General features: G+C 40.1%; 2 protein-coding genes across 2 annotated transcripts; one reads left to right on the forward strand and one right to left on the reverse strand.

The window, feature by feature from the left end:
* Positions 1–2,000: 2,000 nt before the first annotated feature.
* On the forward strand, positions 2,001–33,152 carry COPS4 (COP9 signalosome subunit 4). Its single transcript, XM_072624020.1, has 10 exons — positions 2,001–2,204; positions 13,292–13,371; positions 17,261–17,412; positions 18,270–18,373; positions 22,281–22,434; positions 23,738–23,888; positions 24,793–24,963; positions 26,927–27,042; positions 31,796–31,880; positions 32,646–33,152. The coding sequence occupies exons 1-10, from the start codon at positions 2,131–2,133 to the stop codon at positions 32,777–32,779; spliced, it is 1,221 nt and encodes a 406-aa protein (XP_072480121.1). The 5' UTR covers positions 2,001–2,130; the 3' UTR covers positions 32,780–33,152.
* A 443-nt stretch (positions 33,153–33,595) lies between these two features.
* PLAC8 (placenta associated 8) lies at positions 33,596–57,273 on the reverse strand. The gene is made up of 5 exons (XM_072624021.1): positions 57,185–57,273; positions 41,850–41,991; positions 37,711–37,835; positions 36,115–36,230; positions 33,596–33,754 (listed from the first exon to the last, which is right to left on the reverse strand). Exons 2-4 carry the CDS (start codon positions 41,959–41,961, stop codon positions 36,126–36,128), a joined length of 342 nt encoding a protein of 113 aa, XP_072480122.1. The 5' UTR covers positions 41,962–41,991; positions 57,185–57,273; the 3' UTR covers positions 33,596–33,754; positions 36,115–36,125.
* Between the last annotated feature and the right edge of the window lie 14,816 nt (positions 57,274–72,089).

The raw sequence follows: 72,089 nt of genomic DNA on the forward strand, positions 1-72,089 counted from the left end.
TTTTGATTTACAGGTGAGAAAATTCAACTCATAAACTGAAATGTTGGAGAGAAGAACTTGAAAGAGATTTAGGAGGACAGAAATAAAGAGTAAAAACCTGGCATTAAAGTTAGAGAAAGGGGAAGAAAAGAGCTGCAACAGAGAAGAAAAAAGCTACTTCATTTGTAAATTACAACTAACCTTATTTGTAAAGAGCAGGGTGGGAAGGAAGAGAAAAAAATGTCAAGGATATAAGTTGGAGAGAAATAAATATTTAACATGAATACGAATGGGATGAATTCACTCAATAAAATGGAAGAGAGAAAAACGAATTAGAAAAAAAGAATCCAACAATGTTTAAAGAAACACTAGAAACACAAAGATTCTCAAACAGTTAAAATGAAGGGTTGAAGCAAAATCTATTCTACTTGTCCAGAATTCAAAGTAAGAAGAGACAGCCATCATGATTTCAGGTAAGGTTATAGTAAGTATAAACATAATAGAAACAGATAAACAGATAATTTACATTATGCTTCAAGGTACCACGGATGAGAAATTAACTTCAATACTTAACATGCATACACCTAATAGCATAGCATCTAAAAATTTAAAGGAAAATTTAACTGGAGAGCAGTAATAAATAGATAAGGGCTGAGAAAACTGGGCAGCAGCCTGGCAGAAACTAGATTTCTAACCCTGACACTGTATAACCAAGATAAACTACAAATGGATACACAATCTAGAGGAAAGCACAACATAAATTAAAGAAGCAGGGAAGAAACTGCCTTCCAGATCTATGGATAGAGGAAGAGTATATTAATAAATAAGCATTAAGAGAGGTTCATATGATAGAAAATGAACAATTTTGGTTGCATGAAATTAGCTTTTGCATGAAAAAAACCTGTCAAAAATGAAAGAAAAGAAAACCATCACAAATAGGCATGGTCCAGCACAACATATTCCCATTGCATTTTGAGTTGGTTATCTTTGGCAGGAAGCCAGTGGTGTTTTCATCTTCAGTCTTCTGGACTCAAGGCTTTTCTCATTGCCTTGGTTACGGTTCAACTTTCAAAGTTTTTTCTCTGTGATATGTTCATTTATAAATTACTCTCCCAGCCTTTATTTAGCTCAACTGAGTTCATAGGGATCCCTTCAGTTTTCTTTGAAACTATCCATTTCATCATTTTTTTGGGCGCAATAGGATTCCATTAAACTCACATCATTTATTCATATAATAGGAGGAAAGCTGCTTAGTTTCTGAATTTTGGTTACAACAAAAAGAGCTGCGATGAATATTTTTTCCTCTTTCTTTGATTTCTTGGAGGCAGAGTCCTGGTAGGGACAAAAGTCGGTGACAGGTGGAAAACACTTTAGTAACTTTCTGGGAATGCATCCACTTGCTTTCCAGACTGTCTGGCACAGTTCACAGCTCCACCAGAAGGGCCCAGGTAGGTCCTTGTTCTTCCACAATCCCTCCATGGAGTCATTTCCATCAGCCATTTTTAATCTCTGTCAGTGTCCTGAGTGTGAGGTGCATCTTCCAAGTTGATTTAATTTGAATTTCTCTAATTATTAGAGATTGACAGTATTTTTTCCCCAAAGATGATCGACAGCTCGGATTTTTTTCCTTTGAAAGTCATTCACATCATCTGAGCATCCGTTTGTTGGGGGGCGGCGCTCAAGTCTTATCAATTCAGTTCCGTATGGGTCTTGGCTACGAGGCCTTGATCAGAGAAACAAGCTGGCATTTTTTTTCAAACCTTAAAGGGCCATGGAAGCGTTGGTTTTAAGACTGTTGTTGTTTTTATCCCACCTGTAACACCTGCTGCCTCTTTCCACCACGTGTAAAATAAGGAGGCCCCCCAAAATCCAAATATTCCCTCCCGTTTCCTAAACAGAAACTTAACTGGCTGCCTGCCCCTGTCCCGCCCCTGTCCCGCCCCTGTCCCGCCTCCGTCTTCCGGCTCCGCCCACACTTCCGGTGGTGAGAAAGGGAAGAAGGCGAATAGACGCTCTAGCCTGCTCCCGCCTTCTCGACGGCACTTCCGGTCCCTCTAGCCGAACGCTGGAGGCTTCCACTCGTTCTCTCTTCCGGGAGAAAGAGTGACGTCCTTTGCCGGGGCTGGGGGCGGGGTCGGGGCCGGAGCGAAGATGGCGGCGGCGGTGCGACAGGACTTGGGCCAGCTAATGAACTCGAGCGGGTCTCACAAGGACCTGGCGGGCAAGTGAGTGCCACCCCGGGGGAGGCGGGAGCGGGCGGTGCGGAAGAGCAGGAGGGTCTCGGGCGCGGCTGGCGGCCGCCGATGTCGGAGGCGGGGCCCGCCGGGGCCTCCGGAGGCGTTGGGATGGGGAGCGTGGAGGGGGAGGGGAGCGGGGGCGCGCATGCGCGGCAGGCCCGGCCGGCTCGGCGCTGGAGCTCTGTGGGTCCCGCTCGGGGCTCCCGGGAATGCTGAGCGAGCTCGGAGCCGGGCCTCGGACCCTCCTCCCTTTGCCCCTGTACCCGGAGATCTGGGGTACAGCCTCTGACAACGCCCCCAGACCGTGTCCCGCTTTCCTCGGCTGCAGCCCTGCCGCCTCTCATGTAGTGTCTCCCTTAATCCCGTATCTTGTTGGTGCCTATTAAATGCTTGTCTGACCGAGAAATTCTGGGCCCCGAGCCTGGGCGGTCATGCAGGCAGCCCTTCTTGCCCAGGGCCATTGTGCCAAGGAAGCATGCTAATCACGGAACGTTTATTAAGCCTCTCCCCTGTGCCGGGCACTGTGCCGAGCCCTGTGCCGAGCCCTGGGGAGACGGGGTAAGGAGACAGCCCCTGGGGGGGTTACAATCTAAGGAGTTGCTTCCCAGAGAGGGGATGAATCGTCTGTCCTGGGTGTTGGAAAGGCCTTGATGATAAAGGTCTGCATGGTTCTGAAAGGGGAAGGGGCGTGGGGGGAGTGGTAGAAAGGACACCAGATTTAGAACCTGGGCCCTGGGTTCAAATTTCGCCCTCCTTCAAGTTTGGTCAAGACTCATAACTGTTCTGAGCCCTAGTGTCCCCGTCTGCCAAGTAAAGGATTGGACGAGTTGATTCGGAAGCCTTTTCCAGCTGTAAATCTGAAGTGCTTTCCAAAAGCTCACAGTCTGCTGAGGGAATACCACGAGTGTAGAATAAGTGCCATAGACGATCGAATCCTTGGTGTCCTTAAGAGTTCAGCTCTTGTTTACCTGCTTCCAGAGGCTAAGACCCACCTGCCAGTAATTGAACTGTCAAAGGATATGAATAGACAATTGTCAAATGACGAATTGCAGACTGATAGCTACAGGAGAGAAGGCTTCAGATCAGTGATAAGAGAAACACAGATCCCAACAGTACTAAGGTTTCATCTCATACCCAGAAAATTGGCATAGGTGACAAAAGGAATAAGTATTCAGTGTGGAAAGACAGGCACACTGATACATTGGTGATGAAACTGTGAATTAGTGCAGCCATTCTGGAAACTTGGAATGATACACATAAAATGGCATATTCCGAGGAATTCATTGATAAAGAGAAAATCTCCATATACACCAGAATATTTGTAGCATCGCTTCTTGTGATAGCAAAGGAGAGGAAACACAAGATTGCAGACTTGGAAAAATTTCCAGATTTGCTAGGGATAGCCAGAACGCTCGAGGACAGTCAGGATTCAAAACATTCTTGAGAGGCCAGAATGTTTGCTCAGTTCTTATAGTCTGAGATTTAATAGGGATGAATATAAAGTCTTGCAGTTAGATTAAAAAATAAACCGCACAGATACAAGGTAACAGAATGTGGTGGACTAAAACAGTAGAGGACATTTTTAAAATAAATATGAAACATCAAAACTTGGTCTTATTTGGGAAAGAGGAAAGGCAACAGGTTGTCTTGCTGGATGTTGATAGGTGTAGACCTGTCAACCCCCAAGATGGGGCGTAAGGGGAGAACAGATGCACGAGTCACGCTAGGTGGTCGTCTGCCTCGGCCTCCTGTGTCTGCTGGTATGCTGTTAATGGATTTCATGCTTGGTGTCTGCTGGTGCTGTTATCTGCCACTATTCCACCCAAAGGGCATATTAGGCTTGCTGTTTCAATGTAGACTGGTGCCAGATTGACTGTCTCTTAGTAGATACCCCACTATTACTGCATTACATTTATTTGTAGACAAATTTGTAGACTATTACTGCATTACATTTATTTGTACAGTAAGTATGTCAGTGGGGCACACGTTAACTGAACAGCAGTAATAACTAGTCAGGAAATAGCACTTTAGGATATTAGGAAAGAAATTAGTTTTGTCAAAAAGTGAAAAGACCAATAATTGGTTTTGCCGAGAACATGAGTGGCTTCATATGCCCCATAGGAATAAATAAATGTAAGAATGAATCTCAAATATTCCCTCTAGTAAGTGTGAGTGTAGGATTGTGTCAGCATATTAAAATCTGGGTCATGTGCTGGAGTTGTGATAGTGGACAAACTTTTTGAATAAAAGCCCGACTCACCTCTGACATTGTCTTCTGTAAATATAATCCAAAGAAGAAATGCTGATTGACTCATGAAACAAATGTGTATTTTACGAACCCATGTCACATCACATTCATAAACAATCTGAGAAACGAGTCATCAAGATAGCATATTGGGATACAGATATCTTGGGAAGTATAAGGTTCCCCACAGTGAAGATCTTTAAGAAGGCTGGATAAATACTTGTTCTCTTATTGAGCACAGGTGTCAAGCAGCCTACTGAATTAAATTAGATTAATTAGATGTATATTAGATTAATTAAATTTGATGTAATTGGGAAATATTTAACAAAATAAAAATACAACATAGGTTACGTTACATTTTAAATCTAAGTCAACATGAGATAATTTTCTCATCCTTTTCTAATATTTGTCTACAGTTTATTATGTTTGATTGCATAGTTTAAAATACTAATTAGAAGGGTGAAAAGTATACCGTGATTTTGCTTTTGACAGTAGTGAACTTTGGTATTCACTCAACAAACATGAAGCACTTCCTATGTACCAGGCACTGTACTAGGCACTTGGGATACAGTAGCAAAAAGGAAAGAGCCCTGCCACCAAGGATCCTATGTTTTAGTGGTAGGAAAAAGCAGAAAAAGGAATACAGAATAGATACAAAGGAATTGTGCAGAGGGGAGATCAGCATCTGGGAGGGAACAGACCTGTTTCCTACAAACAGGAATGAGGTGGCCATGAGCATTAGGGTATAAGGCAAAGGCCTGGAGGCAGGAGTTCAACTATTATCTCCTGGGAATAAGTCTCGCTGGGCTGGCTCGGTGCTTGTGAAGGAGGGAGGTGTGCAGGTCAGCTGGCGCTAGATTTAGCTTTAGATATCAAAGTTTGTAATTTCTACTAGAGGCAAGAAGGATCCATCCAAGGTTCCTGAGCAGGGGAGTGACGTGGTCAGGCCTGGGCTTTAGGAATGCCACTTTGGGATAGATTTGGAGAGTGAGGCAGACACTGGAGCCTGGGAGGCTAAGGAAAAAGCTGTTGCAGTGGTTGAGTGCAGAGGTGACTTTGTATGGAGAGGACAGATAGGGAAGATACAGCACAGGTGGCACCAACCAGGCCTCCCACCTGGGACTGTGTATGAGGAGTGATGCCATGAGGAGTGTGCTGACCTTGGGCATTGGAAGGATGGGACAGTGGGAAAGAGGATACATTTTGTTTTGGGCACGTTGATGCCCTTCACCCTTAGTGCCATGGTACCTTTTTCAGTCTTATCTCATATCTCTCTCTTCCACACATTGGACTGCTCTGTGTGCTGAACATGTGCTATACTCTCAGCAAACACCCTCTCTTTTTTTTCCCCGACTCACATCTTCAGCATCTCCCTGCTTATAGGCTCTTTCCTAATGCCTGCAAGCACACGCAGATCTCCCCAGTCCTTCGGAAACCCTCACTCATCTCTTAACAGTAACTCTAACAATGATCCTTCTCTCTCCTTTCTCACTTTCATAAATGAAAATGCTGTCTATACTTATTGCCTCTTCTTCCTCTCCTTCATTCACTTTTCAACCCTTTGCATTGTAGCTCCCTCCAGAATCACCTGATCTGTTGGCAATTAAAATTTGATTAATCCTAATCCTTCTCGGTTCCTCTTCAGCATTTTCCACTGTTGACTACCCTTTCTTCATTGGGTTTTTGTGCTGCTGCTCACCCTGTCTTTCCTCCACTGGAAAAGGTTCCCTTTTGCCTCTAGGTTATAATACACATTCCCCTGTTTGACATTTAAACCCCTTCACAAGCTGGCTCCAGCCACTTTTCTATACTTAACTACAAAACCTGCCTCTTCATACATTCTGTGTTCTGGCCAAGCTGCCCTTCCTACTGTTCCCCATGTAGGACATTCCAGATCTCATTGCCATATCTTTGTACGGGTTGTCCCCCAGGTCTTTAGTAGCCTTATCTTCAGCTCTTAGAATGCATAACTTCCTTCAGAACTCAGCTTAAATGCTGCCTCTTACGTAAAGTCTTCCAGGGTTTCCCATTGCATCCTGGACCATCTTTAGCCATCCTGATGAATATCAGGCCACTGGACTCAGATAATTGTGGAGGAGAAGTGAGGCTGGTGACCTTGCACAACCCTCCCTCACTCAAAGCAAAGTCAACTGCAAGTCATGTCATCATCTTGATGTCATGATCCTCTTCGAGAACAAAGGGCAAACACAACAGCAATCTTACTTTCCAGGTACTAGTGCTTCCTTTTGAAATTAGCTTATGTTGGGTCTCCTAGTGAAGGGAAACTCCTTGATCACATAATTTTGCCTTTGCATACCCAACACTCATCACAGTCATTCTTTTATTGAAGGAACCTACAAACTGCCTGGCACTTACATTAGGTGATTAATAAGTGATTGTAATAAATATCTGAAGCATCTGCATTGAGATTGCAGATCCATTGGAAGGAGTCCCACCTGGGATACCCCACTCACATCACAGCCGGAATGCCTTATTCAGTTTTAGATGTCTGCCAAGGTTCTGACCTGGGTCACCTTTTCTCTACAGTATCCTGGTGAACTCTTCAGTTGCCACAAGTGCACTTAGCTCTTTGTCCCTGACTCCCAGATGTCTCTGGCCAGTCCATATTTCTCCTGGGTTCCTGCCTCCCTGTGAATGTCCAGTAAAGACCAAAAGCTCAACAAATCCCAGACAGCTTAGTACCTTCCCTCCGTACCCTCATCCCTCTTCCACACTTCTGGAGAGGGTGCCACCATCGCATTCAGAGCCTGGCCATTCTTACTGATTCCTTTTCTCCCTAATTCTCCCTTTTAATCCATGACCAGATGTTTTCAATTCTACTTGCACACCATAAAAAGTATTCGTGCCTTTCTCTCTGCCACTTTCATTTAGACCTTGTCTTAGCCTTTCTCCTTGGCTGTCACAACAGCCTTTTCTCTTAATCTCTCTCCTTCCCAGTCTGTCCTCCACCTAGCTGGCCAGATCATCCACTTGAAGCACAAGCTTGACTTTGCCACTTTCCTCTTCTCAGAAATCTTCGGTGTCCCCCTGTGGGCTGTAGGAGAAAAAACAAATTTATTGCCTTGCCATATAAAGTCACAATCTTATTCTAGCTTTCCTTTCCAGGCTTATTACATATCATTTTCTTATACTAACTTTAGCCAAATAGGTCTGCTCTCTCTTCTCCTAATTCTGCCTCCCATCTTTAGGCCTTTTCATTCCCTTCACTTTCTATAATTTCATTTTTCTTCAAGACACATACTACTTCCTGTGAGAATCTTTTCCTCACTCCTTCTGCATCTTCAGTTAATAGTAATGCACATGTTTGTTTGTTTCCATGTTGTATCTTACTCCACCCCCAGTAAAATACGAGCTGTTTGAGAGCAGGGACTTTTTAGTATTGTCTTTGTATCCCTAGTTCCCAGGACATTATCCTTAGTAGGAAATTAATAAGTGCCTGTTGGTTGTTGACAAACTGGAGTGTCTTGAGAGAAAACAGCCAAGATGGTGAGAAGACTGAAAACGGTGCCATCTGAACTGGGCATGTGGCTTAAAGAAAAGACCTGGGAGAGTCTTGATACATGCCTTTCAGTTTTTGATGAGGTGTCATTTTCATTAGGAGATTAGACTTGGGTATGTGACCTAAATAGAACACAACTAGGAACGAAGTTAGGGTCAGCCAAGTGGTGCATTGAATAGAGTACTGGCCCTGAAGTCAGGAACACTTATCTTCCTGAGTTCCAGTGTGGCCTCATATACTTTCTAGCTGTGTGACCCTGGACAAGTCATTAACCTCTCAGAGCCTGATCTATTAGAGGAGGAAATGGCAAATGACTTCAGTATCTTCCAAGAAGCTCCAAACAGGGTCACAAAGGGTCAGACTGAACAACAGGAACAAAGTTAGAGAGAGGTACATCAGCTGTGTATGAGGAGAAACTGGCTTGGAATGGGATGCCTCACCCTCTAAATAAAGGCATTCCCACTGAGCTAGAATAACTACTTGGGAATGTTGTAGAATCGATTTCTGTTAGGTATGGGTTGGACTCAGTAACTCCTGAGATCCTTTGTACTCTGATAGGGTTCTGTTAAGCCTAGGACTTCTCTAATTCCACTGTGCTTTCTTTTTTAAAATTCAGTTTTATTTTCAATTTGAAATTCTCCCTCCCTTCCCCTGGACAAGGCTGGAAAAATAAAGCCCATTACAAACATGTATGGTTATGCCAAACAAATTCCCACATTAGCCATGTCCAAAAAGAAAGAAGGAAAAACATGCTTTTAATCTGCCCTCTGAGACCATCACTTCACTCTCTAGAAGCAGATGGCATGGGCTGTTTCATCATCAGCCCTTTGAAATTGTGGTAGGGCTTTCCACTGTCCTTCCTGCTACAGTTATTGTTTCTTTCTCATTCTATATTATCTCCATGTCCCTAGCAAACTGGAAAAATGAAACTTTGTCTTTAAAACAAAAAAGCTACAGAACATTGAAATAGATACTGATTCCAAATATAACTTTTAACATTTAGAAGTGAAATATACTTTTGCTTTCAGAAAACGGAACAGCAAGCTGACAGTTTTTTGAGCATCAGTGGACTGTTTAGATAAACTGATCATGTCTGTGGTTCGAGAGCAGAATGCTAATTCTGATGGCTCCTTGCCTGTAAAAAAATTTTTAGAATTCTGTGAGAAAAAGCATGGTAAAGACTCTTGCTGATTTGTGGAAAAGATGGAGAGAGAAGAGGTAGACAAATACAAATCAGAAGAGGAAGAAGTACTTAGAGGTTGGGGACAACGAGACCTGGGAATTGGAGTGAGCCCTATCCCCAGTAGGAGCTCACACTGCCATGTGGCAGTGGGGCCAGAAAGTTAGCATGAGCGGAGCTGCATGAGGAGGGGGCACTTTCTGGGCAGAAGGAGGTCAGACCGCAGCTAGAGTCCAGTTCTGGGTGTCTTATTTTAGGAAGAACTTTGGCAAGCTGGAGAGCTTCTAGCCAAGGGCAAACTTAGGCTTAGATGGCAAGAAAAAGTCCTAACAGTGGAACGTAAAAAGTGGAATTATCTGGCTGTAATCTACCGCCTTTCACCCTCTCCTTCTGCCTTCAATACCAGACCCTTCTCTAGATGGAGATGGAGAAAAATACTCAACTGTCAGACTGGACCCACTACAGATTTATGTTACACAACCTCAGCTGGGCCCTCACTGCTTCTAGACCATTCTGTTGTACCTCCCTTACTAATTTGCTTTCCCACTCTCCACAGTGGCTCTTCCATACCTTTTCATCCCTCCTCAGACCTCCTATGGCATCCGTTCCCCACTACTCTGTCAGCTGAGATCTACCTCTTCTGCCCTGACTTCCCTGCTGATGTCCAGACTTGCATGAACATCTGCCTTTCAGACATCTAAAATTGGATGTCCAGTTGGCATCTTCATCTCAGCTTATCCAAAACTGAGCTCACTATCTTTCCCTTAAGCCTCCCATCCCAGACTTTCCTGTTATCTAATATTTCCTTAGATACAGGGTATCACCATCCTCCCACTCCCTCCGTAGGTGTCATCCTTTTCTCCTCAGTATCTCTCGCCTCCCCATATCTAATCATTTGCCAAGGCCTGTTGATTTCACCATTCCAACATCTCCCTGTGTCCCCCCTACTCTTTTCTGATGCTCCCTCCCACCCTAGTGAAGGCTCTCATTTTCTCACATGATGTCTGTTACAGCATTTGCTGGTGGGGTCTGCCTTCCTCAGGTCTGTCTTGTCCGATCCTTTCCCCTTTCAGCCTCCAAAGTGATTTTCCTAAAGCTCACATCTGACCAGGTGACTCCTCTTCTCAATAAACACTGGTTGCTCCTTATGTCCACTAGGATCACCAACAAAATCCTCTGTTAGCGTTTAAAACCCTTCATAAACTATCCCCTTCCTACCTTTCCAGTTTTCTTATGTGTTACTCTACCATATATTCTTCCATTTAATGATACTGGCATCCTCGCTGTTCCACAACCAAGAGCCTTCTCTGCTCTCTCTGTCTGTGTTTCTCTGTCTCTCTGTATCTCTCTGTCTCTCTCTGTGTGTCTCTGTCTCTTGTCTCTTTGTCTCTGTCTCTCTCTCTCTCTGTGTCTCTCTGTCTCTCTCTCTGTCTCTCTCTCTTGTGTCTCTTTGTCTCCCTGTCTGTGTCTCTCTCTCTCTCTGTCTCTCAGATCCTGGCAGTCTCACTGACTGTCCTTCATGCCTTGAATGCTCTCTCCCCTCATCTCCTTTCCTGACTTCCTTCTAAGATCCTACTAAAATCTCAAATTCTCCAGGAAGCCTTTCCCAGCCCCTCCTAATTCTAGTGCCTCCCCTCTCTTAATTGTTTCCTGCGTATCCTGTAGGTACCTAGTTCATGCACATTTGCTTATTCTCTCCCCTACTAGATTATGGACTCCTTTCGAGCAAGAACCATCCTTTGCCTTTACTTTATATCCCCAGGTTTAGCATAGTGCCTGGCACTTAGTAGGTGCTTAATAAATGCTTGTTCACTGACTCAGCTCCCTGTAGCTCCTGGGAGCATGTTATATTATCAGATATGCTAGGAGTTGGATTGGATGGCTGCCAGGTCCCTTCCAACTCTTGGATTATTCCACCGAGTCAGCAAACATTTAAGTGCCTGATGTGTGCCAAGCCTTGTGTTCAGTACAGGAATGTACTCAGGGACTCAAGCAAGCAAAAAACAGAGAAATTTTCAGCTCCTGATAACTGCAGGTGTCCAGAAAGGCCTCTGTAGGCAATGGTACTGGGGCACGACTTCAGTGAATCTCGGGATTTTCTCAGATCAAGGTGAAGAGGCAGTTCATTCCAGACATGGGGGATCAGATTAAAAAGGAATTTTTTGGATTATTATTCTGAATTTGGTAAAGGTAATGAATGTGAGGTTTTTCCATATTCAAAGAAAAGAAAAATAGGAGTGCTTATATAAAACCATAAGTCTCTAGTCTGTACAGCTTTTTTTTTGTAAAGCTTATAATAAATTCAACCTGTTACTTCAAAGCTATTATTTTCTGTTTCCCTCTTGAACCTCTTTATTTCTCTTCTGAACGTTTTTTTGAGGGCTTTGTTGATACTCAATCTCTTTTTTTTTGGTGGTGATGGGGAGAGCATTACTCTCACTAGCCCTTCTCTTCCAAACTCCCACTGTCCAAAAAAAAAAAAATTTTTTTAACTTCCTGTGGAACAGTTAATGGTCAAGCCAAACAAATCCAGACATTGGTCATGTCGCAGACTGTATGATTCTTTCCTTCTTGACCATCAAAGCTCAATCAAGAGAGAAATGTCACCACAAGTTTGTTTTCTGCTTTGATCAGAGTTCTCAAATCTTTCAAGGTTGCTTCTCTCGCTTCTGGCTTGACTCACTGGCCAGTTAACTGTTTTTCTGTTTTTGATTTCGTCTACCTTATTTGGGCAAAACCTTTTCAATTTTAAGGAATCAAAAGTATCTATTCTTATCTCCTGCTGTCCTCACCATCCTTTGGTCAAGAACTCCCTTGTTGAAAATAACAAGAAAAACATTTTGTAGTTATTTTGAAAAGTACTTACATTTCTTTTTACTCTCCTTGAATGTTATTATATCTGAAGGTTATTGATTTTTGTGGATTTATTTTGTAGCCTTGTTTCGTTGTTATCATCTTCTTTAAAATGATTGTTTCTATGATTTGTTCCTTGACCCACCAACTATATAGAATCAAATTATTTAGTCTTCCTTTAAGATTAAATCCCACAGATCTTTTATTGATTAAAATTGTTATTTCTTTATGGTCAGTAAAGGATGTGTTTAATGTTCCTGCTTCTCTGTGTTCTTTTATGAGACTTTTAAATCTTTGTGACGGTTCTAAGTGTAGCTGAGATCATGTATTCTCCTTTTGATTCCATTTAGTGCTCTAGAGAGCCCTCATGACTGTGGCTCTTAAAAGTTACATCAGCAGACAGCAATTCTGGCAGATGTTCCTAAGCTTTAAAAGTTTCAGGTGTGAACTTTGTGACATACTTTTATTCAGAGAGACTTACTGTTAGAAGGGTGGCCTCAGGTGATGAATTTGTCTTAGTAACAGCAGTTCATGGAGAGGATTTATAATCTGCATCAGTGGAAGTGAGTATACTACATTGGTAAAATCACAGATCCATGTTAGTAATGAAGTAAGTAGTTAGTGGCTGTGGATTCATTTGGGTATTAAGTGAGGATACTATCCCATATTTGTTGGGTAATAAAGAGTTATGTGTACTTCTGTTCAGAATGTCAGAAAGTCTTTTATTTTTTAATCTGTAACCTGTTGAAAGTACCTAGAAAACTTTCAGAGATGTGTTTCTGAGGAAGATAAAATATAGTTTAAACTAAATTAAAATACAACCACATTTATGTTTAGAGTAATGGAAACTTACAGGCTAAATATGTTCTGTGATATAGGATCGTAGGAGATCACCATATAGAAACTGAGCCCTGCCTGGCTGTGTGATGATTTAGAAAACCGCAACTAACATTATCTTTGTTGTATTACATTTTATTTATTTTGTTAAACATTTCCCAATTATATTTTAATCTGGCTGGCCACATCAGGTACCCACTTGGCTCTCTGGGAGTTTGATACCTGCCTGTTTTTTATAGATGAGGAAACTGGCACTCATAGAGTGAAAGTCAAGGCCAAAGGTCATGCAGGTAGTAAATATCGTAGCAGGAATTCCTGGACTATCCTCTTGATGTCAAAATCTGCTGTTCTTTCCACCTTAATCACGCTGCCTAGATGTCAGTTAATTAACGCCAAGTAAAGAGAAACATGTTACAGAAATTTTAATTTTGTCTTGTTAGGTATCGGCAGATATTGGAAAAAGCCATTCAGTTGCCTGGGGCAGAACAGCTTGAGGCTTTAAAAGCCTTTGTAGAAGCAAGTAAGTGGAACTGAAGTTTAATACTTAGTTTCCTGTTTTCTGTATTCAGCTTTGGAAATGCGAACATTTTTATGGTGAAGCTAATCATTGTCAATGTTGGTCTCCCCCATTTGTTTTTTTTTTAAATACCGTGTAGAGGTTTTTAAACTACGTATGCCATGTGATTTATTTTGAAACAAATGTCTTGAAACTTAAGGAAGATTGCAATCCTTAGTTTAGTGGTATATTTGTAGTAGTTAATTTAAATAAATTATTTTTGAATTGTAAAATTATCTAATATACTTAATTACTTCAGGTGTCATTCAGATAGTAAACATTTAATTTGTGATGAAATTTACCTGATAGTTTATAATTCAATTCAGTAATCATTTGTGAAGTATCTCCTGTGGTCTAGAGACTGCTAGGCACTGAGGACATAAAGAAAACCAGAAGAAGCAGGGCCTGCCCTCAGGAGGGGAGGATGAGGCATACACCCTTACAAGACAAGGCCAGCCCAGGTTTGGGGAAGGAGAGAAGAAGTGTTCAGGTGGAGGTTTAACACCTGAGTGAGCCTCCAGGGAATTAATGAATAAATAAAATAATTATTTCCTAAGCACTTACTGTGTGCCAAGCCTGGTACTATGTGTACAACATTTCTAACAAATACCCTCAAGGATCTTAAGATCTAGTAGTGACCAGGGAGAGCTGTTTTGTTATTTTAAGTTATAAGGATGGTTGGAGGGGCTGTGGGAGGAGGATCAGTGATAGAGCTGAATTATTGTCATCATTAATAATAATAATAATAATAGCAGTTATGTATTATCATTTTTGATCGTCACAACAACCCTGGGAGGTAGCTGTGATTGTTATCTCCATTTTACAGATGAGGAAACTGAGGCAGAACTAGGTTAAGTGGCTTGCCCAAGGTCACACAGCTAGTGAACATCTGAAGCCAGAATCCACACGTTAGCCACCGTGCTTCCTCTATTTGATTTGAATAGGGTTTTAAGACTGGCATGGGGGTGAGGCTGGTGCTGACAATGTGGGAAGAGAAGTGGAGTGAGTTAGGGCTGGAGTGGGCCCTAGAAGGTGGTGGGGCATGGGTGCTGGTCTCAGTATTGGCAGCTGTGGAGGTGGCCTGGGAAGGGAAGAGTTTGAATAATAGAGGGGATCAGGGAACTCATAGAAGAAGGCATCAGATTTAGGCACATGGAAGGCTCCAGAGACGAGTCCTCTGACAGGACTTCAGAACACTTGCTGTGAGCCTTGTGCTGGGGAACGTGGGTAGCTGATCCCAGGGTTAGCTATGAAGCAGTGGTCGGTGAAGGGGGATGGCATGGATTGGTGGTGCACCCATTGGCATGGTTTCATGACTTTTTCTAGGGGTACTCTAAAGCTTGGGAGTCAAGGCTGGAAAAGGAGTGACTGAGAGTTAGGGTTAGGCATGAGTGGCAGACAGAGTCTGAAGTGGCATTTATTGGAAGAGCTTCTTCAGCTGCTGCTGTTGTTTCATAATAAACCAGGGCTGGTGCTTGGGCCTCTGCATGTGAGGAGGATGTGCCTAGAGATGGGACATTTGGGGAGCCTCTGTATTCCTCTGAGGAAGAAGCCAGGAACTGAGGCAGATGGTAGGGTGGGCAGGAGTCCTGTGGGAGTAGCATGGTGGCCAGGAGGAGGGTTTCTGGGCAGGGGCAGAGCTGCCAGTGTCCATGCTGTTGCAGGGTATAGGACTGAGGAGGGAGCCCTAACTCCTTAGGGCTGGTCCTACAGGCCATCTAGCCCCAGTACCCGGGGGCCTTTTGGGGCCAGGCCTGATGGGACCAGGTGACCCGTTCAGGACCTCTTCTGTCCCTTGGAAAGCCTGGGGCCCCTCCCAGCTTCCCAGATTTTTACAAAATGGCAGTCATCCCCAAATTCAGGTGGGGAAAAACCAGGAAGCACTTGTCTACCTCAGTTTGTATCTGTTCTTTTTCAAGGAGTTTGGCTTTAGTCAGATGAAAATGGGGAGGCAATGTGGTATGGTAGAAAGGGTGCAGGACTGTAAGCCACTCTTGGGCCTCAGGTTATTCATTTTATGGATGAAAGCCAGAAATGGGCTCCAGCAAGTGCCTCCCCAGGCCTCGGAGGTCCCACAGGCTCTTGGCAATCTTCTCTGAGAGAGGCAAAGCAAGGCTAAGCCTGGCCCCCCCCCCCCCCCTCCATCCTGAACTGCCTGGCCCTGGCGCCCCCCTCCCCCCCATCTGTTTCAGCTTTCCTGAGGATGGAGTGGGAAGCTTGGAGCACCTGGGAGGACGGAGAGCTCACCTTTGTGCTCAGCCTCTTGGTCTGAGTTTTGACACCCCAGGTGACTGCTACAGAAAGAGCTAGTCCCGTGGTCCTCCAAAGATGACCAGAGAGCAGCAACCTGGCACAGAGAACAAAGCTCGATTTTAGTCTCCACGCTGACACTAACTGGGGATCTCGCTTTCCCTCTCTGTTCCTCCCTTCCAGGCCTGACAGTGTCGTTCTCTCAGATTTGGGTTCACCTCACCTCAGCTTCGGTTTCCCTAGTGTCTCTGTGACCTTAGGCAGGTCTTTCCTCCTCTTCTCTTCTAAAGTCAAGGAATTGAGCTAGATGATCCCTAAGATTTCTTCTGTCTCTGATACCTTGAAGGTTGTTTTTTGGGGAGGTTGGAAGAGGGGGTGGCTTCAAGACCTCGTTCTGTCCCTTCCCTTAAAGCGTCTCTATTTGCTGCACGGCATCTACTGCTTCTCGGCTTCTTAAGTGCCGAGTGTGAGGGAACAGGTGACAATTGTGTCGTAGTCCTTGCCAGGGTCAGTTTCAGTCTGAGGCTTCCTCATGGCTCTCTTTCCCTGGGTTGGGAGACTGGATAGCCCTTATTGCCCTGGCCTTGTGGTGCCTGTGGTCTCTAGCTCCCCCCATAGAGGAATGTCTGTTCTCCCCATTCCTTCCCGAAATAAGGGAGCCTGCTGTTTGTCCCTCACTGCAGCTTTGGTACTGACACTCAGGTAGGTGGTGGTTCTGATCAGAATCCATTACAGTGAATGTTACCAACTAATGAACAAAAAATACATTATTGGCTTTTTGCTTTGAAAATAGGATCTTCAGTCCTGCTTTTAAAAGCATTTTGTCCTTCCAGGAGAGATGATGTGCTATAATTATTGTTTTTTTTTTTTTTAAATGCTCATCCTCACACATTTCTGAATGTAGGCCATTTTACAGAAATGAAAAAATTTGTCGAACCCCATTTGTTGTTGATAATAAGCCCTGATCTGTGGAGGTGTGGGAAGGGGAAGGGGAAAAGGACAGGAAGAGACAACTGAGAATTCATTTATTTATTTTAAGGAGACCTTAATAAGGGTTTGTCATGCTAAGTTGACCAGACAGAATGCTTTGATGTTTAAGTTTTTTTTATTTGATTTTCCCCTAGAGCTGTATTTGGGGTAGAAGTTTATTAAAAGCAATTAAATGATTAAAAAAATAGCAATTTGTCTATGGCATAGAAATTAATAGACTTTATTATTTGATTAATTTATTGTAGGAGCCTATGTAACCTTTTCTGTTAAAGTTTTTTTTATTATTATACCATTATGTTTATAAACTTTTAAAAATGAGTGTAGATAGGGGAAAGAAAGCATGATTCTCAACTGTTTATGAAAGTTATCTTTGAATATTATTTTTAAAAAATCAGATGTTTGATTATTTCTGTTCGGGACAGATGGTGTTTTTTCCCATATTTTGGCATCAAGATAAAAAATTTTTAATGATTTTGTCAAATGAGTCAATTCAGTTTAGTAAACATAAGGTGTCCCCTGTGTAAGAATGAAGCAGATGAAAAATTTGTCTTGTGAAGTAGTTGAAAAGCCTGTAAATTACTCATATCTCTCTGTCTCGTGTTTCCAAACCAAGTGGTAAATGAGAATGTCAGTCTGGTGATCTCTCGGCAGTTGCTGACCGATTTCTGCACACACCTGCCTAATCTGCCCGACAGCACAGCCAAGGACATCTATCATTTTACCTTGGAAAAGATCCAGCCCAGAGTCATCTCATTCGAGGAGCAGGTAAAAAGCCGGGACCCGGAGCCGCTGTGGTGTCTGAAGCAGCGACTCCAAGCCGCAGTTACCTGTCAGCTTTTTAAAGGGCTTCTTAAGGGTGTCATGGAATGTTGAAAAATACAGTACATGTTAAAGAGATGTCAGACTGTCAAATGATAGGATGCTGCAACTCCAGGAGGTCTGGGATCACTGATCTAGGGAATTTCCAAGTACTTAACACTGTTCTTGAGATGCTGTTAAAAATGATCTGGTAATTCAAAGCTTGTGCTCAGTTTAAAACACCTTTCATGAAAGAAGTTGGCACCTGTGATCATGAAGTGTTGCACAAACTCACGAATTTGGGTGCAGCATTAACTGCTTTTGTCCAGCGGTCTATATCTTTTAATCTTTGTTTCAGAGGAATTCTTACTGAGCAGGAAAGTAATATATTTGGCAAAATATGTTAAAGAAAAAAAAGGTAGTAGTAAAACAGAATCAGTAACAATGCTAATCAGGCATACAATGTAAATAATGCCAGTCAGATGGAGGTAGTAATATCTTATTAAAGGAGATTTTTAATGAATTGTCATTTCTCTTTAAATAATGTTACTACATATGTATCATATTATCTAGTTCTATATATTAGGTTAGTTTGAAGTTTTTACTTACTTAAATGTAAATCTTATTGAAAAAAATCTTACTGAAAACATCTTATTAAAAAATGTAAATCTTACTAAAAAATCTTATTGAAAAAATATAACTTTTACTAATGGAAGACTTTAGGTCACCATACTTGAACTTATTTACCCAGAATAAATTATAATTAACCTGATATCATTTGAAATTGAATTAAATTAAGTTGTTTTTTTTTTTAAATTATTAAGGTTGCTTCAATAAGGCAGCATCTTGCATCGATATATGAAAAAGAAGAAGACTGGAGAAATGCAGCACAAGTGTTGGTGGGAATTCCCTTGGAGACCGGACAAAAGTATAGTCAATATAGTGGAAGATGCTTCTTTCTTTTCCATAGTTTATTAATACTTAAGTGCTAATGGGTCCTGCTTGTTTAAAATGAAGAACTACTTGCTTTTGTTTTATTTTAAAAAAATCTGAATTTAAAAACAAATGAGACTAGCATTCCTCTCTATAAAGCAGAATAGAAAAGTAGGATTGATGGTGTGAGCAGCCATGAATTTACACCAGAGACTTTGTTGCTTTCTCCCTTCAAGTCAGTGTCAAATCTGAGAATTAATTTTCAGAGCTGTCGTGGTTATCTGCATTTACTTTTGACCTTTCTTCTGTTCTCTTCTGTGCATTTCAAAAACCACTTAAATGACCTTTTAATTTATTTTTTCCATCTTGGTGACCCTGTCACTATCCTCATTTTCCCCCAACAAACAAATTGAATGAAAGAAAAACAAAATCCTGGTGAAAGAAGTCCCCACGTTGGCTATGTTTATTGTTTAGCTAGCTACCCTGCTCACTCGATAGCTTACTTGCTCGTTGGGCATTGTATACTCTGACTTCATCTGTGTCTCAGATACGTGAACATGTATAAACATCTATCTCCTGAAATTGTGGTTGGTTTTTTCATTGATTAGAGTTCTTCCTAAGTCTGTTGGTAATGGTAAGGAAGTCTACACTGGTGTCTTTCTCACCATCACAAAATTATATTGATATGGACAAACAACTATTTATGTGAACAATCATTATTTTCAATTTTGTCTTTTTACCTATTATTGTGAGTCATTTTAAAAAAATTAGTCTGAACCTGTTACTTGATTGGTGATCTGTTTTTTTTTTACTGGTGATAAAACTCTTATCAGTAAATGTAGACTAGCACATTTTCTGCAGTTGACTGTCTTAGACAGTTGTCTAGAGGCAGTGAGGGGTTTATTGGTTTGCCTAGAGTCACATAGCCTGTATGTCATAAGTGAAAATTGAACTCACCTGCCAAGATTGGCCCAGGGAGTCAGCTTCCTGGTTCCTTTCACTTGTCCTGGCTTTCTGCAGTTCTGATTACAAAACATTTTCTGTCAATTAACCTGGAAAGGGCTTCTGGATATATGTGTGTGCCTTTTTTTAAAAGACTTTCTGCCTCAGTCTCCCTTTTGAAATCTGCCTTGAGCACAAAATGTGGTTATTTGTCACCTACAAAAGAATTAAAAGCAGATTCTTCACAGAGAGAGAGAGGGCAAGATGCTGATTCATTATTTATCACAACAGCCACATCCCTGCATGTTTACTCCAGGGGAGCTTAGACACATAGTCATTTGTGAGATCTACACCAGACTTGGGGCTTAAGGTTTGAGTTTGCTCAGCCTCCTGAGGGTCTTTTGTTTTCCTGGTTTAGCTGATGTAAAATGTGGACAGGGTAGGGCTCAGAGCCTTCGATGGAAGGAGGCTTCCTAAGGATGAGCCGTGTGGAGGCGGCTCTTTGTTTCCTAGGTGTCCTAGTGAATCATTTTTTTAAAAAATTTAGAGGGACAGAAATGGCATGAGTGAAACTTAGGGATATGATGTGCAGAAGTTCTGGAGAAAGTCTTCAAAATCTGGCCTCCAGCTGGTTAATCGCTAAAGAAACTCTTAGCACTGCTGTGCTGGGCCTCAAAGAAATCACTTCCATAATTCAGCACTGGTAATAAATAAGATGTTTATGACCACAGCTCTGATATATATAACATTAGCTTAAAAATATAAGATCTCTGATATAAATATTTCATGTCTGTAAAATGACAGATCCCAATAAGAGGGGCGCGATTGCTTTCCTTAAGGTGAAAAAGATGTTTAATCATATAGCTTCATAAATCTTTTTCCTTGCTGAAGAAAAAGTGTTTCCATAAACTCATTATCCAAGACCATTTCTAGCCATTGGAAAGACTAGTTCTTCCCTAGAACTCCATTGTACCCAGGCAATCATGACTTGATTGTGCAAAGTATGTTTTGTAAATATTGTGATACTTTATAGCAAATAAACTTGATGGCAAATGTTAAAAAAAAAAAAAAAAAAAGAAAATTGAACTCAGATCTTCCTGGCTTCAAGGACAGCTACCTCATACTTCCTCACATAGATTTATAGGGTTATTAGATCACATTTTTTACTTTTTCTTTGAATATTGAAGCAGTAAAGGCCATATTTCTGAGCTTGCCAAGGTGAGACCAAGTAGAGGAAGCTGCAGTAATCAAGCTAGAACAGTCACAGAATAAGTCTGAAGGGCGCTCTCTAGTACCCTGACCAGACCTGGATAGAGGAAAGCTGGGTACTTGAGAGTTCACTTTGCTTTTCTCATGGTAAAAGGTTAAGGTCAGACATAGCCATGATATTCCCGCTGATTTTATCACTTCCACTTTTAATTTTTTACCTTATTTGTAAGTCTTTGATACATGAAGTACTTTGGCTTGAAAGCGTATTTTTAAAAATAATAACTGATCTTTTTTTTTTTTTTAATATCCTTGTCATTTTCTAGCACCTCCTCCCCCCATAGAGACCTCTGTTCTAACAAAGAAGGTTCTTTAAGCAAAACAGATGTAGGGATGGTGTTGGGTGGCACACTCCTTTCTCTTTAGAGTAGGAAAGGTCCGTCTCTTCAAGAGTCAGTCAGTGAATTGTGCTGGATTCTGGGTTGTTTGTTGTACTCTTTTCCTTTGCATTATGGTAGTCATTTTGTAAATTGTTCTCTCAGGGATGCTTACGTCACTCTGCATCCAGTTCATACAGACCTTTCCAGATTTCTCTGAATCTTTCAGAATCATCTTTTCTTCTGATGCATCTTTGTGATGTATCGGCTGACTCAAGCAATCACTTTTTGTGATGCATTACATCAGTGTGTGATGATTCATTTGGTGATTTCCCCAAGCAGTAGACATCCACTTCATTTCCAGTTTCTTACTTCCACAGAAAGTGCTCCTAGAAATATTTTGGCATATAAGGAGCCTTTCTCTCTGCCACACCCAGCCGTAAGGAGGATGAAAGGTATTAAATATTCCATTACATGATCACATTCACTTTCTGTTTCACCTGGCAGGTTTACTAGTTCAGCTGTGTCAGATTTCAAAGTAGTCTTCTTTGATCTCTTGCCACTTGACTATAGGTTCTGTGCACATAAATGTAGCTTTTGTGATGGTGAGAAAGACACCAGTGTAGACTTCCTTACCATTAACATTTAGGTTATGAAATAGCTCAATGAAAAGCAGCTCATTTTGATGTTTGATAACCTTTGTTCATGCATGGCTTTTGATCTTGTCCTTAAAAGCATATTTGGTGACTCGCATTATTTATTTCTTCAGTAACTGTGAAAGGCAAGGCTTCCCAGCTATTTTGTCTTTGTTTCTCCTGATAATATCTCCTTTAGATTTTTGTTACTATTTTTTATTTAAAAATCATTTATCTGCTTTTTCTTGTGGCACAGATAGTCTAAACGCTCATGTGGCTTAAGTAATTAGGGAATGGCATATTGGCCATTTGATTCAGCTGTGATTTTTTTCTTAACGGCAGAGTTATTGCCCTCCTTGTTTGGGAAAACAGACATAGGTGTTTTTTTCCCCATCTGTGCTAAGTTAAAGTAGTACTTATTAAAGCAAATATCTGCCATAGGAGCCTGGCAACTTTTTGAATATTTAAGTAAGGGAACTAAGATGTAACATAAATTAATAAAAGAAGGAAGAATATTAAAATATAAGTAAGGCTTGTGATGTGAGATACAAATGATCTGCTTCCACTAAGCTCAGTAGCACTTTATTTCTAATGGTGTAGAAATATTATATAAATTTGTGATGCATCAGATAAACTCAAGGGCCTGTAAGGATACCTTCTTCGAAAAACTAGCATTCCACACCAGAGAAGGGACATTGTTTTTTAAAGTTGATGTTGTGTGTTTTTTATTTCTTAATTGCAGGCAGTACAATGTGGATTATAAATTGGAGACTTATCTGAAAATTGCCCGGCTCTATCTGGAGGATGATGACCCCGTGCAGGCGGAGGCTTACATCAACCGAGCTTCCTTGCTCCAGAACGAATCCACCAATGAACAGCTGCAGATCCACTACAAGGTGATTCCCCCTTTGGCACTGCCTGGTCTCCTTTTTCTCCTTAAACAGCTTATAATGTAAACATTTGAATAATTATTTAATGGAATTAGATTCCAGAGTAGTAGGAAAGGTTCTGTGTAAGTACAGTGGAACAGTTTAAATTAGAGAGGGCCTGGAAGAAAGGAGCAGTTATAACCGATCCAGCAGTTTGTTTTTAAAGCTTACCCCATTTGCTTTTTAAATTTTATTTTTAAAAGATTGGTGATGAAGGACACAGAAAACTTTCCAGATAGAAAACCCTATTCTAGTTCTTTTTAAATTTAGTATCTTTTGTTGTATGGACATGTTCTTAATTTACTAAATCCATCCCTTTGGAAAAGTTAGCTAGGAATCAGCAGGCCTCAGGTCTCAGATCAGTGCTAGGGTTTGTTTTTGTTTTGGGAGATTATTTTTCTGATGTATAAATTGTAATTGTTAATATCTTCTTCAGTCTTGTAAGGGCTCCAACTACAAAGTGAAAGGGTGAAAAGATATGTAAAGTGTGATTATAAGTACATGGAAACAACATCCAGAAATCAAAGAATGTAGTGGGAGAAGTTCTTAGTCTAAAAGGATTTGCAAACGATCTCCATCAGAGGACCCCAAGAGGGCAGGCTGATCTGCAAGTGTCTTGAGGAGATTCTCAGGTTTTGGAGGCAGGGAGGGAAGCCTTCAGAAGAAACTCCAGTTACTTGCCTTGAAGCTCTCCAGGAAGTCAGGGGGCAGTGGTGTAGGGGTTTTCCCTTCTCTCCTTTTCCTCTCTCCCTTTTTCCCTCCCTCCCTTCCTTTTTTCCTTCCTTTCCTCCTTCCTTCCTCCCTCCCTTCCACTCTTCTTCCCTTCCTCTCTTTCTCTCTCCATCCCCCTCTTCCTCTCTCCATTCCTTTTTCTCTTCCTTCCTTCCTCCCTCCTGCAGTGTCTTTACCCACTGTTTCAGGCAAAGCAAGAATGACATTGGGACATGTTTTAGAGAAGATTCCTGTTTAATTAATGGTTGGACTAGAGCAGATTTTTCTTAATCTGGCATCTGGGAGCTTGGCTTTTGTAATATTTTGATAAATGGATTTCAGTGGAGCTGGTTGCCTTTGGAGTCCTTTGTATTTTATTTTGTGCATAAGATATCCTTCTAAGAAAGGAGATAATTAGCTTCCTCAGACTTCTGCTCAGGGCTCCACCACACACTGAAGTCACAGACTGTTTGACTGGATAGATGTGGAGGGAGGTCCATCGATCCTTTGATTTTTAATTTTAATTTTTGCTAATTTAGACCTACTCTCTCTGCTGCAGGTGTGCTATGCTCGTGTCCTTGATTATAGAAGAAAGTTCATTGAAGCCGCCCAGAGATACAATGAACTGTCATATAAGACGATAGTCCATGAAAGTGAGAGACTAGAGGCCTTAAAACATGCTTTGCACTGTACCATCTTGGCATCAGCAGGTAAATGCATTATTCACTCCGAATCCTGTGTATCAAAGGATGACTTTTTAGTGACTTCCAGCTTTTGTAGGGTAGAACCATCTACATATGAATGCTTAGTATTTTGGGGGAGATAAAAGTTAATCAATGCACTAAATAATTACTATTTTCTTTAATATCCTATTTCTAAATATACACCTATGTTAATAACTCTTACAAACACCGCTCACTGGTACTTGAGCCTGGTGCCTGGCTGTAGTGCAAAGAGCTCTGAACAAGGAAGCAGAAGCCAAGTTTAAGGCCCCAGAGCTGCCACTTTTTGACTGGGTCAAGTCACTTATTGTCTCTGAGATTCTCTTCCTTCATCTATAAAATGGCCTGATTCCTATATTCTTCACAAGGTCATCTCTGTGCAAGTGCCTCATGAATTTTAAAAGGTAATAAAGTGGCAAAATGTGAGTGTAACAAAAAAGGCAGAGAAGGCCCAGAGAAAAACCGAGTGCCTCAGTTTGCTGAGGAAATTGGAGTTACTGGGCTGCTTTGAAGCTCTTGTGTTTTCACAGCAAGACTCAGTTCTAGGCCTTCCTTTCGTGTTTCCCATACAGTAAATAACAGTTAACATACATTTTTAGAAGGTTATTTATGCCAACCTACCCAGTTCAGGAAAACAAAAAAGTAGTTGAAATGCATAAGTTTTAGTAACTGAACATGATTTTCCGAAATAATTCTGAAATCTTTTAATCTTGGTGCATGTTTGCTTCAGAAATCACATTAAAAATGTTAGGACTAGACACTTAATGTAGTGCCAGTAGTCTGATTTTTAAGAAATATTACCAAATTTCACATAGTTTATTACTGCTTAAAGGCATAGATACTGAGTTTCCTACTGGAGAAATGTGTTGGTGATGCCCATTTGTTTCTCCAGGACAACAGCGCTCTCGAATGCTAGCCACTCTTTTTAAGGATGAAAGGTGTCAGCAGCTTGCGGCCTATGGAATCCTAGAGAAGATGTATCTGGATAGAATCATCAGAGGAAATCAGCTTCAAGAATTTGCTGCTATGTTGATGCCTCACCAAAAAGCGACCACAGCGGATGGTATGGATAGATTTTATGGATAGTAGTAAGCTTCATAACTGTCCTGATCCTGTGAGCCTTTTAATAGTTTTGGGCTAGTAGGTAGTAGGTAATACCAATTATAGACTCGCTTTAGTCATAATTTTAATTTGTGTGTCATACAGCTAATGTTGTTGAAAGTGTTGCATGTCTTAGATGTGAAGTTAATTCTATTAGGGAAAATTGTTGTAGTCTAGTAGATTTTTTGATGCCATTTGCAAGAGAAGGGCCTGTTTTCCCATACTTCAGAGAACTTCGTAAATATTGTAATTATCCTCAAATATCATGTATGAGCACAAATATTACTAATCTTGTTTTATGTGGAGAAAATTGAGGTACACCGTTATCATTTAAGCACGGCCACATAGTGAGGTAGGGGCAAAGGCCACAATGAAATCCATTACCCCAATTTCCAGTTATTTCCCAGCATTACAATGTTTCTACTCTTTTTTTTTTTGGTCCTTATTGTCTTCGTTTTCTTCTCTTTCCTGGCTTCTTTTAAAGTGCTTTTAAGAGACACTGTCATCTAGGGGAAAGACCAGTGATATAGTCTTAGCTCTGGCACTGATCAACAACTTGACTTTGGATGATTCACTGCACATCTTTTATCTCAGTTTTGTGAGCTTTAAAATGGAGATGAGACTCTGTGTTCTAACTTACTAAATTTTTTGTGAGGGTTAAATAAGATTTTTCTTTGTGTAAATGCAAGCCACATTTTTTTAAATTGACCTCCCATAACGGTGGGCTGCTCTTTGTTACTCCCTGGCATATTTTGTCTAATCTTGGAAGCTAGCCCTCTCTTCTTAGGGGGATCTAAAATCCAGGAGGAGGTGAGTATTCTTTCCTAAGTTCCCTGTTATGCAGTAGCGACTTTGGCACTGTGGATATTTAGTAAAGCCCCTGTGGTTGGCTTCTGAGTGGATTTTTTCCTACCCTTCTGATTTTTGTAGACCCCTTCTATTTGATTTTTTTCCTGATATCCTTTTCAGTTCAGGAAAACAAAAGACTCGAGGCAGTAGACCAGTCAGTGCCTTAAAAAAAAAAAAAAACTCAACAGCCAATGAAACTTCCATTTTAAGTGTATATTTTTCTTCACCTTTTAGTATTGTTGATTGAATAGTTTACATTTTACCCACTTATAAGTTAGAGAAACATATTGAAAAGTTTTCTTTGCTCCGTGGTTCCCTTGGACAATCCAGTCCCCTGTGTAATGAGAATGAGTTTCCCTCCCTGACCAGAGGTCTCTAAGCAAAGCCCTGCTGACAACTTACAGAGGTACTTCCTGGGCAGTTATGAGCTGGACCACTTGGCCCCTGAGCTGCTCCCAAGCACTGAGATTCTGTGACAGTGATTAGTTAAGACGAAAATAACAGGTATCTTGAAAAAGAATGCAGTAAGTTTGACCCAGGATTGCCTAGTTCTACGTATATATTAATGAAGTTTGTTTGCATTTTTACTAATATTTATTTGAAATGTAGTCTGTGTAATCAAAACCTTACTAATCAGTAAAATGCCTACAATAGGATTTCTAGCTCAGGTTGTATTTATTTTTTTTTTCATTACTACTTTCAAAGGTAAACAGTCATTTTTAAGAACAGTCATTTTAAACTGTTCAATCATTTTTTCCTACTTTTAAAATATAACAAGATATATTTTGGTTTTAAGAAAACCCCAAAAGTGGAATTCACTTTGTGAATTTGTGTTTTCAAAGCTGGTTCCACTGGATGGAAAAAACTTCCTGTTTTCTCAAAACTGGTTCAAAACAGAACTTATGTTGTGCCAAAGCCAGTTGGTATTGACTCAGCCCAAACTGACCTTTTTTATGTGGTTGGAAAGACAACACAAATACTGGTATAGGTATTACATGCAAAGAAATTCATGTAATTTTGGAATGCAGAACATAATTGATTCAAAATCAACTTATCATTGTTTAAATTTCTCTAAGGTTCCAGCATCTTGGACAGAGCTGTCATTGAACACAATTTGTTGTCTGCAAGCAAGTTATATAATAATATTACTTTTGAAGAGCTTGGAGCTCTATTAGAGATCCCTGCAGCTAAGGTATTTTCTTATGTCTGATACCAAATAATAGTAGTAAAGTTTCAGGGGGACAGAATGCTAGAATTAACTTGTTGGTCATTGAGCATCTACTAAGTACCAGATGCTGGGAAAGTTACAAGGATGAATAAACCGGCCTGTGTCCTCAGGAACTCCACATCAATGAGCAGATATGTATAAACATAGGTGAATAGCTATGATGAATGGCAGAGCAGGTTTGGGCTGTGGAAGTTCAAAGAAAGGGAAGATCTGGACATGCTCCCTGGAAGAGGCAGTGTTTGGTTTGGCCTTGAAAGACGGACCGCTACAACAGATAATTGTGGATAGGCTGGAGAAGGTGGAGGGAACCCCATGAGCAGTGACAGAAAAGCAGGGAGCCTGTCCACAGACCAGGCGGGTTAGGTTAGCTGGAGCCTAGGGTGTATGTGTGGGATGAATGGGGAATGAAACTGGAATGGTTAGACCTTCCTCCCCCTCGAAGTCTTGTGGTCTTTGCACTTTCACAGAACTCTGGCCATAAGCATCCCAGTGCAGTGTATGGAACCCATGCATTTTTCTAGCTGATTATATGCTACCATCCTCCAGGCCTCATTCCTTTTAAATCTGTCCTTTGTACTTACTGTTATGTCATCATTCTACTCCTCAGTGCTCCGCACTAGTGCTCCCTTATCGAGCCTCACTTTCCTCATATCCCAGTTTCAGGCCTGAACTTAACCAGTTCACCTGTACATGGCCTTAAACTCTCTGATTTTTTGTCACTTTGCCCTCATACCCACCATGCCTCACTACACTTTGAACCCTGTGTTGTGGCTTGGGCATCATCTTCGTATGCTACTGAATGGCACTAGAGGAAGATGTCTGACCTTAGTCAGCTGGGCTCTCCCTGCTCTACAGCTGCGCTTTACTTTCTTCCTACTGATTCATCACACTCTTCATAGTAGTTATTCTCTTCTCCCTTGTGAATTTCCTCTTCTGTAACTTACAGTTCCTTAGCACCATCTCCCATTCTTTCCGCTTTCGATGTAGTCTCTGAGGAGGCAGCGGCCCTTCTTACCAAGGCCAGCCCCATGACTTGTGCCTTTCGTTCCATCCCGTTCTGTCTCCTCCAGCAGATTGCCCTTTTGTTTGTCTTGTCAGTCTCTCTATCTGCTGGCTCCTCTGCCACCTGTAAACGTGTTTAGGCCTCCCTCCATCCTTGAATAGTCTTGACTTGATTCTACTGTTTCTTCACACTATTAATATCTGTTCTCTCTTTCACAGCCTGAGTCTCAGAAAAAGCCTCTCATTGTTTCTGCTTCTTCTCTTTAGTCTGTTTCCATTTATCTTCAAACCTCATTACCTAAGTGGAACTCCCCCTCTGGTCGTTACCAGCACTTCATTCGTTACTAAATCTCTGGCCTTTCTTATCCTTCTTGGCCCCTTTGCACCATGTTATCTCTTGCCTAGTTTTCATTTTGTTCTCACCCAGCTTTCTTCCAACCTATTTGACTGCTGCTTCTTTGTCCCCTTTTTCTGAATCATAATTTGTGTCCCACTTTCTACTCAAAGGCATTCCATGAGGCCCTCTTCCTTTCTCTCCCTCCAGTCTTTCGGGTGATCTCAGCATCTCCTGTGGGTTTGCTTATTGTTCTGCACGGATGACTTGCCGTTCCAGTCCTGGTGTTTCCCCTTAGATTTGTTCATGTATTACCAACTGTCTCTTGGACATTTCCAGCAAGACATTCTGCAGGACTCAGACTTAGCATGTCCATAGTAAATCCCCTCTTCTTTCCATCTATTGATACGCACCTAGTTTACCTGAAGGCATCACCCACTGAAAGGCACCTGGGTTCTCAGCCTTGGAGTTGTGGTTGGCTCATCCCTGTCTCCAGCCCTTATCCAACCTGTTGCCAAGACTTGGGAGTTCTGCTTCCACAACATCCGAAGCATCCATCCCTTTCCACTCCCATAGCCACCCCCTTCATTCAAGTCCTCATAACCTCTTTCCTGGACAGTGGCAGCATCCTCCTCATTGGATTCCTAGCTTCCATTTTCTCCCCTTTCCAGTACATCATGTAATAATTTTTCTAAAACACTCATCTAACTGTGTCTCTCCCCTGTTCAGGAGCCCTCAGTGGTTTTCCGTTGCAGACTTCTCCACTGATCATGGTTATGTCAGCCCACCAACTCAGCCACACTATTATCCCGTCACTACTGCGCAAACTAGCCTGCTTTCTGTTCCTTAGACTCAGCATTCATTTTGTGTCCTTTGTTGGTGCCTCTGTTTGGATTCTGCCTCATACCTGGAAGGTACCCCTTTGGTGCATCCCCCCAGCTTATTTTCAGCTTTTAGGTGCATGCCCACCTCTTATAGGAAGCCTTTGGGAGTCATCTGCTCCCTCAGATTGTCGAATGTTCATTTGAATGTTGTAGCCCCGCAGTAGGAAGTACATGCCCTCACTCTTGATAGATAGAATAAATTCATGTTGGAATGGACTATTTTGGAGTTTGGTCACAGGAAGTCCCTGAAGAAAGTGACCTGGTGAGATCTGTTCTTGGAGAACATTTCTCTTGAGTGAGGTATGGACAGTTTGGGGGGAGGAGGGGAAGAGAGGAAAAAAGGTAAAAGATAAAGACTCCTGACAGCCTGTGGGAACTGAGGGTGGGGGAGCCTGAGGAAATGGAAGGCAGTAGCTTATGTGCTGTAGCATAAAGGTGGAGTGCTTTTGATTTCTTAAAAAGTGGTATGTTTAAACAAGTGTAACATAGGATGGAAACTTATGTATTTTAATATTCTATAATTTGGCAATTGCAAAGAGTAAAGTGATGCTGTAGAACAAGGATTCTTAACCTTTGCTATGTGTTGGCACAGTCTGGTAAAAAAGAGCATTTATGTAACACTTGAAGGTTTGCAAGGAAAGCATTTTAGAGATAGTATCTCATTGGCCCCTCACAACAGGTAGGTGGTGGTATCATACCTGTTTTATAGTTGAGAGAACTGAGGCAGACAAGGGGTTAGGTGACTTCTCCAGATTCATACAGCTAGAAAGTTGGAGGCCACATCCTGGCCCATTGTTCTTTTTGCTGTGCTACCCTAGGTGAAGATTAGGGACCCCTTTCAGAATAATGTTTTCTTGCCTACATGTAATTGAAGGAAATGCTGAATTTCTGTTAGATGAGTACAAATAAAGATGTACATTTTTTTCTATTCAAGCTCAAGACCCCCTGAAATCCTTGGTTAAGAATCCCTGCTCTTGAGTATGTTGTAATAACTTTTCCACTTGTTTTAACTTACATCATTAACTCTACTTGCCACGTCATTTAATTTTGTCCTCAGAATGGCTTAAAAAAATGAGGAACTCAAGAGTGTTGCTATCCGAGAGACAGTAAGTTGGTTATAATAATGTATGTGGAAGATCTTAAGATTGTCCAGAAAACAACCATCTCCTCTAGTAATTACAGCTGCCAGTGATTCCCGGGTCCCGTTTTGTGGTTACACTTTCTATGCCAGAGCCATAGAGAGAAAAGGAAGTATCTTAAATGATTACTTGCCAAGTTGCTCACCAAACTCGAATCTTCCTTTACATGTGTATGGGGATGTGGCCATATACCCATAGTGGTTTGTGTTGACCTTTTCCTGTCCCTGTTCCCAACCCTCTCCCTCCTCTTGGTAAGAGTAGCCCACAAATAGTGTAAGACTAACATGGTTGGTTCCAGATAGGATTAGAAAGTCATAAGCAGTTTTGAGGTTTGCTTTTGTAATAACAAGTGTGTGAGACGTGTGTGCATATTTACATGTTGGTGTGTGTGTACACACAGACTCTAAAACAGTGAAAATAGAACAGAACATTGAACTTTTGGTTTTCTCTTATCAAATATGATCAGAAAAAGTTATAACTTCTAAGGAATCTGGTAAATAATCCATGTCCTAATTATCTCCCAGAATTTTTTTGTCCCCTTTCTTTTTGTAAACAGAACAGTGCTGTTCACCTGCCTCACATGCTGTTTGTTTTCTCTGTTGCTCTCTGGTATGGTTTTTTTCCCCAGAAGGAAGCCTCTTCTTCAGCTGGGTAGCGCAGTGGATAGAGCTGGGCCTACAGCCAGGAAGACCCTAACTGTAGGGCTCTGGGCCAGTCTCTGAGCCTCTGCTTGTCTCATTTGCCTTAACTGTACATTGAGGGTGATTAGCACTTCACCTTGCAGGATTGTTGTGAGGATCAAAAGAGGTAATAATAGGTGATGTAGAATGTGGCCTTCCCTTCTCATCTGAATCCCAGAAAGAGGTGGATCATCTTCCCTCTGTCCCTTGTTATCCTGTGACTATTTTCACAATGAGATTTAGTAAAACTCTAGAGATTGAATTCTGAGTGCGTTTTTTCACACCCCTTTAAAGTGCATAGACTTCCTTCTCAGTGTAGGAAAATAAGGGCCAGAGATTATAGACTACTTAGAGCTTTAAAAAAAATCCTATAAACCCCATTATAAGTGTATTTTTTTTTTCAAACTTCTGGATTATAGATTTAAAAGACTTGAATTACACTATTACTATTGAAAAAGGTTGTGAAAAGTTACTCTTAATTCAATATTGCATTTGATTTCCCTAGAATTCCATATTATGGGAAGGGCCCACCTGCCAAAAGAGGTTGTAGGTTTTCCTTGCTCGAAGTCTTCAAGCAGAGACTGGGTGATGATGCTGCAGTCCTCATCCTGGCTGGGAAGGACCTCAGCGCTTCTCCCGGCTCTGAGAACCTGCGGTTCTGTCCTTTCTGTTTTTCAGGCAGAAAAGATAGCATCTCAGATGATTACAGAAGGCCGTATGAACGGATTTATCGATCAGATTGATGGAATAGTTCATTTTGAAAGTAAGAAGAATTTATCATTTTATGGTTATTGTTAAAATGCAATTCAGTAGCAGTTGGTTTAAGTGGATATGTGAAAAGAGAATGTCTTTCCCCAGTAGGTGGCAGTAATTTGATTCATAAGAAGACTGTTACACTGTGATGTTGTGCCCAATATGTGACACTTTCTAACAATTATTGTAATTTTCTAAGAATAGTAATGATCTGTGTGCTTTTTTGCTTCTGTGGCACATTTTTATACTCTTCCTAATGAGTGTTTCATAGTAAACTTACTCTTTTACAATGACATTTTTGTTTTAGAAGAAATTGTAGAGGAGGTCTGACCTTGGACCTGTATTGTTGGTTTGAGCCAAGCTTCATGTAATGGAGGGAAGACCTGGGTGCATGCCCTACCTGCCATCCCTCCTGGCTGGGTGACCCTGGGCAGCTCCCTTATACTATAAATCACAAAAGCAGGGGCCAGTGTACGTGGATGTGGGGAGTGTCCAGAGGGCTAGTGGTGTCAGACTCAAGTAGAAATCAATGCTTGTGGGCACAGTCTGTTAGAAAACCACAATTTAGCATTATCCAGGTTGCTTTGTAGTTTTAGTTAATTCGTTAAAACATTTCCCAATTCCATCATAGTCTGGTTTCTGTATTCCTCTGAGCAGTGAAACCTGTACTTCTGTCTTAAACTAGTGAAGAACCAAGTCTTGTCCCCATCCCCATCCTCCTAGGTAGAAGTACTACAGATTAAGGGAGTCTTTATGTTTTCCTCTTTTCCTTTAGCCCGTGAGGCTTTGCCAACGTGGGACAAACAGATTCAGTCGCTCTGTTTCCAAGTGAATAACCTTTTGGAGAAGATAAGTCAGACAGCGCCAGAGTGGACAGCCCAGGCCATGGAAGCCCAGATGGCGCAGTGACTCCACACTAATTGGATGGCTTCTACCTTGTCTCCTTTGTTAAACAGATTACTTTCACTACAACTCCAAAGAATCTGCATTCTGACCCTCCACATGTACGGTCCTCTTACACCAGAATCTATTTAAAGAAGCATTGTTGAAGAGGAGATGGGGTGAACGAACACTTTAAAATTTCTAGACCCTTGGTCCCCTGTTTGGTGGGCGTCTGTCTCTCAGACTCATTCAGTGGTTTTAAAGGCGTTTGTTTAAATTGATGGAGTGAAATCTCTGTGACTGAAAAGATTTGTTCTAGTTCTTTACCTTGTGGTATGTTGTATGTGTGCTTTATTCCTCTCAGATGTTCCAATAAAGAGGGGAATGAGCCAAATTAAAATGGTTTTTTGTGTTTTAGTTATTAAGTATTTTTTCCTCTTCAGTTTTTATAGTTATGTAAGGTAAAATTGCCTTTTCTACAGCTTCACATCTGTTCCTAATCATTTTTTATCAGAAATTAAACTATGTTGCTACATGCTCCTTATGTACATGCATAGATATTTATTATATTAAAAAAAAAGTCCATTGCTGCATTTGAGATTTGGGGAGTCAGTGTGTCATTATTAGAGCTATATTTTAAAATAAGGACAGCAGGGAAATACGATGAAAATATTAATAAGTCATTTATAGAAATCCCTTCAAAGGGATGCAAAATCTTAGTCTTTGTGACTTATAGACGAGCTCACTGGCAGTAAACTAAAATTTCTGAGAACTAAATTATAATAATATGAATGAAAAGTATAAAAACTAGATCCAACTAATATAAAATATGTACACAGAAAATCTTGTTCTGACTATTCTTTATTTGTTTTACATTCAAAAAATCAAAATTATTTGCAGCAGATTAATGCTTCCAGGGAGAAGGCGGTAGGGAGCAAAGTTCTGTGAAGTCAGAAGAGTTTCACTGGCGTGGTACACTGTCGTGATTCAACTTCATTATACCTGTAGCAATTTAGGAGCAAGAGTCAGAAAAATACTTAAATACATTTTTCAGGGGTTAAAGCTGATGCCGATTGGCTTCATCAGAAACCCAAATTCATCTGCAAAGACAAAGAACAGCTGAATTGGAATCTTGTAGTGGAAAAATTTTGTTCCCATTCTCATTTCTTCAACTTTCCTTTTGCAGGTTTTTGTCTAAAGCTTTAGGCCAAAGAAATCAGCAAGAATTAAAACTGACAAAGGGGTTTCCTACATTAAGCCAGCTCAGAGAATGATTTCCTCCGTATTAAATCTTAGGAATATTTGGATCCTCTGTCAGTTCATGCTTGCCTGACTTCCAGTGAGTCCTCATTCCCCTGCCGACTTCCCGTTTTCTCTGTCTCTTGTACTCATGTCTTGTTCCACATCTTTTCTATTCTCAAATCCCAAACCCAAACCAGGCCCTCTCATTTTCACTTGATCATTTCACTTTTTACTTTATTGAAAAGATGAAGGTCATTAGAGTTAAGCTCTCCTATCCTCCCTCTCTCTCCTCTAAGTGGCCCCATTATCTTTAAAAAAAAACAAAAAAAAATCCAACCTTCATATACACAGTGGAATACAAAACAAGATTGCATACGAAACTGAATTCCTCATTTCATGCCTCTTTAAAAAAAGTATATGACAAATTCAATGCATTACTTTCTCAAGACTTATCTGCATTTCCTTCTTTTTAAAAAAATTTCGTTTTTCCCTCAATTACATGTAAAAATAATTTAAAATTTTTTCAAAAAAAAGTTTTGAGTTCCAAATTCTGTCCCTCCCTCCCTTTGTACTTCCTTCTAAACTTCTGCCTGTTGTTTTCATTTAAAAAAAAAAAAATTTCAGTCATTCCCTTCCGCCCCCTTTTTTTTTTTCTGGCATTAATAATACCCAGCTCTTCAGACCCTCATCTCCTCTTTCCTTAGTCTCCTAATTGGCCTTCCTGCCTTCATGTTGTCTTCACTTCATCCTCTCCACAGTTGCCAAAGTCTACCCAAAGCCTAAGAAAATGCCTTAATGGCTTCCTTGTTGCCTCAGAAGTAAAATATAAATTCTCCTATTTAACATTTCGAGCCTTTCAGGAGCTGCCTCCCACCCATCTCTCCAGAGATTCTATATGGTTTCCCTTCTCACCATGTTCCAACCAAACCAAATTACCCTTCTCTGTATGATTTGAGGGCTGTCCCTCCTCCTTGTTCCCACCTCTTGTAAAACTTCAGGCACAGCCCAAGTGCTAGCCCTTACACAAAGCCTTTCCTAAGTGGTCTTATTTGAAATGACAGTTCAAATCCCACGTTACTTCAAGAAGCCTTCCCTCTGGGATCACCTCCACTTTACCCTGTGTATATTTGTATATACGTTTTTTGGGGCATGTTGTCTTCCCCTATCGGACTGAGCTGCTTGAGGCCGAACCATGTATTTTTGGTCTTTTCTTTCTATCCCCAGCACTTAAACACGGGGCCTACTTTTAGCAAGCGCTTAAGAAAAGCTGTTAACTGCTTCCCCCACAAGAATTACTTGTCTTTAATTTGTATATATTTTTGTATTTATTTAGATGTCCTTTCCCCTTTGAGGTCAGAGACTTTTTTGTGTTTCAGTATCCCTAGTGCCTAACAGTGTCTTGCACTTAGTGAGCTCTTAGTAAATTGTTCTTTAAATTGACCTTAGGAGGCTTCTAATCCAATCCCCTGGTCATCAAATTGACTTTAGGAGCCTTTTAATCCAGTCCTCCTATTTTTGCTAATGAGAAGATTGTGGCCTCTGGAGGTACAGGATTCGGATGCAAGTCCTCTGAGTCCAAATCTTCTGTTGGATTTTGTCCTATCGAAATGTGAAGTTGAGCAGGAAAGGAAACAGCAGGTACAAAGCAATGTTTTAAGGATATTAGATACTGGCTCCAGGGCATAGGAGAGCCCATTAGATTATGACTGATTACCTTATCTGGTTCAAAACTCAGTCTCACCAAGTAGGACTTCACCTTGATCAGTCCCTTCGTCTATAACCATCCCAAGCTGACACGTTGGTATTTTGCATTGTCACTCTAGTCTGACCCCTTGAAGTCAGAGATGACACCACATTTATTTTGTCTTCTTTTGGTAGCTGGTAAAGGATTCTGAGTAGATTCCTGGGAAATCAGCCACTCCAGTTGCTTGTACCCATCCACTTTGAAAAGGGGTGTCAAACTAAACCAAATTTATTTTCCTATGAAGAAATTAACCTTTACAGTTATGGTAATGAGAGATCTAAGTTTTCTTGATTGAAAAAGTTACCAAATTTAAGAGGTCCCATGTTGTCATTCTTAAAAGACCCATGGAGTCCTTGAAGAAACCCTAGGGACTCACCATTAGCCTTTTCAGAAAGTGTTCATTTCCCTCCTTCTATTAATGTCTCTCTTAATTTGGCAGAGAGAACACACAGGACAACACCAAGTCGTCATGAAGTCATTGCAAATGGATCCCTGTTGAAAGAAGTAAAAAAATCATTAAGATCATAGCTTTTATTTTTTACATTTTTTGTTTGTTTTCTTTTGTTTTTGGAGACAGATGGGATTCAGTGACTTTCCCAGGGGCACACAGCTAGTCAGTGTCACGTGTGTGAAGCTCATGGCTTTAAAATGGTTCCAGGATATATGAGAGAGGCAAAAACAGACACATCCTTGAGACAGTGAATCGAGTTTAATAAAATCATGTCACATTTAGTAAGGCAGGTTTCCTTTCTTTCCATACAAATCTCCCTTTTGGATTAGAAATACTCCATTAGTTCTAAGATCTGTAATTTTGACCCACTGATGCAGATCCATATAATTCAGTAGGTGGTCTTTAAGAGTTGTATCCACAAATGGAACTCAGCTAGACTGGTCTATGGATAGCAGGCAAGGGAAAGGTCATCGGATCCATGCTTAAGCCTTTCCAGCTTCTGCTAATAACAGCCTGCAAACATCCCTGGGTCGCTTCCACATCCAGATGGTGCATCCAGGACTTGAGTAAAGTATAGGAACTATATTAGTTAATTAGGAGGCAGCATGGTGGCCCAGTGGAGAGCATGCTGGACCTGGAGTCAGGAAGACTTGGGCTCAGATTGGGCTCGAATAGCTGTGTGATCCTGGGGAAGTAACCTAATCTCTGCCTCAGTTTACTGAGATGTAAATTGGGGATAATAGCACCTACCTCAGGGATGTTGTTCAGATAAAATGAAATAATTGTAAAACACTTAGCACCGCACCTGGCACATAGGGGGTCTACATAAAATCCTTGTTCCTTCTCTTTCCCCTTCACCCCACCACCTCCATTCCAGTCACTACAGAGTAAACACCTCATGTTTATTTGTACCAGTATCGCACAGGGCAAGACTAATGCAATAGATGAATTAATAAGTAACGTTCATCATATTTACAAATAGGATTCACAGTGTAAGTGCAGGGATTGTTAAATACAAGGTATTCTGTTATGCCCCAGAGCAGGAGTTCTTAACTTAACCTGAGAGCTTGGTTTTAAAAAAAAAATAACTGGAAAACAATATAATTGCTTTCCTTGAATCCTCTATATTTTATACTTTTAAAAACATTCTGAGAAATGGTTCAATTGCCAAAGGGGCACATGACTTACAAAAAAGTTTAAGAATCCCTGCCCTAAGGGAATTCCAATAGCTAGAGTAAAGCCAAAAGGGATAGTCCTAGCTCTCTCCCCACCCCATGGTGCATTTTAATTCTTGGTGAGGCAATACTGCTAGACAACCCATGGATCAAAAATGGTTGAGGATCTCCCCCACTCGGTCAAACGATGTCAGTAAGCGCTCATTAAGTGTTGTTCTTGGTATTGGGCTAAGCACCTACTATACAAAGGAAAAACAAAAGCACTATGTCTAATAATGGAAGTACTCATAGTATCCATTTATATAACAATGCTGGGTGTAATCATAGGGCTGAGGAGGTGACTCACAGGGATGCCATATCTGGTCCGGTAGAGGGTCCTCATGGCTACGGACGATCCACACAAACAGCATTCGTTCATGTCAGAAGCCACTTGGCATGAGAGGCAGAGGGTACAGAATATCCCACAGAGGCCTAATTATGGAGGAAACCACAAGCAAGAGTTAGTTCAGTTTTTTTTTTTCTATTAAATCTTGAATTTTCCAAGGCCCCCTTTAAAAGAAATTGCTAAATCTAGTGGGAGGAGGGGATAAAATAGATTACAATGCATGCAGTACTTCTTATTTCAACACTGATGAAATATCCTATGCTCTCCCTCTCTCCCCAGCCTGGTCTTACATGCCCATTTAGCATGTATGAAGTTTCACAACATCTGCATGAGTCATAACATGAGTGTTCCCCTATTGGTCCAATGTGGCTTATGAGAAAACTGAGTGTGGTCTGTACTCAGTTTGATTTTTCTGTGGGTGTGCAGGTGCTTAGTTGTAGATAGATGGAGTTAGCATATTTGTGGTTGAGAAGAGAAACCTAAGAATTAATAAGATAGCAAAGGTGGTGGTAAAATCTTAGTGAAACCATGTCATTTCTGAGGAAGAGTGATTCAGGCAGGTTGAGAAAACGCAGAGATGGAACAATGAACAAAGCAAAAATTTTAAAAACTCACCAACTAGGAGCCCCCATATCTTTGCAAACCAAAGCAACAGCTGGCTATAGGGTAGAATTCTGCAAGGCTATCTTAATGAGGTGAAATAGATGACGGGACCCTTGTATTGCCCCAATCAGTATTAATCAACTAGTGATTTTATAGGGGTAGTGATTGGTAGTAATTATCAATATGTTATACTGGACCCTTATTTTACCCCAATCAACATGAATCAGCTAATGATTTTATAGGGGTGGTGACTGGTAGTAATTATCAATATATTATAACTACACTCAATAGACATTTAGTCAGTCAGATTAGCCAACCAATCAGTATACATTTAGTCTTAGTCAACCAATGAATATATTATATTTGTTATCAATATACATGCAGTTAGTTAACATTATACTTACCAATATGTGTTAATCAATTAATCAAGAATGATCAAATAGGATAGATTCTTTTTTATAAAAGGACCTCAGACCCTTATAAACCTCTTATGAAGGCTCCAAACTGTGTATTGTGTAATTAGAAGGTCTTACTAAGTAGTTTGCTTTCCTAATCATAGGAAGATAGCTAAAGGATCTCTACCTTTTTCCCGGGCTGAGCAGGGGACTGAGCCCAGTGTGACAAATGTAACTCAATTACATGGAAAGTCCCCCAGCCATTCCATTATCCCTCCACCCTTTATTATCTCCTTATTGTCCCACGTGTGGAGATGGTTATGAGCATTTCGCTAATGAGTGACTCTGCTTGCTGGGCTGCAGCCTGCCTTTCTGTGGCCCGTTGGTTCATGCAGATGTTTTGATATCCACTCATCAGCCCAACCCCATGAGTCTGCTCTTGGATTTTGGTAGGACCTCTTGGAAGGTCAAGATAGGTCTGGTAATGTCTGCTTGCAAGTCTGTCTGTCAGCCAGTGAGGTTCTGCATTTTGTGTAGACCCTCCTGGAGGGTTAAGGGCAAAGTTTATCCACCAATCATATTGTACTTTTGACCTGTTTCACTGAATTGTCCAGGTAGCAAGCACTATAAAAGTAAGGCCTTGGAGGAAGGGGGCATCTCAGATCATAAGGAAGGTCTGAGATCTCATTCATTAAAGAGGGTCAGGTCCCTTAATAAATGGTTATTGGCTTGGAGTTCTGACTCAGTGGTTTTTCTTGCAAACTGAATAGTTTTGGCCTATGTAGGGCAGTTAGGTGGTGCAGTGGATGGAAGGCCAGGTTCAGAGTCAGGAAAATTTATCTTCCTGAGTTCAAATCTGGCCTGGGACACTTACTAGCTGTGTGACCCTGGGCAAGTCCCTATTTGCCTCAGTTTCTTCTTCTGTAAAATGAGCTGGGAAAGGAAATGGCAAACCACTCCCTTATCTTTGCCAGGACGAACCCAAATGGGATCATGAAGAATCTGACACAACTGAAAAATGACTAAACAACAAAAATCTAAGAATTATTGGCCTCCCCTCACCCTAATACAAAGAAATTGAGTATCATATTCCAGTACAATTGGAATTAAATTGCCTAGAAATAATGGAGACAGACCCTTTCTAGAAACCAAAGAATGCTGACAGAGAGGAGCTCCAATTTTTAGTCACCCAGAAATGTAGTCTCAAGTCCCAGGGCTTCAAATCAAAAAGGTGAAATTTACACATCCAAAGTGTTGTGGGAGCATTATTCTAACCTTTCTCTCTGTGCAAGTTAGACTAGTTTTTCCTTAAAACATATTGAGACATTCCTTGGGATTTGATTGTCTCAGGGGACGAAAGGCTGAAAACACTGGATATCATTTCTTTGTCAGCTGAGTACAAAGAAGTCACAAGGAGCTTGGAGGGGATCTCTGATACTTGGCTGGTAAACCAAGATTGAAACTTTCTTTGATTAGCTGAATCACCTTAAAGGATTCTCAATACCTTTCCTTGTTGAATATCTTTCTCCTGATATGAATAAGTAAGTCTCCTTTTGTTAACTGATGAATGACCCAAAAATGTTTCGTCTTGTTCCAAAATCCATCTAAACTACCAGAGAACTGGCCCAGGTCAGACTCAGCTCAGACAAAACAAGCATGAAAATTCCAGAACATGGCAGGACCATTAACAATCAAATTGACCAAGGAGCTGATGCTTCAACCAGATAATCGTCAATACAACTAGAAAGTAAAGAACAATTCAAGGGGCTGACATGGTGGACAGGGTGAAAATCCTCTAAGTCACACCTCCTGTCAGGGGCACTGAAAAAACAAGCAGTGATGTAAAATGAGGATCAAAGTTTAAAAGCTAGAAATTTGAGGGACAGATCACTTGAAAGGGAAATAGCCATTGGATTTGAACTTTGTTGCTATTAAGTCATTTCAGTCATGTCTGACTCTTTGTGACCCCATTTGGGGTTTTCTTGGCAAAGATACTGGAGTGGTTTGCCAGTTCTTTCTCCAGTCCATTTGAAGTGAAGGTTAATCAGACCAGGTGGTAGGCTTATCTGGGCTATACCAGAAGGGCAAACAAAGACAAAGGTAATGCACTTAATTAAAGAGGCTTGGGGATTTGTGCACCCCGGTCTTTGATGTTATCTTCTGACTTTTCTCCTACAATGTGGTATCACTATAAAGTGATATACTTGATTTTGGTGTTGGCGTTTTGATATGTGTTTAGTAGTAACTAGAGCTATGTAGACATTCTTCCTCACATATGACCTGCTTTTAGTCTTAGGATGAGTTATTTCCTGTGCCAGAAATGCCCTCCCTACTCACTTCCACCTCAGGGAATGAAGCCCTAGCTTCTTTCAAATGCCTCTTACATGAGGCCTTTTCAAGCTGCTTTTTATTTAAATTCATCAATTATTTTAACTAAGCTATTTTAAATAAATTAATCCAAAATTACTTTTTATTTAAATAGTATATGTGTGTATATGTCGTTTTTCCCTGGTATACATTTAAGCTGAATTTTTGATTTTGTATATACCTAGTACGTACAACCTAGAATCTAGTACAGTTTTGGACACATAGTAGGTATTTTTTAAATTTTTCTTTATGATTGATGGTGTTTTATTTAATAAAAATGAAAGAAAATGAACTTTTGATCTAGAGCAGATCTCCCTTTGTTATCTCAAAATTGAAATATATTCCACTATAATCTGAGGCTCAAGGTTATTTTCATAAGACTCTCCTCATGGGTAGAGAATGATAATTCAATGCATTTTCTTGCTTTGTGTGAGGATCACAGTGAGAACTTGGGAGAGAGCCTAGTTACCATTTTCTACCAGTGAGGAGAATCTTATACAAATGACCTTGAGCCCCACGTTACACATAAGTAAGATTACTCATTGACAAATACAAAGTGTATAAATCATTTGGTGACCACTACTATGCGCTTAATAAAAGGCAGTATCATACTGACTAGGAATTGATGGATATCATTTGGAAAATACTCTATAGGGACGTAAGAATGGAAAAGGGTGATCAGAAATTTCATTTTATATCAGTCACATTCAGTACTAACTTGACATGAGGACTTACATACTCCACAGTCACTGCAACAATCTAGAAGACCGGTGTGCCAATTGGAGCCTTGTGGATAGTTACCCCTCTGGGGTTGAGTCACAATTACCACTGGCTGTCCTTGCTGCATTTTGGGGGCAGGATCTTAGAAGCCCACAGCCTGAAAAGCAAAGGAGAGAAATGATTTATCTTCAGACATCTTATGGTTACTGATGACATTGGTGTTTAGGTCATTTGGATGAAGCTGCCTGTCAGTGTGTGGCATGATGAGAGGAGCATTGTTGTTGGCACTGGAAGACTTAAGTCTTAGCTAGGACCCTTACTAGCCAATGGGACCTGGGCAAGTGATCTATAAAAGGGTAATCAATTTTTTATAAGGGGGGGCATCAGTAAGGTGCTCCATCACTGATTTAAAAATAGAAGACATCAATGACATTTTTAGATGGTGCAGTGGGTAGAGCACTGGCCCCGAGTTCAAATCTGACTCTTGACACTTGATACATTCTAGCTGTGTGACTCTGGGCAAGTCACTTAACCCTATTGCCTCACCAAAAAACCCCACTTTAAAAAATAAAAACTAATAAAAATTAAATGGGAAAAATAATATTTGTATTAACTGGTTCATGGAGTTGGGAAGAAAGGGCTTTGTAAGCTTTCATTTTTTCAGTCAGTTAGGTCAGACCTATAAGATTGTTGGTTTGGGAAACTCCCAATGAATAAACTCCCTCTACCAAGGTAGACCAGTCTATGTTTTGAAATTTGTAATCAGAGAGTTGCCTAGGGACATGAAGATAACGTGTCCTGGAAATATGAAACACAACATGTCAAAAGAGAATTTATCATCTTTCCTTCCACCCCAGTCTACCTCTCTTTATAAATAATCGACCTTCCTTCTTTTTGTCCCAGGTACCACCATTCCTCCAGGCTCCAGAATAGTCCCAGCTTTATCCTTGACTCCTCACTCTCACCCCACACCACCAATCAATCACTAAATCTTCCTGTTGTCCCTCCACAGGATATCTCAAATCTTCTTCAGCCACACAGATACCTCCCCAGTTCAGGACCCCACCACCTCTCGCTTGGTCTATTGTCATGGTCTCCCAATTGTTCTTGCCTGAAATCTTACCTCTTCCAATCTATCATCTACATACCTGCCAGTGATTTTCCTTAAGTTACAGCTATAACCATGTTGTTAAAAAAAAAATCCAGCACCTCCCCATTGCCTCTAGAATAAAAGAGCAATTCCTGTATTTAGCTTAAAAATGTTTTTTCAGTGATTTAAGCATTCATTTCTTTTCTTCCTTCACCTCCTCTCACCCACAAGAAAGGAAGGAAAGAAGGAGGAAAGAAAGGAAAGAAGGGAATGAGAGAGGTAGGGAGGAAGGAGGAAAGAGAAAGGAAGAAAAAGAAGGAAGGAAAGAAAGGAAGAAAAGAGGGAGAGAAGGAAAGAATGAAGGAAGAGGAAGGAAAAGGAATGAGGGAAGGAAGAAAGGAGATTTCTTATTTTGCCTATTAATTCATTATCTCTCTGTAATGAGGTGGGCAGTCTTTTGGAATCACGATGGATCATTCAGTTAATAAATGTTCTTAAGGATTGCCAAGTTGTTAAATTTTATAATATTGATATTTTAGCATAATTGTCCTAGTTTTGCTCACTGAATTTGGCATAAGGACTTACAAGTCTTTCCATGTCTCTTTGAAACCATTTTCCCCCCTAATTTCTTGTAGTACAATAATATATTCCAGTGTGTTTATCGATGGTAACTTGGTCAGCCATTCCCCAGTGGGAACACCTCCCTCCCCCTTAGTTTCCTGGGTATTTTTTGTGACCACGAAAGGAAATGCCATAAATATTTTGTACATAGAGGATCTTTTCCTCTTTAGCTGAGTCAAAGGGCATGCACAGTTTAGGAACTTTTGGGGCATAATCACAAAATGCTTTTCAGAATGGCTGGACCCATTCACAGCTCCCTGCTTTCCTGTAGACCCTCCAGCATTGGTCATTTTATTTTTTCTCATCACCTTTGCCAATCTGATGGGTGTGAGGTACAACCTCAGAATGACTTTAATTTGCATTTCTCTAATGATTAATGATTTGGAGAATTTTTTTTATATGGCTATAAATAGCCTGAGTTTCTTCCTTTTAAAACTGCTTGTTCATATCCTTTAACCATTTATCAGTTGAGAAAGGTTCTTATTCTTGTAAATTTGAATTAGTTCCTTACACATTTTAGAAATGAGGACTTTATCAGGGAAACAAGCTTCGTTTTTTTCCTGGTTGTTTCCCTACTAATCTTAGTTGTATAAGATTTGTTTTTGCAAAAAACAATTTTTATTTTATGTAAATAAAATTATTGAGTTTATCTTCTGTGATTCTATCTCTTGTTTGATCATGAATCTCACCCCTACCCCAAAATCTGATTGGTAGTTTTTTTCATTTTTCTAATTTGTTTATTATGTGAACTTTCCATCTGGAGTTTGTCTAAATCTTATAGGTAGAAGGCGTATAGGTATAGATATAAATCCAGTTTCTTCCACATCACTTTTGAGTTTTCCCAGAAATTTTTATTGAATAGTTAGGTCTATTTCTATGAAACAAAGGTTTATAATTGCATGTACAAACTTCCTAAGTGAGTTGGGATAGGTGGACTCTTAAGCATTTTATACATTCTATAGTTATTTTAAATGGGATTTATTTTTTTCTATCTCCTCCTGCTGGATTTTATTGGTATTAAACCACAAAGCTGATGATTCGTATGGATTTGTTTTATGTCCTCCAACTGTTGAAGTCATTGTTTCTCCAAGCATACTATATGCAAAAAAATGATTATTTTGTTTCATTTTTCTTCTGCTTATTTCCTCAATTTCTCTTTCCTATTTTGGTTGTATAGACAAAATTTCTAGTACTATGTCAAATAGAAGTCGTGACAAGGGACATCTTTTCATCTCTGATTTTAATGGAAAGGATTCTAATATATAATGCTGTTTTTTGGTTTTAGATACATACTATATATAATGTTAAACAAAGCTCCATTTATTCTTGGATCTTCTAGTGTGTTTTTTTTTTAAATCAGAGATGAGTGTTTTGGTTTGTTCATACTAATTCTGCATCTATTAATATAATCATATGATTTTTGGTTTTTGTTATTAACATGGTTAATTAAGTTGATAGTTTTTCTAACATTAAACCAACCTTGCATTTCTGATATAAATTCAATCTGGTCATAGTATATGGTTATAGCCTCAACTTGTACAACATATGGGCCACTTGAAGCTTGCCAAAGGATTTCGGGTGGCCTCTGAAAAATGTAGGGTTGCCACTGTTCACCCTCCAGTTTGTCATGTGACCCGCAGCAACAACCATAGTTAGTCTTTCTAGTCTGAACAATCTTCAGCCTGAAGTTTAGCCTCTTTCAGTTTTGACCCCTAACTGCTCCCAAGTTGTGCAGGTGTGTTGTAGCCTCTTTGCTAATATTTAAAATTTTTGTGTCAATGTTTGTTAGGGATACTGGTTTATGGTTTTCTTTTTCTGTTTTGTCTCCTCCTAGTTTAGGTATCAAAACCATATTTGTATCATAGAAGGAATTCAGTAGAATCCATCTTTTCCTATGTTTGATGCAGTTTATGTAATATTAGACTTAATTATTTTTTTTTGAAGGTTTGACAGTGAGTTTGCTTGTGAATCCATCCGGTCCTGACTTTTTTCCCCTTTGGGAGTTCATTTACAGCTAATTCAGTTTTTTTCTGATGTTATTTTGCTTTATAAGGCTCTTATCCTTTTTGTACATTATTCCCCTTTCTGCACTCTATTGTCGAGCCAAACTGGCCTTCTCTCTCTTTCTCATACATAGCATTCTCATCTCTGCACCTTTGCATTGCTTCCCTTTCAGCCTTACCTCATAGAATCTGTCTCCAAGACTCAGCTCAAGTTCGCATGCTACAGTGAAACCTTTCTTGATCCCCTTAATTTCAAGTGCCCTCCCTCCTTAGCTGCCTCACTTTATTGTGTATGCATTTATATATGTGCCTGTTGTTTTCTCTGATAGAATATAAGCTTCTTGAGAACTTTCTTTAGGATTGATGGGAAATAGATTTCCCTCCTTTCTCCAAAACAAAAATAAAGAAAAAACAATAATAACAATGAAAAGTCATCATCCAGAGGTCAGTAAATTCTGAAGAGATGTTTGGGATTCCTTGGAAAGCAGTTGTCTATTGACCCAACTGGTTTCCTTTGAATGACTCAGTTTGACTTCTACACTTCTACACATGCAGTGTGGGAAGCTAGATAAAACCACAGAAGGGAACTCAAGATGCCAAAGGGCACTTTGTAGCTTTAACTGACCGCTCTACCCTTCGAGTAAACTGGCCAAGCCTCATTCCATGCCGAAAAGGCTTTCCCTCTCATGTACACCTTCTAGCTTCCCTGGTTTCCAAGCCTCAGCTAAAGTTGTACCTGCTGTTAGAGGCTCTGAGAGGACACCCCAATTTATCCCATCTGCATCTTGTTTGTACAAAGTCATCTGCATTCTGGCTCTCCCATTCGACGGTGAGCTTCTTGGGAGAAGTTATTTGCCTTTTTTGTATCCCAAGCACTTAATACAATGCCTGAATACTAACTAGTCAATGGACTCATTTTCCTTATCTGTAAAATAGGGATGGCAATAATACTTGTACTACCTACCTACCAAAGTTACTGTGAGGAAAGTGACCACATAAACATGAGTTGTGATCTTAAAGGATTAAGGTAAATACATTTTCTTTTCTTGAAAAACAAAAGTTTTCAAAGGCAGAGTGGTTTCTTAGGTAGAATCCTACTAAAATCAGAGTCAGGAAGATACTAGGCAACTCACAGCCTCTTTGGACCTCAGTTTCTTTGTCTGTAAAATAGGGGTTTGGAGTAGACAAAGTCTAAGTTCCCTTTGTTGATGACCCCAAGGAATACTAATTGAAGTTTTTTTGGCATTTACTTTTCAGTGTTATCATTCAGTGTTAGTATTATCACCAAAGACTTTTCAAGAAAATATCCATATTCGAAGAAAATTTGGGTGACAGTACCCTATTTGTGTCTGTGTTTTATTGATTTTAAAACAGAAAAGTCAATGATCCATTTCACGAATCTACTTATGGAAAAAGTAGAGGGCACAGGTAGGGGCAGGTACTAAAGCAGAAAAAATAATCTTATCCCTGAAGTATTTGTGGTTCTTAAATGGACAACAGAATGAACTTTTAGCCTAGGGACCCTTAATATCACCTTGATAAAAAGCAACCCCACCCTTTCTAACAAACGCAAACCCATTCTCCCTAATCGAGAGTACAAGGAAATAAAAGGAAAAAAAAATATCGAATTTCTATTACTCACACATGACACAATGCTTAGCATCAAATGACCTCACAAAGGCTTAAATACACCCTCTCTTCTTGGATGGGAATTACCTTGACTGAGCCTCCCTTTGCTTTCTAGAACTCTTATTTCAGATGCAAGTAAAAGCTAGACTAGCAGTCATCCATGAAAAGACACCTGGGCTAAGTAAAGATAAATGCTATGTAACAATAACTCACCTTTACATGGTAATTTAATATTAAAATAATAATAGCTAGCATTTGTATGATCCTTTAAAGGATTCACAAAGCACTTTACGTCGGTTATCTCCTTTGAGGTAGGTGCTATACTTTACAGATGAACAAACAGGTTGAGGGAGGTCAGGTGACTTGCCCAGGTCCCCACCACTGGTAAATATTAGGGGCAGAATTTGAACTCAGGGTCTGTTTTGACTCTGTATCCACAATATCAATCAGTAAACATCTATTGAACACCTGCTATGTGTCAGGCACTATGTGCTAACACCTGCTAGTCAGTCATGATAAAAGAAAAAGAACCACATCCCCTCCCCACCCCCATCCCTCTCTATTATTAGAGATAGATGACGCAGTCCTGCTTTAGGTACTTGATACCTCTGAGTCCCTGGGTGAAGCGCTTCATTTCCCTAGATCTCTGTTTACTCATCTGTCAAATGAAGATAACAGCTCCTATTTCCCAGGGTTATTGTGAGAATCACATGTGTAAAGCACTTTGCAAATCTTAAAGGTTTATTGTTGTTATCATGATGACCCAAGAGATGAGTTGAGAAAATATACTTCCCTCTCTTTTTGGAGGAAGTGAAGAACTATGGGTATGGAATATTACATATATTATCAAATGTGGTTGATCTTGCCGAACTGTTTTTTTTCTTTTTAATCTTTATTGCTGCTGGGGAGAGATATATTTGTAAATTAGGGTAAAAAGACATTAATAAAAAATATGATTTTGTAAAAAGAAAGCTCTGGGTACGGGGTTGGAAACCTGGGTGTTCCCAAGGTTCTTGGGTTCAGGATACTGGGCTATCCATCAGCGGAGATGGTGGTCAAAGTGGTAGTTGTCTCAGGGCTCTGCTTCAGCAAGGCTGGCTGGCTGCTTGCCCTGTGGGTGTTATGGGTGTTGACTGGCAATTGATGGGCATATCTGGGCCCTTCTCTGTAGGATTTACTCTCCTGGGTGATGGCTGTTTGAAGGCAGGTGGTTTGGTGAGGTTGCCTACCCCTCCCTCCCAGGTCTCTTGTGTTCATTTGTCTGTTGGTGGTGTAGAAATTGCTTTCCTGTCTGTGATCAATTTACCCTGTGCCAGTATATGTATATGGTGCTGCAGTGTCTAGCACAGTGTTTGGCACATAGTAGGTATTTAATAGGCATCAGACACTTACTAACTGTTTGACCTTGGGGAAGTAACTTCACTCTGTTTGCCTCAGTTTCCTCATCTGTAAAATGAGCTAGAGAAAAAAATGGCAAATCATCCCACCATCTCTGCCAAGAAAACCCCAAAAAGGGTCAGGAAGAGTTAGATATGACTGAAAAACAACTGAACAACAAAAGGCACTTAATAAATTCTTGTTAATATATCGATTGATGAAAGCTGTAGCATATTTGTAATGATGACCTGTGTTCAAGAATGGGTATGATCGTTAACAAGAATATGCATGAGAAGAAAGAGAGGCGACCTGCTCATGTATGAAGAGTGGACAGCCCAAGATTTATATGGCTACTTGGGAAAGCTAACGTTAGAAGGAGGGCAGGGAATAAGCCTTTACATGGCACCTATTAAGTACCAGGAATTGTGCCAAGTGCTTCACAAATATTGTCTCACTTGATCTTCATCAGGTAGGTGCTATTTTTATCCCTTTTTTACAGTTGAGGAAACCGAGGCAGGCAGAGGTGAAGTGACTCATCCAAAGTCATACAGCTAGTAAATGTCAGAGATAAGACCTAGAGGAAGTCCTCTACTATGCTGAGTAGATTCCCTGTGCAAAATCTTTGGAAGAACATGGAGAAGAATCCATATAGACTAGGGATGGATATCTTTTTTAAAAAAATATTTATACACTGCCTGCTGTGAGCTAGGTACTGTGCTAAGTACTTTACAAATATTATCTTATTTGAGCTTCACCACAACACTGGGAAGTAAGTGCTATTATCACTTTTCCCCTATTTTACAGTTGGGAAAATTGAGGCAAATTGAGGTTAAGTGACTTGCCCAAGGTCACTCAGCTAGTGAAAGTCTAAGCTACCTAGCCTCTAGACAGCTGCTCTATCAAGTTTCCCAACCTGTCAACCCACCCATATAAAACAAAATGCTGTCTATGATGAACAATTTGTCACTTACTTAGATGGAAATGACCTCCTAGGTATCCTCATTTAGTCACCTTTGCTGCTTTTGGTCTCAACAAGTCCTCTTAGCTGGTTTGGGACACAAAAATTCACTAAAATATTTTTTTTTTCTAGGTAGATTTGATCAGAGGTGATCTGGTAAACTGAGTGCTAGGGGGCTCCATAGTGCACAGAGCACCAGGTCTGGAGTCAAGAAGACTCATCTTCCTGAGTTCAAATCTGGCCTCAGAAACTTACTTAGCTGTGTGACCTTGGGCAAATCACTTCACCCAGTTTGCTTCAGTTTCCTCCTCTGTAAAATGAGCTGGAGAAGGAAATGGCAAACCCCTCCAGTATCTTTTTGAAGAAAACTCCAAATGGTGTCATGAAAAGTCAGACATGAGTGAACAACAACAGTCTGGTCAATTAAAGTCTAAGGAGTTGAAGTCTTTGTTCTGTCCTAGAAGATATTTTTTGGTAAAGGGGATAAAGGAGTGGATGTGGTTGTTGATTCCACATGCAGATATCTGATGATGGGCTCTGCCCCTATCTCACTCCTACCATCTCTGATTGGTTCCCTCTTCCCCAGGGACCCCTTCACTGCCTTCCCTTTTCCCTCCTGCCAGCTCCAATATAAGAAAGTCCCTGGGCAGATGGGGAAGAATATGAAGATGTGTAAGCTTCCCTAAGGACCTGAGCCTGTCAAGTCTCCCTTGTCTCTGACCATGCTCTACTTGGCTTTCCACTCGCCATTTTGTATTCCAAGTCAGAAGGTGCCTACCAAGCCACATTAGCCATGACTCCCTCTTGGTATAGCGGGAAAGAGGTCTTGGATTCGAATCACAACTGTTGGTGTCACCTGCCATGTTTGTGACCTTGGGCAAATTATACAGCCTCTCTCGGCCTCCCTTGCCTCTGATTTTAGCCAAAAAAATAACAAATACATTTATTGGGTGCTTGCTATATGCAAGAAACTGTGTTGGTACTAGGAACAGAAAGAAAAGAATGAAATGTCCCTTTCCCCAAGAGGATTCTTCTTGAGGGGAATATAACATGTAAATGGGCATGGATATACACACATGGCAATTTGAGGAGGAAGGACAGATAGTAATAACCAGATGGACAAGGAAAAGTTTACCCTGGTAGGTGGCTTTTGAGCTGAGCCTGGGAGGAGGCTTAGGATTCTCAGTGATGGAAATGAGAATGAAGTGAATTCTAGGCCTGGGAATGGGAGGGAGTGCATTCTAAAAATTATCATCCCCATTTTACAGATGAGGAAACTGAGGCAGTCTGAGGTTAAGTGAACTCCCCCAGGTTCACACAGCTGGTAAGTGTCTCAGAGAGGATTTGAATTCAGATGACACTGGATCCAGCTCCTAGCACTCTTCTCTGTATCACCACCTAGCTACAATAATCCAAAAAGATAGTCTGTAGCCATAGTGAGAATTTTAAAATGTCATGCAGTCTAGTTTATATTTTTTCCTAGAAATAAAAAGACGCCACCAAATTCTTAAGCAGAGAAATGCCATGGTCTGGCTTGTGCTTTAGAGAAATTATTTTGGCACCTGTGAGGGAGCTGAATTGGAGAGGAGAGAGTCTGGAAATGGTCAGTTAGTCTAGGAGAGAAGAGATGAGCTGGGATAGTGAACATGAGTGAACATGAGATATGGAGAGAGACTCAATACATTTTGGCAACTCATTAGATATGAGGGTTAAGGGAGAGAGAATGGAGGATGACTCTTAGGTTGGGAACCTTCAAGACTGGAAGGGTGGTGATGTTCCAGTAGAAAGGGGGAAATGTGGAGGAGGGCGTTTCTGGGCAGGAGGGAACACAAAGAACTCCATTTTGGACATATTGAGTCTGAGATGCTTGCAGGACATCCCGGTGGAGGTGTCCATCAGGCCACTGGGGATTCAGGACAGTCACTCAAGAAAGACAAGATAGCTCCATCTCTAGGTCTGGCAGTCATCAACTTGGAGATGAAAACCGAACTCATGGGAGATGATTAGGACACCAAGATTCAAGAAGAAAATTAAAAGTTTTAGATCACCTCATCAGGACGTGAAGACCCAGAAAAGAAGAATGAGATAGATCAGCCAGAAAATTAGGAGAATCAAGACAGAAATGTTACAAAAACCCAGGAAGAACCTTATCATGATCCAGGAAGACAGGGTCAAATGCTGCAGAAGGCTCAAAAAACATGCAGACAGAGAAATCAGTGAATTTAGCAGTGAGGAGAACACCATGAGCTTGGAGGGAGCAGTTTCAGCTGAGTGGTGAGATTAAAAGCTAGATTGGAAACCATGAGTGACAGTAGAGGAAATGGAGACAACATATGTAGAAGACTTGTCTGGTTGTTAGGGAAGAGAAATATAACGTGATAGCCTAAAAGGATTGGCAGGACTAAGTGAACATTTTGTTGTTGTTTTTAAGGACAAGGAACATCTGAATATATTAGAAGCGAAGAAGGAAGAAACCAGAAGATAGCAAAATACTGAAGATTAGAGAGTGAGCGGGATGACTGAGATGGTGAGCTCTTAGAGGAGACAGAAGGGGATAAGATCAGGGACCCAAATGCAGAGACTGGACCAAAGAAGAAATAATTGAGGGAGAAGACAACAATGTATCCTGAAACAAATGCCGATGATGTCAGAGGACCTGGGTTCAAATCCCAACTGACATCAAGACACTTTGACTCAGTTTCTTCAAGTGTAAAATGAGCAGACTGAACTAGATGACTTCTAGCCCTATCTTTGTCTCTAGCTTCCATGCTTTTACAGTGGCTGTTCCCCATGCCTGGAGCACACACACTCCCTCCACACTTCTGCCTCTTAGACTGCTTTGTTTCCTTCAAAATTCAGCTCAAGCATCCCCCTTTTTTATTGAATAATATTTTATTTTTTCCAATTATATGTAAAGACAATTTTTAACAATCATTTCTGACAGATCTTGAGTTCCCACTTTTTCTCCATCCCCCTCCCCAATTCAGCAAGCAATCTGGTATAGGCTACCCATTCACAATTATTTCAAATGTATTTCCATGTTAGTCATGTTGTGACAGAAAAAACAGAACAAAAAAAAAAACAAACACCGAAAAAAGTGAAAACGGTATGCTTTGATCTGCATTCCATCAGGTCTTTCTCTGAATGTGGAAAACGTTTTCCATTAGGAGTCTTTTGGAATTGTTCAAGCATCCTCTTCTCCAGGAATCCTTTCCTGACACCTCCCCTCCCCAGTTACTGGTGTCCTTTTCAGACAAAATAACCTTGGATTTATTTTGCTTATACTTATGTAGAAAAATCTTAGAAGGCAGACATTTTGGTCTTTGCAACTCGCATATAGGAGATATCTGAATGCTTCTCGATTGATAGAGGGATTCTGGAGGGCAGACAAGGGGAAAAGGGGGAGCTCGCAGCAAAATAGGAAAAATCCTCTGAATGAGGATAAAGGGAGTAATATAGGAGGCTTGAAGAGGGAAAAGGCAGTTGGAGGGTGCGTTAGTGAATCAATTTATAAATGGTCATGATTTGCCTGAGGGAAAGCCAGACAGACAGTCAATCAACAAGCATTTTATTGAGTGCTTACAATGGATCAGCTTGCCCAAAGGAGGTCAAATAGCAGAGGTGTGGTTGTGACTTCAGTTACTGTGTGAATGCAAACAAGGCAGCCAGGTGGGGGGTGGGGTGGTAACAAAGGGCTTGGGTGGGTTGGGCAATGCATGGCTATTGATAGGACTCTAGGCTAAGAGGATCCAGAGCAGAGATCAGGGGGTAGTTGAACTGGTTAGGACATTATATATACACACACACACATACACACACACATATATATATGTGTATGTATGCACGTACCTATGTATGTATATGTGTATACATATATTTCTATAGAAATACGTGTGTACACATACAGCTCTTCACACAAAATATGTATGTATGCATGTGTGTGCATAGATAATTATTTGTTGTTCAACCTTCATGCTAAAAGAGCACCAATCAGGAGGCTGTCTTGACATATATATGTATACACACATGCACATATATACACACTGATAATGTTTAATATAAAATTTTGGAATAATCTCTTCGCTCTCTCTGAAGCAAACTCAGAGAATGCCTCTTCCTATGTCAACAAAAGCCTGCCAGGGCTGACTTAACATTCCTTTAGAGACCTTTAGCCTAAGATGCTATCTTGAATAATGGGATGTTTTCCATTATCTTAATATTTGTAGACATATACTATGTTATGGCATGTTAATGTTAAAGTAAATACAAACATCTTAGGTCATATTTTCTATTTGAAACTTTGTCAAATTTTATTGTATTTACAACCTATGCAATTAAGAAATTCCTTTCTAATGGTCTAGTTAATCACTTACGGAGATTATAAATCTGAAGGACACAGAACACTTCTTTGTCCTAAAACAGATTTAAGGCTGCCCAATTCTTTATATCGGTAGCCAGAACATTTTTCTGGCTCCATAATGCATTATGTTACCATATTCTTTAATAGGGAATTGATTAATTAATTAAATCATAAAATGTATGCATTTAGCCTGTTGCCTTTTCTTTAACCAAGTTTTCAGGTTCACAACACATACATATACACAATACACACAGACACAAAAACATATACGTATTTATTTTTTTTTGCTATTTTAAATGTGAAAAACACCAACCTACACAAATCTCCCCTACAGAAAGAGGAAAAAGAAGATTGTGTATGTGAAACTGTGAATAACTATCCTGTGGTTGTTCAGTCATTTCAGTTCCATCTGATTCTTCCTGACTTCATTTGGGGTTTTCTTGGCAAAGATAATGGAGTGGTTTGCCATTTCCTTCTCCAGCACATTTCACAGACCAGGAAACTGAGGGTTAAGTGACTTGTCCAAGGTCACCCAGCTAGTAGAAGTTGGAGGTTGGATTTGAACTCAGGAAGATGAGTCTGAATTTCTGACTCCAAATCTGGTGTGCTATTGACTGTGGGATAACAATAATAATTGTGTCTAGACTGCATTTTAGAGTTTGGAAAGCAATTTACACATGCAGGGTATCCCCAAAGTCTTCCTCTCAGTTTAAGCTTCTTTAAAGGTTTGAGGGCAGTTTAAATGAGATTTGAGTTTATTCAAAGCTTAAAGCTACACTAAGACTTTAAGGACACCCTATATATATTCTTGAGATATAAGTTTATTATAAACTCTTGGCCATTAAGGCATGTTTTCTCCATCATAGCTGACATTTATGGAGCATTTTACTGTAAACATAGATTATCGCATCCCATCCTAACAATAACCCTTGGAAAGCACAATTATTATTCCCATTGAACAGATGAAGAAAGTGAGAGTCAGCATGGTATGAGATGCCCTTGCTGAAAAGTGCCCTTTACCCCACAGAAGATATTAGAGATGGTAAAGACCATAAATAGCGGTCCAAGAGCACGGTCCAGGGTTCCAGTGGACTGCCCTGTGAAGGAGCAGAAGGCCCCACCCAGCCCAGCATCAGTCAGCTGAGCAGCAGCCCCACCAATCCACTGCTTTGTGGGGTTGGTTCCTCAAAGGAATGCAAACCAGGCTTTTCTCTATGGCTGTGGGCAAGGGACGATTTCCTCTTCTGGAAACATCTGGACTGGATGACCTCCAATTACCCTCTCCCTCTAAATCTAAGATCCTAAGTTAAGGTCACACAGCTATTAAGAACCTGGGCCAGAATCCAAAGGCAGGTTTTCTGAATTCAAATCCAGCTCCTTCTGCAAACACTGACAATAAAAATTCCCCATCAAAATTCCTCTTGAGAGCTCATTTTCTAGACAAAGTCCATTCTTCCTTCATTGGAAGAGCAGCACAGAGCAGTTCTTTTTACTGCTTTCAATTTGGAAAGGATGTGAAAGGAGAGGTTGTGGTTCATTCATCTGTGACCCTTGTAAAGGTTTCAGGAAGTTTAGAAAGACACTCCTTTTACTCTACGTGAGCTGAAACCACAGGGCACCCATATCATGAACCCTTTCCCCTCCCCTTCACACCAGTTCTATTTTTAATCATTCAAGAGAGTGACGGAAGGATCCAAGGTAGACCAAGATAGTGAGTAACTGGGAAGAAGGAAATTAGAATGCCTTTGGAAAAATTTTCCAATGTGATGCAGTTAAGCTGTTAAATCAGTAGATTAGTAAACATAGTGTTAGTCACAATGCTAAACCCTGATGACACCTCAAGGGGATATAAGGAAACGTGGAAAAATAATCCCTACTCTCCAGGAGCTCGCAGGTTAACGAGAATGACATCATACAATCGTTGCTGTTCTACAGTAATGTCTTCCTGACCCCATTTAGAGTTTTCTTTGCAAAGATTTCGCCATATCCTTCTCCAGCTCATTTTACAGATAAGGAAACTGAGGCAAACAGGGTGAAGTGACTTGCCCAGAGTCACATGGCAAGTGTCTGAAGTCAGATTTAACTCAGGAAGATGAATCAAATACTGGGTAAATTGGAGGCAATTAAGAAAGGGTTAAAAGATTCAGTGTCTGAAAGATTTTCCCTGACTTTCACTTGTCTATTTTATTTTTTAATTATTTATATGATTGTAAAATTATATCTCCACTTGTTTAATGCTTCCTACCCTATGCGTTGGCATTAACAGCCAGGGCACCTCATTTTCTCTCCTTTGCACACCTGGTATACCAGTTGAGAAGAATCGTACTTCCATTTTTCTCACTGATCTCCCTCCCCCTCCTTCATGTCGGTTTTTGATGGATAAAATTTCCCATTCCAATGCTGTCATCTCACACAGTAAGCACTCTCCCACAAATGAGAATAAAGTGAGACAAGAAGCATTTTAAATATTAAAAAAACACACACACCCTCAGAAGCCAAATGGGGAAGTACGAAATGATGGTGGTCCAGGACATTTCCAAAAGATTCAGTGAAAAAGTGCTGCCCACCTCCAGAGAGAGAGAGAGAACTGAGGAGCTCTGAGTGCAAATTGAAGTATAATTTTCATACTTTCTTTAATTGTGTTTTTACATCATTAGTACAGAAATATATTTAGCATGATTTTACATGGATAATTGATATCGTGCTTGCCCTCTCAGTGAGTTTCGGAGAGGCAGGAAAGAGAGAGAGAAGTGTGAAAATTCAAGTACCCCATGGTCTTTTAACCTCAAAGTGAAACCTCAAAGCACACAAATCTCACATCCTCTTGAAATTTTTAAAATAATTTTACAGATGAAATATGAGAATATATCTTAAGACATACCAGGACCCTTAATAAACTTTTGTAGAAAAAAAGAAAGAAAATTAAATCAGCGAGTTAATGCACATGGAAGTGAAGAGTGAAGTCAACGACCAGTTTGGTTGTGTAAATTATTAAAGCTATCACTGCTAAGAAGCAATATCTGTTATTATTACCAATTTAACAAAAATTCAAGGCTTTAAACTTGAACAGAAAGTCAGTCCCCTTTCATGGGAGCCACAGAATATAAAGTGTTGCCCCTTCTACAAAGGCTTTATTTAGTTTTATCATCAGAAACCATCAGTCAACAATTGTTGATCAAATGCTCCCTCCAGGCACGTACAAAGTCAAGTGCTTGGGAAAAATAATGCTAAAGAAAAAAAGGCTTTCTGTGTAGAAAGACAAAAAAAGAAAACATACCTACTTATTATTTATCTGACCAAATAACTACTCACAGTCCAAAGCCAGTTGCAGAGCTGGAGAGCGAGGTCCTCTCTGCCAGGAGTTCACCGTAGAAGTGAAACCTATGCAGGAAGATGCAAATATTTTTTCTACAGTAATGAAGTGGAACAAAAGATAAGCTCCCAGGCACCCAGTGGCCAGAAGTTTCAAAGTTCATTGGTGTCATTCAGGAAAAAGGCAACCCTCTGAAAGGAGAAATGTATTTATTTCCACATTTTTAGCCTAAGATTTTACTAGGCAGCGGTCAGAGAAAAAGGAAGTTCGTTTTGCATCCTAATTTGTATCTGACAACTTATAGGTTTCATCCAAATATTTCTACTTCCCCAGTATCTGTATAGCCAATGGATTACTGTAGGGCTACAGAAAATCAGAGAATCACACCACCATGTTTTGCCACACAGCAATCCACTGTCACTTAATTTTTTTTCTTTTTAGTGTATACAAATGCCGTCATAACTCTGTGTGAGGTGAAAATGTCCTGAAGCAAAGGGAGAAATCATGGGACAGACTGGAGGACCATCCCCTTGTCTGTATGACCTAAAACCTCCTTGGACCTCAGTTTCTCCCCATGTAAAATAAAGGGATTGGACTCAAGGTCTCTGGAAATTCTTTAAGTTCCAGGTCCATGATACATGGTCTGAGAGGTAAATCTAGGAAAGAGGGAAAGAAAGGCATTGTTTTCAAAAGTTTTCAGGCTCTGGTGATAGACCAGAGCCAACTCCCTGGGCTGGAGTTGTGGAAGGACACATATTTGTGGAATGATTCATCAACTCTGCCAAAACTTCCCAACACCTGAGGGACCCCTCAGGTAACCAAATATCTATTTTCTTCATCCTTTCCATAAGTACACCATCACTGTCGGCACCAAGCTCACTCATGACAGCCATCAGTCCATATTGACACCAGAGGTATATGGGAAATTTGGCTTTGCAGAAAGATGACAAAGAATTCCTGAGGCTCCACTCACTTTTGGGGAAGATGCCTATAGCTGGGCCCCTGAATATCAGTGGCTACTCCAACAAAAAGCTTCAAGCCCAGCTTCTGGGAACCACAGGGGACAGAACTGAAAATAGGACCTGCCACCCTCCCAAAGGTGGGACCAAGGCCTCTCTGGGATAAATTTGAATTACTCCCTTGAAAATGGAATGAAGTTAAAGACCAGGAACCTGGAATGTTGGTGCCCAGCAGCATTTTCTTCTGTTCCACTTTTGGAATAGAAAGTGAAAATGATGGGACAGAGTAGAGAAAGTCTGGATAACCTGTCCTCCTCCAGGGAAACTTTCAGTTATAACATTTGTCACAACTACTGTGGTTTTAAAAAAGAGAACTGGGTCTTCTTCCTCCTTTCTCCCTCACCTCCCACCCCTCACCCCAGTGTAGTTGCTGGGAATCTTCCAGAAAATGAAATTGCTTATTTTGTAGTAATTGGTAACAGATTGAACACTCTAGAAGGGAGAGTCTCCAGCTGGACTCTGGCCTGTGAGCACTGAATGACAAACACAGAATCAAACTTGATAGCAGCATTTGGAGGAGAAATCATAAAAGATAAAGCAAGGAAGAGGAAGAAAACATGGGTTATACTCAAGGGGGAAGGATCCGCTTTAATGCACGTTTTCATTTTGACCTGATAGACAATTTAAGCTATTAACATTTGCGTAATATTTATAAATGAAATAATCTGCAACTGCAAAAACAATCTTTGTGTTCATAATAAGGGAAGTTGCTATTCTGTGCTGTGGTGTGATTAAAAATAATGTTTATGTCTTACCTCCTTGTTGCTGTGTGTGTGTGTGTGTGTGTGTGTGAGTGTGTGTGTGTGTGTGTGTGTGTGTGTGTGTGTATTTCTTTAGGAGATGGGGTGGGCAGCATAGTTCCTACTGATAGTTTGGATTCTGAGGAGATGAGGCTATTTGGAATTTTGTACTTTAGAGGTAGATGTTAATTAATTACTCTTCTGGCTCACTAAATCTTTTCCATAATGATGATGATAAAAATCATAGCTCCTACCTATGTAGATCTTTAAGGTTTGCAGAGCACTTGATAAAGGTCATCTCATTTCATGCTTACAACAACTCTGAGAGTTAGATGCAATTATTATTCCCATTATACAAATGAGGAAACTGAGGTTAAGTGAGTTGACCAGGGTGTCACAGCTAGTAAGTGTCCAAGGCTGGATTTGAACTCCTGAAAATGAATTCCTGATCCTGAGTCCAGTGCTCTATTTACTGCACCATCTGGCTGCCTCTGCCAGTGGCAGCTCTCTCTTTCATGTGTGTGCGGGATATGAGTGGAGATGCCTACTGTGTAGGGGCAGCTAGCTCATGGGCAGCACGGATAGATATGATCTAGGATCTGGCCCACTTGTCTAGAGGGTAGGAGGAGGACTCTACCCATTAAGTCACCTGAGGAGAGGGAGTGGCAGGATCCAGGGGAGCTGAAACTGAGATCTAGCCTCCAAGAAAGAAATCAAGCTAGCTTATTTCTATGTGCCACCTCTTGAGTATCTCTAGTCTAGGGGTACGATTCTAAGGGTTCAGAACAAGTCACTTCCTGAATTCTCTTGAGGGGAATATAGCCCTTAGCTTAAAGGCAACATTTTTAGCTCCTTCCTACCAAATGCTGGCTACAAAAAAGACCATTATGAATAGCTAGTGGTTTTTTGTCATTTTTTTCATTTTGTCAATGAAAATAGGAACCAGGGATGTTGTATATATAGATTAGAATATACCAAAGAAAACATAAGAGTAAATGAGCTATTCAACTGGAAGCAAGATCAAGATCTCAACTACAGCAAGAAGAGAAGGTGTGATCTCCCCAAGGGGAGTCCATTCTCTAGAACAGGTATTGGGAGACCAGGAGGATGTAGACTCCTGGCTGCCCCATGCGTGTGCAGCTTCAGGGGCATTTGGTGACTGTTCACAAATTCATCTTGCTTCTCACAGCCCCCTCTCTCGAATCCTACTCCAAAGTGTCTTTCACTAATCTCAATTACACAAGTCCAAGGCATTAGGCAATTGGAAGTTCCGTCTCCTTCCACATGTGCAGTATGGGTCATAGGGCTATCCTCACCCAAGGGGAAGTGGATGTGACAGTCAGTTAAAAGTTATTCTAAATTAAAACACTAAATGAAATAAGTTTTCCATATACAAAGCAGCGTAGAAGGAAATAATTACATGTGAAACAGTGAAAGTTAGTTTATTATTCCTTTAAAGAATATCACAAATTCGACATATAAACTTTAAAACTGTCTCACTTGCCTATTTTATTCTGACTTTCCTTCATACAGGAACAAAAATAAATATAGTAGCACATAGGAGTCAAAAGATTCCAACTACTGCTGTAAGGAAAACTGCTGGGAAGTTTGTAGTCTGGCAGAAATTAGATTTAGACCAGCATTTTATACCATGTGCCAAGTTAAGCTCTGCATGGACACATGACTTAAGATATAAGAAGTCAGCTGGTCAACAAACATCTATGAAACACTTACTTTGGGCTAGGTACTGTGCCAAGTTCTGGGGATAGAAGGAAAAGCAAAAACAGTCTCTGAGTGAGTCAAGGAGCTCGCCTTTAATGGGGGAGATGATGCACAGATGATAATGTACAATCAAGATTTTCACAGGGTAAAGTGGAGATAATCTCAGAGGGAAGGCCCAAGCCATGGGTAGGACTGGGAAATGTCATATAAAATAGTGAAGCCAGGAAGAAGTTTAATAAGAGATAACATTTCTATAGCACTTGCTGTGTGCTAGATACTGTGCTAAGTTTACAATTACTAATATTATGTTATTATAAATTATGGTCATTATTATAAATAAAAATGTATAAATTATATATATTACAAATTATGAAAAGAATTATAAATTATATTATTCTAAATTATAAATTATGTTGTTCTAAATTCTAAATTATATTATTATACATTATATCATTGGATCCTCACAACAATCCTGGGAGATGGGAGGTCTTATTATCCTCATCTCACACATGAAGAAATGCTTGCAGAAGTGAACTTAGGTTAAGTGACTTGCCCAGGGTTACACAGCTGGTAAGTATCTCTGGCTGGATTTGAGTTCAGACCTTCCTGACTCCAGGTCTAGACACTCTATCCACTGTATCCTGTAGCTGCCCCATAAAAAAGCATGTCTTTCCCAACTGTGAATAGGGGAAGAATTCATTACCAAATAAATTATGGAGAGCATATGAAATAAAATGGACAATTTTGGTTGTGTGTGTATACATATATACACACACATGTATATGTGCATGTGTGTATATATGTGTACATGTACATGCATATATTCATACACACATACCTATATGTGTGTGTATATATATTTGGAACTATGTTCTAAAAGTCACTAAGATGTGCATACCTCAAAGAGATCAAAGGAGGAAAAGGACCCATAGGTACAAAAATACTTATAGCATGTCTTTTTTTGTTATAGTAAGGAACTAGAAACTAAGAAAAAAATGAAAAACTAAGGGGATGCCCATCATTTAGGAACATGGATGCAATGGAATATTGATCATATGGATAGAATGTAATACTGGGAATACAAATGCAATGGAATATTCTCGTGCTGTTTCAGGGAAACCAGAGAAGCATGAGCTGGTGCCAAATGAAACAAACAGAAGCAACAAAACAACTTAAACAATAACATAACTTTGAAAGGCGTAACAACCGCTATTAGTGAAATGACCAACCGTAAATCCAGAGTCCTGATGATGAATCCTACTACCCACAAGGCAAACATTTTTGGACTTGGCTAATGGAGGGATTTTAATTGCTTAATCATGGTTATTTGTTAGCTTTGTTTTTCTTTCTTTCTTTTTTTTAATTGGGGGAAGAGAGAGAGGGGGAGGTGAATCGGGATAGGGTTCTTCCTCAAAAAAAAAATCTCACTGCCTTGGGACTAATCTGAATTTGTGAAAAATCTGAATTACAATAATAAATACATTTAAAAAATTTTATTTCCTATATGCTAGCTTACTTTAAGCACTTGGAAGGATCATCCTCAGAATTTCTCTAGCAGCTAACTTGGGTTACGTGTCTGGCTCAGGTTCTAGAGGTCACTGGCCGCATCTCACAGGGCTGACATCTTCTATCTCTCTGTGCCCTGTAACTCATCTAACCAACTGTGTAAAAGATTCTTTGCTAAAGGAAACTGAACTTCACAGTAGGAGAAGTAGGTTCTCCATTTCTAACACTCATTGGGTGTTGAACCAAGCTATTCTGGAAAGCTGACATTTCTGAGTTTCCTCTAAAAAAATGAAGCAAAAGATGTACTTAATGCACAACAATTCGAATCAAACCTAGAACAGGTCTTCATTCCCACACAGAAAATAATGATAAACAAGAGAATCACGGTGTGTATTAACAGAATGATTTAAATAGGAGCTAATATAGAAAGATAGATGGATAGATAGTGCATTTATTAAATACTTACTACATGCCAAGCACTTGGCAAACCCAAGATTTAAGGATAGAAATGAAAGAAAACAAGAAAATTTCTGGCCTCAAAGAGTTTATATTTTAATGGGAGAAGAAAACATGTAAGGGGGAGGTGGAGAAAGGGATACTTCAGTGGCAACATCGCAGATGGGAAATATTATGGAGGAATAGACTTCAATAAGATAAGGCAAAAGTTGATATATTAGAGTGGATAGATTCAAGGATAGAATCTAGTTTACAGGTAGAGAGGAGGTGGAGGAGACATGGCTGCAGTGGGCTAGGAAGTAGTATCAATGGATCAAAAAATGGGTACAATTTAGTAATTTGGGGGTATAGTTGGGAACTATTTTCCAGAAAGGTTGAATCAACCCACAGTTCCACTAAGAGAGCATTAATGTGTTTGTCTTCTCATAATTCCTCCAACAACTTATATTTTTTCCTTTTTTTCATTCTTGCCAATCTCACGGACAGGAAGTGAAACCTCAGAATTGTTGTAATTCACCAATGACCTTTTAATAATAAAATCAGATGACTTTTTTTCAGGCATCTTCCTTGACCTTTCTGCTATTTCAAATAGAACTGTCTTTTCTTACTAGATATTCTCTTCTCCATTGGTTTCAGAGATGCTACTCTCATGATTCTGTTTCCTCTTTTTTCATCACTCTCTCCCCTTCTCCAGCTCATCCTCTAAATGAGGGGTGTTCCTCAGGGTCTGTTTAGACCTCTATGCTTACCTCTTGTCAATATAATTGAGTCTCACAATGTCAGCCACCACAGCTATGTTTCACCACCCAAATGTCTCTCCCTAGTCACAGACTCAATTCTGAACTCTATACTTTTATCTCCAGCTGCTATCAGGATAGCTTCATATGATCTCCAGCAGTTCTTCAAAACTCAATATGTTGAAAATCAAGTTGATCTTTCCCCTCTGAACCTTCACTATTTATGCCTATGACACCATGGCCAAGTCTGCATTGTATACTCCTCAATGTATTATTGTTAGTACGATCAGCTAGGAGGCTAATATTAAAACTTGGTTGGATGGTCAAAGGATAGGAACAGGCATTTTTCAGATGAAGAAATTAAACCATCATCATATAAAAAATGCTCTAAGTCACTATTCATTAGAAATGCAAATTAAAACAACTCTGAGGTACCACCTCACACCTATCAGATTGGCTAATGTGACAGAAAAAGAAAATGATAAATATTGGAGAAGATGTGGGGAAATTGAGACACTAATGCATTGTTGGAGGAATTGTGAACTGGTCCAACCATTCTGGAGAGCAATTTGGAACTATGCACAAAGAACTATAAAGCTACGCACACCCTTTCATCCAGCAATACCACTACTAGGTCCATATCCCAAAGAGATCATAAAAATGCGAAAAGGACCCACATGTACAAAAATATTTACAGCAGCTCTTTTTGTGGTGGCAAAGAATTGGAAATTGAGGGGATGCCCATCAATTGGCTGAACAAGTTGTGGTATAAGAATGTGATGGAATACTATTGTTCTATAAGAAGAGATGAGGAGGTGGATTTCAGGGAAACCTGAAGAGACTTACATGAACTGATGCTGAGTTAAGTGAGCAGAACCAGGAGAACATTATACACAGTAACAGCAACCTTGTGCAATGATCAACTATGATTGATTTAGTTCTTCTGAGCAATTCAATGATTCAAGACAATTCTAAGAGATCCATGATGGAAAATACTATTGACATCTAGAGAAAGAGCTATAGAGTCTGAATGCAGATCAAAGCATATTATTTTTATTTTTTGTTTTTTGTGATTTTTCCCTTTTGTTCTGATTCTTTTTTCACAACATGAGTGATATGAAAACATGTTTAACATGATATATATGCATAACCTATACCAGATTGCTTGCTGTCTTGGGGAGGGAGAAAAATTTGGAACTCAAAATCTTTTTTTTTAATTTTTATTTATTTATTATTTTTAACATTCTACAATCACTACCACAAAATTAAGATTTTAACCCCCCCACACCTACCGCCCACTACCCCCCTCCCTCCCCACAACAGCATACAATTCTGTGTAGATTCTATATATTCTTTCCTATTGAATACATTTTCACTAAAGTCATGCTATGTAGATGAACTAAAATAAATGGAAGAAATCATATACCAAATCAAAACATAATACATAAACACACCCACACACAAACATGATCTGCTGCATTCTGCAATTAAATTCCATAGTTCTTTCTCTGTGGAAGACATTTTGCCTTAGAAAACTGTTGGGATTTTTTTTTTATAAGTTCTTTCATTATTACAAAGCTCCAAGTCTACCAGAAAAAACTCTCACACACTGTGGTCGTTGCTGTGCACAAAGTTCTCCTGGTTCTGCTCTTTTCACTCAGCATCAGATCATATAAATCCTTCCAGGCCTTCCTGAAGTCTTCTTGTTCATCACTTCTTATGGCACAATAGTACTCCACTACATTCATATACCATAATTTATTCAGCCATTCCCCAATTGATGGGCATCCCCTTGACTTCCAGTTCTTGACAACTACAAAGAGTGCTGCTATAAATATTTTTGTACTTGTGGGACCCTTTCCCATTTTTATGATCTCTTGGGGATACAGTCCTAGTAGCAATATTGCTGGGTCAAAGGGTATGCACATTTTTGTAACCCTTTGGGCATAGTTCCAAATTGCTCTCCAGAATGGTTGGATGAGCTCACAGCTGCACCAACAATGAATTAGTGTTCCAGCTCTCCCACATCCTCTCCAGCATTTATCATTTTCTTGTTCTGTCATTTTTGCCAATCTTATAGGTGTGTTATGGTACCTCAGAGTTGTTTTGATTTGCATCTCTAATCAAAAGTGATTTAGAGCATTTTTTCATATGATTATAGATGTCTTTAATTTCTTCCTCTGAAAATTGCCTGTTCATATCCTTGACCATTTATCAATTGGGGAATGACTTGTATAGTTATACATTTGAGTCAGGTCTCTATATATTGTAGAAATGAGGCCTTTATCCCCAAGCTTAGCTGTAAAAATTCTTTCCCAATTTACTACATCCCTCTGAATTTTGGTTGCATTGGATTTGGTTGTGCAAAAACTTTTCAGTTTAATGTAATAAAAATTATCCATCTTGCATTTCATAATGCTTTCTATCTCTTCTTTAGTCAAAAATTCTTCCCTTCTCCATAAATCTGATAAATACACTATTCCTTGCTCTTCCAGTTTGTTCATGGTATCAATCTTTATACCTAAATCATGTACCCATTTGAACTTTATTCTTGTGTACAGTGTCAGGCATGGGTCTATGCCTAGTTTCCACTACACTGTTATCCAGTTTTCCTAGCAATTTTTGTCGAACCGTGACTTCTTATCCCAGAAGCTGGGGTCCTTGGATTTATCAAACAGGAGATTGCTATATTCCTTGCCTACCGTGTCTTGAGTGCCAAGTCTATTCCACTTATCTACCCCTCTGTTGGAACTCAAAATCTTACAAAAATGAATATTGAAAACTATTTTTACATGTGATTGGAACAAAATGAAAAAAGAAGAAAAAAGAATGCTGTCCCTAAATAGCTGTGAAATGTACCTCCTTCCATCTTTTCCCATGTTTTTAAAAGTCTTTTGGCAAATGGTTTCTACTTCTATATTGGTCATTTCCCATCAAATAATTATAAATCATATGTAATTTATATTTGTATATATAAAATTATATATAATTATAAAATCCTTAAGGATGAGTATTGTTTCAGGTTTTTTTCTTTTATCTTCAGTACCTAGCATAATGCCTTGAACACAATAAGCATTTATTATGCTGTGTTGAACTGTATTCACCATTTTAGTCACTAAATTCATATATAATACTCAAGTTTGTATTTGTATTTAAAATCTACTCAGAGTATTTTAATCTACAGAGAAAAAAAGCTTGCTTGGGAAAGAAAGCAATTTTTTGCAAAACTGCTATTTAGAATGTTACAGTAGACTTCATTTGGTACTGTCCAATCAAATAACTTGATATTTCTGATGGCTTCTCTGAGAAGTCAACTCTTCTTCTCTGAGGCTAGACCATTCCTACCATTGTTTAGGCATTATTTCTCTCCTATTCCTCAAGTTCTGGGGAATCTCCAGACCACTGGATAGTCATAAAGCCAATGCAAAGGCAAGGTAGCGGTATTAGTATATGACTAGCAAATAGAGTTCGTGATTACATTACAATCTCATTGAAGACAGGGATTATCTTTTGCCTCTTTTTGTATCCCCAGCTCAGCACTGTGCCTATGTCTGGCATACAGAAGGTGCTTAATAAGTGTTTTTGATTGATTGATGAATCACATGGGAAATAGTGGCTCCCATTGCCATTATGTCAAAGTGGAGAGTGGTTATGCCTCTATCCCTCACTGAAATCACATCTTGTCCCCGGAGTGCTGTGTTCAAGAGGCAGGTATGGTACCATGTTTTGTCACCTCTCCTGGATCCAATCAGGGGACTCTCCTCACTGAGTCATAGATGACCAGAAGCCACTCTTCCCCACTCCTCAACTTCACCAGAAGTAGGCAAAGAATATTTTTATAAGCTGAAGTTGGGGGGGGAAGATCCCCTTTACACATGCAAATTGAGTAACATAGAAATTGAAGCAAGCAGACAATGTTTGAAAATTGACATAGAAGCAACATTATTATTTGGGATTGAGATTTCCTTTGAGAGAAAATATGTAGAAAACTTCCTTGCTCTTCCACTTGCTACCTATAAAACACTGGACTTTGCTTAACTCATCTGTAAAATGAGGGGCTTGGACTGAATGATGACTTAGGTCCCTTCTAGCTTTACTTTTATGATCCTATCATCTTGCTACCCATAAAATATTGAGGAAATTGTTCAATCTTTCTGGACTTTAGTTAACTTATCTGGAAAATGAGGGGGTTAGACTACGAAGGTCCCTTTCAGTTTCTACATCAATAATCCTCTAGTCAAGTCAAAAGATAAATGTGTCCTGGGAATTTGAATAAATATCAGAGTGCAGAGTCATCACTATATCTTATCACTCCTGAGTATAGTTCTTAACATTTCATGTAATCAGATTCAGCTCTAAATGAGTATGGGAAGGACTCTAGGTAGCTGGGAGAAGTCAAGGACAATTATATGTTTAGCCATCTGCTAGGTGCTATGAGAGATGCAAAAGAAATAGAAGAAATAGGTTCTGCCCTCAAGGAGACAATAGTCTAATTAGAGACACTAGAAACAGAGAATACTTTAAAACAATAATTTGCTAGCTAGCTATGTCATGTCAGCAGCCTTTAAGTACTCTGAACATTGAGAAATGGAAAGATCACTGTGGTCTATATCAAGAAGAGAAAACTTTATCTCACAACAACCCTATGGTAGGTAATACTGATGATAATAACTCATTATATCAAGTATTTTAAGGGCTTTCTCCATGACAACCCTGTGAGGTAAGTGAGTAGTGCAAGTCTAACCTTTGAGGAAACTGCTGCTGGATACCTAGGAGATAGGAACTGCGCCACTCCCTGTTTTGTTCTTACTCATGTGGTTTAGACTAATTTCAGTCTGAGAACTCCGCCCTCTGAAGAGGGAGGGCTCCCTTTTCTCATACTCTTTGGCTATTTACTTATAGTTTAGTTAATGGTTCACATCTAGAGTTTTCTCAAAAAGGGAGAGAAAAGGTACTCAAATGTATAATATGAATTTGGTCAGGTAAATTGTTTTCTATATACAAAAGAAATGCTAACCATGAAAGACTTAACAGTACACATTAACAAAATGATAAATGGGGTTCTGTAACTAGTGATTATTGTTACGATGTGCTGGGAAGCTGAGACTTAAACTTCATAGGAGTATAGAGAAATTTTCAGGACTGCTAATCAGGCATTCTATATTTTACTTCATTTCTATATTATTCAAACAACTCTTGGTACATGCCTGGGAGGAAAGGTCAGAGCACACATGCTGTAAAGGAAAGAAATAGCTAGCTTATACTCCAACTCTGTTTTGAACTTTGACTACTTTCCCTTAAGCATTTATTAAGTGCCTACTGTGTGCTAGACACTGTGCTAAGTGCTAAAGGCACAAAGAAAGGCAACAACACCAGTCCCTGACCTCAAGGAGCTCATATTCTGGTGAGGATATGTAAATAAGTGCATACAAGATATACCCAGAGTAGAAGAAAAGTAACTTTAAAGAAAGGTCCCTGCAAACAGTGGCATTTGAGCAGAGTCTTGAAGGAAGACAAGGAGGTTGGGGTATTGCAGAGGAAAGAAGGGAATGCTTTGTAGGCATGGGGGTCAATTAGTGCAAAAGTATGGAGAAGGGAAATGGAGTGTCACATGTGAGGAGCAGCAAGTAGCCTGATATGACTGAGACTAGAGTTTGTCTCCATCTTCTTGGAGGGGAGTGAAGAGTTAGAAGACCAGAAAGGTTGGAAGGGGCCAGTTGGGAAAGAGCTTTAAGGTCAAATAGAAGACTTTGTGTTGATTGGATCTTGGGTAATACAGTGCCAGTGAGGTTCACTGGGGGCAGAGGTGATATGGACATACCTACACTTTATGAAAATCACATTGGCAGCTGAGGGAGGGATGGATTGGAATAGGTGGAGACTTGAGGCAGGGAGACCAGTTAGAGGGCTATTTTAATAGTCCATTTAAGAAGTAACACGGTCCTAAACTAAGGTGGTGACTGTTTTGAATGGAGAGTTTTTGAGCGATGTTATGAAGCTAGGAACAGCAAGGCTTGGAAAGTGACTGGATATGTACAACTAAGTGAGGAGTTTGTGAGTCTTGGTGACTTGGGAACAAAGTAATACGTACACTAATGTGGAAACTCAGAAGAGAGAAGAATTTGGGACGAAAGATAACATGTTCTGTCGTGGACATGTTGAGCTTGAGATGCCTATGGGATGTCTGGTTTGATTTGTCCAATGGGCAGTTGGTTTGGTGGAGAGTAAGGCTCAATCTCTAGATCTGAGGGTCATCAGCATAAAGATAACCATTGGATTTATGAGATGATGACATCACCAAGTGAGAGACCATAGAAGGTAAAGGGAAGAGAGTCCAGACCAGACCCTTGGGGATCATCCTCATTAAATGTGCAGACAAAGATGAAAGTCCAGCAAAGAAGAGACTTAGAAAAGTGGACCCTATTCATCTTTTTCAGAGGAGACCCTAGACATGAACCTTATAGAGAACTGTAGAAACATTCCCTAGTTGGTTGGTTGTCTTTCATTCTTGAAGAGGACCTAAATGACATAAAGTGAAATTTCAGTGTGTCCAATTGTGGCTGATCACACCAGTATGGGCTCAGAATGCTCTACCACAGGTTGAGCACAGATAGTCCGTATGAATTTTTGGGGTGGATACTCCATATTTGCACATCTGATTCCCTAGAACTCTAGAAGAGAGGCATAACAAACCAAAACTATGTTCATTTCCACTGAGCCTCACATGTTTCATCAGATTGTCCCTGTTACACATTATTACAGCTCCCCAGAATGGAGCTTCCCTCTTCCTTTGATGAAGACATGCACTTTCAAGGTTGAACTACAGTCTTTGGTCTACTGTACTGGCAGTTTCTGACTTCTAAGGCATGGAAAGACTTCTTACATATGGTGGGATTCAATGAAGATTTTATACATTAAGACAGAAAAGTATTCCAATGTGGGAGAGATTGTTCCAGATATCTGGGGAACTGGAGTAGGAGAGAATGAGACCAATCTTGTCACAATCTTAAACTTTATCATAGATCAGGATAACTCCCTGCTTATTTATTGTAACATTTTACTCAGAAACTTTTTTTGCGTCTCAAATTTCCAAGAAACACTATTTAAAGAGAACAGAACAGTGTTCTCATTAATGAGAAGACATCAACCTCATCTTGTAAAAGTCATTAACACTCTTATTTTTAGTTGCATATTTTATATTTTAGTTGTTAATTCTTAGGACAAGTTATGAATTGCTTGTGGGTCCCAGTGTAAGACTCTGAAGGGATTCAGCTGACTTTGTACTATGGGAGACTTGTAAGCACTCAGTTGAATAAAAGCTGATAATATACAATAATCAATTCCAGGTACTTTATGTAGTAAAAGCAGGCTTGATCTATGACATGAAGACATACAAAAAGAACTCACTTCTCAATTCTATTTTCTTACTAAGATTCCACTAATTTTAACCTCTTTTTCTTAGTCTAAGTGACTAGACACACCCCAACTCCAAGTGGCTTATATCATTTAAAGGTCAAAAAGAAATGTGGCCCCATGAGAGATGTTATAGTGGGAACCAGGATGAAACTGACGTATCCCTTAAATTATTATTCCCATTTTACAGATGAAGAAACTGAGGTTAGCTGAAGTGGTCATGTAGCTAGTAATTGAAAATCTATGATTTGTTTTCTTCCCCCCTCTTCACCCCCCCACTACAAGGACTCTATCCTTTTGGTAAGATTCAGCTTATTTCTTTGGAGTTTTAGAAGAGGTATACACTTTAGCTGTAGTATCAGACCATTTATCCTCAGTCTTCCACTCAGATAGTCAAATTAGTTTCACAGTGAGGTCAAAGTGTATTTGTATAGATATAGTATCTGTACCTTCAAATGATGGCACTCGATTTGCATCCAGTTCTGGGGAAAGACCTCAGGTGTTGCTGACTGGGTTGGTCTAAAGGTATCAGTCAATCAACTCTTGTCCCAAAGTAGGTGAGGAAACAAAACAATGGGAGAAAAATGGATGACCCCCCCCCAATTCTCCTCTACCACCCCCCACCCCACCCCCCCCGCAACTCCAAACACCCAGATAACTGGCTATGGTGAGCTAGGGAATGGTGAAGTCCTTCTGGGATTCATAGCCAGTCTGAAGGCAATATGAAAAGAATGGCAGCTGGTAGCCCACTGAGATGATTCCATTGGGAATGGAGTAGCTGATTTCATTCACAGAGCAAACAGTGGCTCTGAATGAAAGTATGATTTTGTTACTGCTACAAATAAAATAGCTTGCAGAGCAACAGGATTTTGGGTCAGCAGATATGGACTGACCCTGAAAAAACAACAGAGTCCTGATCAAGTGTAACCAGAATCCCTTAGGAAGCAGAAGTCTGATAAAAAGCCTCAGCTCACAAGTGAGAACCAAACAGTGTCAGCAAATCTGGAGGATGTGGTGGGGGTTGCAGGGTGGAGAAGGCTCCATGTCTGAACTGGAATAATAATAGCTAACATTTATATAGTCTTATTATGTACAAGGCACTGTGCTAAGAGTTTTATGTGCTATATCTCATTTAATCCCTACAATAATCCTGGGAAGTAGAGATGAGGAAACTGAGGCAGATGGAGGTTAAATGACTTGTCCAGTAAGTATCTGAGGCTAAATTTGAACTCAGGTCTTCCTGATTCCAGGCCTGGCAATCCATCTACTGTGTCATCTCTCCTAATCAAGAGAAATAGGGAAAATGATGGG

Source organism: Notamacropus eugenii, chromosome 7 (genome assembly GCF_028372415.1).
Source record: "Notamacropus eugenii isolate mMacEug1 chromosome 7, mMacEug1.pri_v2, whole genome shotgun sequence".
NCBI lineage: Eukaryota > Metazoa > Chordata > Mammalia > Diprotodontia > Macropodidae > Notamacropus > Notamacropus eugenii.

Bases quoted from the DNA above. Each gene is read 5' to 3' on its own strand.
- COPS4 (XM_072624020.1), top strand. From the start codon at position 2,131: ATGGCGGCGGCGGTGCGACAGGACTTGGGCCAGCTAATGAACTCGAGC. The intron at 2,205-13,291 runs GTGAGTGCCACC...TTGTCTTGTTAG, and splicing joins CACAAGGACCTGGCGGGCAA to GTATCGGCAGATATTGGAAA. The intron at 18,374-22,280 runs GTATAGTCAATA...TCTTAATTGCAG, and splicing joins CCCTTGGAGACCGGACAAAA to GCAGTACAATGTGGATTATA.
- PLAC8 (XM_072624021.1), bottom strand. From the start codon at position 41,961: ATGCAGCAAGGACAGCCAGTGGTAATTGTGACTCAACCCCAGAGGGGT. The intron at 37,836-41,849 runs GTAAGTCCTCAT...CTCCATAATTAG, and splicing joins TTGCAGTGACTGTGGAGTAT to GCCTCTGTGGGATATTCTGT. The intron at 36,231-37,710 runs GTGAGTCACCTC...TTCTTTCAACAG, and splicing joins GGACCAGATATGGCATCCCT to GGATCCATTTGCAATGACTT.